Genomic DNA, 72,089 nt, shown 5'->3' with positions numbered 1-72,089 from the left:
AAATCAATCAAGTGATGATTTTTATTCCTTGGAAGAGCTGGAGCAATTGGAAGATGAATCAATGGCCCAAATTGTCAAGAGATTCTCCCATGTCAGATTCAGGAGGAATCCCAAGCTTAAGTACAAGTCCAACTACAACAAATTCCAGAAAGGTGGATCTTCATCCTCTAACACCAGCAGTGGTGGGTACAAAACAGGGATGGTTGATCGAAGCACCATTAGATGCTATAACTGCAATGAGTTGGGACACTTTGCCACAGAATGTAGAAAGCCAAAGCAAGTAAGAAAGAACTCTGAAAGGGCTTATCTGGCAAAGGGAAGAAGCTGGGATGATACTGACAGTGAAGATGAAGATGAAGGAAATCTTGCTCTTATGGCTATTGATGGAAAAGCTTCATCGTCAAGAATAGAGGTAAAACTTTCTGATGCTGAAATGGTTTATCATCTAAGAGGTAACTTAGATTGTGCACGTCGTGATAATGAACTGTTAAGTTTAAAGATCACAGACCTTGAGAAAGAGGTCAATGAATTAAGACTTGTGCATATTAATCAAGACAAATTAAAAGAACAGGTATCTTTTCTAGAGAATAGAGTTGACTGTTATAGAAAACTCGAAACTATTCTCAAAGACAAGATCACCGGTCTTGAGACTAAGGTTAGAGCCTACTTCAATTCTTGTTCGAAGGCTAAAGAGTTCTACAGTAAGCAAGCTGTTAATCAAACATCTGGAATAGGATATGATTACAATGCTGCTATTGGAGAATTAGGCATAAACTCCCCTCCTCATGTCTGTGCTAAAGGGAGGGAAGTACCACATGTGCTTAAGGGTGTTGATGAACCCCTCTATAAAGCATCAATTGCTGAACCATTTGATGCGACCTCTTCTGTTATTCAAGAAGAAATACGTGCTGAAGATCATGCTTATGAGAAGATTGTTTCCAAGTCAAGTGAGTCGAAAGTTCCAGTCAAAGTTGTGAAAGCAACTGAGACTAACTCAGACACACATGAGTTGGATAACAATAATGCCATGTCTACCATGCATAAATTGCCTGCTGTTAATCACTCTCATAAAGCATGTGGTGTTGCTAATTGTATGTCTTGTGCTTTTAATATGATGTATGCTTATTTTAATGGTAAGCATGTGTCTAATGATAAGACTACTCCTCGTCAGCATGTGAATAACAAGAAGCATGATAGGTCTAAGACTGCTAGTCCTTCTAAGGCTAGAAAGGAGACATTTGTGCCTAAGCTTAAACAGAAATTTGTTAAGGCTGTTTACAAGGTCAAATGTTCAGTCATTGAGAATGTTGAGACCATTAAAATTAAAAATGTTGTTTTGTCTGACAAAGGACAGTTCTACAAGTATGCCGGGCCCAACCAAGTTTGGGTTCCGAAGAAGGTCTAATCCATTTGAAGTGCAGGGCAGTATACAGGTGTAACCGGTAGTGTGGATTCTTGACAAGTGGATCATCAAGACATATGACCGGAGATAGAGCCCTGCTATCAAATGTGGTTGAGAAAGCTGGCCCCATGGTTACCTTTGGAGATAACAGCAAAGGTTTATCCGAGGGATATGGCTGTTTGCAAGCTGGGAATGTTATCATTATAATTTTGTATATTGTGCTAGGTTATTATCAGGAAGCATCATCTAACATATAGCACCAGTGACGAGACTTGAGAATATTATGACATATCAGACACCTGCTGCACATTACACTTGGAATTGTACTTTAGTAAGATGTGTACAAGTGTACTCCTGATTGGTAAGTCAAAAGAGGAAGTCAATGCACCACAGTTCATGGACTTTGCAGCTGCAGATCTATTGGACTATGCAATTTCTTCTTCACAATCTCACTTCAGGTTGGTATGAACTAGTATACTGCTCAAGCAATCGTCAAGGACATGGTATGGCACTCTAACAGAAATTGTAATTTTATATGAACTAGTAGAGTCGTCATACTTATGCAACATAACAATTAGTATCTAAAGTACTTGACAAGTATCGGTCAATGATATGTTGTTAACATTATGTTGCAGATATTTGTAAGCTTTTGACATGAATGAGAATTACTTAGACTTTACCCTAAGTGATCAATGTTTTATCAAAAACTCATTCATATTGAAAAACAAAATCAAACTTCTTTCTACATTAGTGATTTCTTATGTCATGTAAAATCTTTTGAAATCACTATTGTAAATCATTTTCTCTCTATTACCATATGTTCTATGATACAGGTTCAGTCTCCAATGACTTTCTTTCATTGACAGTCATGAGGTTGAAAACCCACAACGTCTATCCCAGATTGTAAAGACAAACACAAAAACAGAACCAACCAACACTCTCTTACCACTAAATGTAGTATGAATGAGCGTGAGGGAGATAGTGCCTTAGTGCACCACATAAGGAAGGTTCTGTAGTCAACCCAGTAGCTCTGTCTCATACATAGATGAGTAGTATTTAAACCGAGACAACTGCTAGCCCCCATACATCTTCTCAAAAAGATGTAATGGCTGAAAAGGCACAAAAACAGTTACTAGATTCATTCTCTCAACAGGGTGAGTCTATTGAATTTTGCCTGTCGGCCAAGGTATCCGATGTAGTGTCACCACTTCAAACATAATCAATTCTTGATGCACAAGGAGAAGTTACACACACAAAGGATGAGTTGACGGAAACAAGAGTTTCGACCATTTTAAGGTCAGATTCGATTGTTCAAGGTTCGTTAGTGGACCAATTGCCTTTACAGGTGTTAGGAGAGGATACTGATCCAAAAGCCATATGTCAGTGGTCAGTGTCTACCTCCCCAGGCTTAAATCCCCTGGATGCATCTGCGGATAGTGGATCTGACATAGGTGCAGATCGGCAACTTGTTGACAATGATTCAGATATTACCTGATGAGTCACAAGGAAATGTCTTCACAGACATTAGAAGGGAACCTTGATCTTTATGCTAAATTCTTTGGATCATTGTTTACCTTCCCAGAATTCAAATCTGGAACCCTAAAAGGGAAACTAGCAACTTGTAGATTATGACTCAGATTCATCTGACGAGTTTAACAAGGATGGGGATTTGTGAACTCCCATTGCACCACCTGTGACCTCCTTTAAGGATGGCTAAGGTGATTTTCCTTGCAGGTACAGCTGATTTTTGGAGCTATGAGAGGAGTGATACACTTGTGAGAATGAGTGTAAACACGAGTGGAGAGAAGAGTGAAACACATGTGAGGTACACTAAAACACAATCACACACTCACAGTGAGGAAGAAAGAGAAACTACTTGTTATTTCTTTTCCATCCAAGTGAAATATGAGAACTCCTTCAGACGACGGCATACATTCCTTCTTTAAGGGGGAGATAAAAGCTTAAGAAATAGTTTGGAGGATTCCTCAACTAAGGGGGAGAAATAGCAGGGAGGAAGAAAAAGATCCTATATGTACACTACACCACACCATTGTTGTTTGTAACTACGGATCCTATTGTACGGGAGAGGTGGTAAACACAAGGTGATTTTCTGATAAGGGAAGAAGCTGTTAGGGGAGTACCATTGATTTTTATCTGCGGATCCTATTGTACGGGAGAGGTGGTAAAACGAAGGTGATCTTCTTTAATCAGTTGATTCTCATAGGGGGAGAAGCAAGAGATATGGGCTTCTCAACAGGAAATGTGGTTGTACAAATGAAGATGGAATCCTATATGTACACTACACCACACCATTGTTGTTTGTAACTACGGATCCTATTGTACGGGAGAGGTGGTAAACACAAGGTGATTTTCTGATAAGGGAAGAAGCTGTTAGGGGAGTACCATTGATTTTTATCTGCGGATCCTATTGTACGGGAGAGGTGGTAAAACGAAGGTGATCTTCTTTAATCAGTTGATTCTCATAGGGGGAGAAGCAAGAGATATGGGCTTCTCAACAGGAAATGTGGTTGTACAAATGAAGATGGAACTACTTGAAGATATGTTCAGTCTAGAGGAACATCTACTAGGAATCTGGAAAATGTTAAATCTCATCCAGAACTTTTCTGCTATTTACTTTGCATGTATGTTTATATCTTTTTCTTATTTGTTAGTTGAGTTATCCTCTAGGTATTTGTGTGTTATTGTCTAACAAACAAATAGGGGGAGATTGTAAGTCATATGTCATAGACCTATTTGTATATTCGAGGATTCAACTCAACTCAAATAAGAATGTAATAAGTAAATAGTGGATCGACCGTCAGAGAGATCTCGCAAAGTAATATCTGTCAAAGGATTCAGAGACAAGGTTCATCTACAGACTTGAGGAATTAATTCACTGGAAGAAGTTCAAGAAATTGATCATGCCTCAGTGATATAAGTCAAGATCGTGGATTTAATCAAGTGACAGAGATCTCGTCAGGGTATCAATAAATTACAAGGATTTAATCTGAAGAAAATCAAAGTGTCAGAGTCAAGACATGAAGAAACGTCACGGAAGTTAGTCACTCATGAACCAGACAGTACATCGAGTGTCAACGTTGAAGTGGTGGAATTGATTCATAATTTTCAGTGATTTTCAGAAGATTTGCAGAAGAATGGTTGCTGATCAAGACTAGAATTAATTCTCTATTAATTAATTAAGTCATCTAATTTAATTAAGAAAATAAATTATATCTGCGAAGAATAATTTATTTATTAATTGAATTAATTGATTAATTAATTCTGAATTAATTCTAGGAATTTTAGGAATTTTCAGAAGCTTAATTGGATTAAATTCAAACATTAAATCAGCAAGACAATTGAAAATGAACTAGCATGACAATCAGGATTGTCATACCGATTGTCATGCTAGGCCATTTTCAATTGTCATACCGAAAGTTACTCTAGGAGGGTAATTGTCTTGCTAGTTCATTCTGATTGTCTTGCTAGTTCATTCAGATTGTCTTGCTAGTTCATTCAATTGTCCTACCGAAAGTCATACAAGCTATAGGATTGTCATACCAATTCAATTCTATTGTTGTGCTGATTTAAAAAGAAGCAGAAGACTTTTCTTTCAATAATCTCAATCATTATACAAGAACAAGAGACAGCAGCTGCAGCAAAACATTTTATCTTCATCTGCTTTATTCAAGATCATAATTTCTAGATTGTAATGTTAAATCTAATCCACTAGAAATCTTTATCTTGTTCTTGTATATCAATCTAGCGGATTAAAATCCCTAGAACTTAATCTCAAATCGCGTTTAGCATTTGATTCTAATTATTGCAAAAATAGAAAAAGTTCATGTCGAATTTATTCTAGATTTGTGATAATTGATTTGAGATTAATACCTTGTAATCGATACAGTTGTTGTAACACCTTTCAAGTTTAATAATATTTTTATTTAACTTGAATTTTGTTTCACATTTTTTTTATTCCGCATTTAATTCGATTATTCGGTACTGTTTGTATTCAACCCCCCCTTCTACAAACACATTGGGACCCAACAGATATCGACATCTATTTTTCGTATGCTCGTGTGGTAAGTATATATATACGAATTTTCTGTCAATGATAGGCGATTCTCCTAACCGTCCCAAATAAAAGGCAAGCCGATAGACGTATCTGTAATGGTCTGGATAGTCCTCTCATTCTACTCGTCGATTTCAGAACTCTAAGTCGTGCCTCTGTTCGTACTTTCTCGCGAAATATCTTGGAAAATAATCCAGTTATGAAATTAATTCTTGGGTCCTTGTGTGGCGCTATATCACGGGGTCTCTCTATCACCAATTATCTTTTTCGCGTTTATAAAAATTTTATAGAGCGGAGATCTATCATTTGCATAATAAAATAAGCGGTCTTATTTAACCTATTACTCAAAATCCTCAAATAGCATAACGGCTAACTTGGTTCTTGATAATCCTCTTTCAAATTTTTTTTATAATAAACTCTCACTCTCATTTGGGTCATTTACAAGCCGCAATCGCCAAGATTTTAATCTTCGCCTTTCCTTTTCACTTTCAACCATGTCGAGTACTGACTTGCCTAATTAATGACATCCTTATCATATTCGGTCATGACTAATATCCTTATAAGTTTTTAGGTATCTTTAAGTCTTCATGTTAAGTACTAAAGGGTTCTCTTCATGCGATCCTTCTTATCAGTTGTCCTGAAATTTATTAATCTCAATCTATCTTTTACTACTTAAAGTGTCGGCCACTATATTGGCCTTTCCTTGATGATAATAGATTTCTCAATTACGGTCCTTTATCAAGTTGACCAAAACTTCTACGCCGTGTCCAGCGTAAGTAAAAAAAAATCCAAATTTTCCTCATATGTTAAACTCTTTGTCCCTTTCAGTGCGAACCTTATCGCGATTATTCTAGATTATTATTATGATGCCTTATGTCACGGTCCTTAAGATGCGTAGACATATCATTACACTTTACATAAAATCCTATTTTTATCGTCGAGTATTTCTAACACGGGGTTTCTACTAACTTTACCTTAACTTTTTGAAAATCTTATTCCTCGAATTCATACATGCTTGGTCTTTCCCGAATTTATTAGTACCTATCCCGATAATGTTTCATAGAAGCGTACCTCACTAATCAAGTTGGTATCTCTATCATCGTTCTTCTATAACCATGTTAAAGATTCTTATGATAATAACTAAACATGGTATTCCCTTTTTTTTAAAAAAAAACTTACTCATCCTGATGCTCCTATTACACTATCATAGCACTGAGGTTTCAGTCTCATATTACAATAATCGGTTCTCAATTATATCTCTCTTTGTTCAGAAGGCAATTAGCCTTGGAAGAATGATTTTCACAATATCGATGTTATTTAGACAATCTTAACAAGATTTTAAAATCTAACATCTGAACAAATAATGAGCTCTGAATAAAAGAGTCGCAACACTCAAAAGATTTATAAATTGGAACGAAGAATACAACAATGATTATCCATCCATATCCTTAGAATTCTATATTATGGTTTTATAGAGAATACCCTTGAAAGCAAAGATTGCTGAATAATAACATCTTACGAACAATACTTGTAAGATTTCTCTAATGATTGAATACTTTTCTATTCGAATAATAAAAGAAATTTTGAATAACATCCTCAATCAAAGGTTAGCCATTGAGGTTTTAAAGAGATGCTATTTTGAAAGAAGGAATTTTATTCAATGATTAATAAATAAGGAAGTATATTTTTATTCAATCACTTTATGATTTTAATTAGATATTTGTTATATAAACGAAAGAATTGAACATTTCATGAACAAAATATTTTATAAAACTGAGTATGTATTCTCGTTTAAGTGGGCGACCTAGTTAGGTCTCAATTAAATCAATGTTTGAAAATTTCATCAATAATTAAATTTTGCATGTATAATGCACTATGGAAAAATAAAAATTTGATTGGAAGTGGAACTAGAAAAATAATAACTAGTCCATATCAAACAATATTATCAACCGGCTAAGAAAATGGCCAGCTCAATTGGTTTCGCCCATAGCAACTAGCTAGGACGATTAACTAGGCTTTCGTCGTATTAATTAAACTTTCGACTAGTTAGGACAATTAACTAGTCATTCATGAGAACATATGCAACTAGGCATATTTCAGTTTGTTTAAAAAAAATCTCAACGTCGTAACCACTGAAGAAATTTGTGGCTACCCGGATGACGATTTTGAAATAAATATTTTTCAAATTCGGGCCGAGAAAGACGATTATAACTCTGAATCGAGTGGTCTTGGCACTGGAACGATCAATAGCCTCTTATCAAATATTTCTTGCCAATAAAAGGGTACACTCAGAGGTGTCCTCGTTCACATATTTTATCAGATTCTCAAATAGAATTGAATTCGGAATACCAATATCAAATTGATACCCTTACTATGATTTCAAAGTTCAATATACAATTTCATCCCGATTAGAAGAAAAGGATTCCCGAGGAATATATGGATATTAGATCATCCATGCTTTTAACAATTTGTTAGATATTTACAATTTCGACTGAGAAGAGTAAGTAAGAAAGAAGAATCAATTGAAGATACTCATTATGAATATTCCTCAATGAATTGAGGGAAAATTTATATATATAAAAAAAGAATCTCTTGGATAATTGAAATGAAGTATAAATAGCTCTGAGTTGAACAAGAAGATCATAATCTATGAATGAAAGTTCATGGACTAACTAAAAGAATCGAACAAATCCTGATGCGGAGAAAGACTATTCAAGATGGTCACATCAGAACAGTGAGTAGGTGCCAAAATATTTTCCTGATTATCCTACCCTCATCATTATCCATCCGAGGATGATCCCATCTCGTTATTTCCGTAATTTCATGTTTCAACTAGTGTCTCCCTCAATCATCATTTTAAAATCGCTTACTATCTTGACTTTCACACGTATATCTGTCATTCCGGTGTTTCACCTCGAAGACCTTAATCATAAATATTCCAAAAGCATCTGTAGGGGCCGATAGGGGCCTGCTACATGCATCTGTTACCAATTATAAGTGGCCATTTTCCATTGGGAACAGATAAAAAAGATCTCTTAGGGATCTCAATGCAGTCCATAAGTTCAGTGGCATGTGTGTAAGTGAACATAACTTACCGTATATATTAGAGGTCTACAAGTATATATACATAGTATCTGACATCATTTCTACCAAAGAATTCTGCTCTAGACTCATTGGTCTATCCTTTTAGAGGGTTCTAAGATCGAACTATCGCTCGTTGTAATCTTATGCCATTCAATTGTAGACAGACCATCAATTCTCGACGTTCTTGATCTCTGAGCTAAACCATCATAACCTTACATGTTAAGCACACTAATAATATCATGTAGTTTAGTCTTCTTACGATAACATTCTTATATTACATTCAAATCTTCCTTAATAGAAAAATATCCATAAGGGTATATTGGACACTATCTGTGGTGAATTCGTGATTAATACGATATTCACATCCTCATTGGTAAAATGACACCTTCAACTAGTTTGGGTCAATAACCTCAACTGTATATTAATAATTAGACTTCATGGTTCTCACATGTGATGCCCCCTCATGGCCAACCTATACAGAACTACGAGTAACAAGGCTCGTGTTGTCCAAATGAATATTTGGTGTTTATAATACCGTCTTTACACCAAATGCCCTGGAGACTCAGCTCCAAGTTCTACATCCACATCATTACCAAATCATATATTATTTTAATTTTTCTTCTCATAATTCTGATAATCTCCAATGGTCCTAGTAGTCATGCTTTAATACCTCAAATATACACTTATCCTATCCCACACATTGGGGCTACCTCCGGTAGTCCGATGATGAACTCTATATGACCTCTTACGCAATCTCACATTTACACAGATTCATAACACTCTCGTCTCTAAGTACTATAACTTATTGCTCTGATACCATTTTTGTAACGCCCCCAAATCCGGGGTCAGGAATCTGGGTCGTCACGCCATCCTTCACTCATGTGTAACCTCTATTGATTCAATAATCTAAAAGACCCCAATTTCATGAACACACACACAAGTTATAGGCTTAGAAACTATGTGCAAAATGTAATCTTCTTTTATTACGCTCAAATGTACTTTACAGGATCTCAAATAATTTTTCGTAACCTCTATATGAAGTTACAATAATTACGACTAATATCTTATACCTATCTGATACTCTGGCCCACCTAAGACAAAGCTGCCAGGGATTCTCCCCATGGCTGCAAGCGACTAAGTCCCACACCGGCATACTGGTTATCTGTTGTGTTGTGACATTTAGAAGAAAGCAAGAGTGAGCTATAATGCCCAACATAATAATGTACAGTATGAAATGACTATATGATAAACTCAAGTATAATACCATATATGCTAAATGCGTTTTATTCAAAATTAGTTTTCCTTGGTGATACACACCTCTTTTGAAAACAATTCTTTAGTGGATTTATTATCTTGCGAATACCTTAATGGTAAACCCAGCACCCAGGCTTGGGTTACGGTATTGCATCACAATTCCAATTGGAAGAATAGGACATTCACTGGAGCCCCCGAGATACGATGATCAATCGTATAATGGTAATAGTAATCTTTTCTACATGTAGAGGGACGACTTCCTAACATCCTGGTTGTCACCCAAGCCACATTCGGGCTTTATATGCTTCCCCATTCTACCCGAGTATATTTTGCATACTTCGTTTGTCCTTCAGTACACATGGTACCTTCTTATACGAAAAGTAAATATGGCAGTCTCCCCAGTCTACGAAGTACTGGATCTCTACCTCTCCTTGTCCTTTTAAGAATCCTATCATATACTTGGAATCATCGAATTATATCGAAGTTCCCTAAGCGTTTTTCCTGTTGATAGACACATCTTTACCTCATATATATATATATATATATATATATATATATATACTTCCGAAAGTTTTCGGAGGAAGTACTAGGGATGTGAGTTGACCGTTGTCAACAGATAAGTAAATAAGGGGGAGTTTCTTTTGAAACTATATTCAAAATATTTAAAATAAGTCGAGATAATATTCTCCGACGATCTGAAATTATTCGAATGATTTTCCGAAAATCAGAAAGTATTTTAAATTAGGTTTTATGATTTTTTAAATCATAAATAAATCATTAAATAAATAATTAATAATTAAATATTAATCGTTAAATAATTAAACCTCGAATAGTTTTACTATAAAAGAATATTGAAATATTATTCCTCAACTTATTTATGTTTAAATAATTTAATAATCTTTAATATTTAATCGGGTTTGAAATAAATAATCTCTGGAGAATACTTCTCCCATAATAAATGAATAGTTAATAATACTCATTATTCAAACAATAAAATATAGTTGAGGGAATACGATCTTTGAAAATCGTTTTAATAAAAGTTTGAGGTATCTAATGTTTCACAATTGGACGTCGAGTCACTTAGAATAAAATAATTACGGACTTTTAATCATCCAAAACATCTCCGGGATGATTCCCGGGTTTATATTTTATAAAAATAAAACTGACCGACTCTCGTTCTTAGTACTTATACATCACGCTCTACTATAGGGTTAATATTCTTAAATAAAGTACCTCCGGAATACTTCCGGGTTTTCATCAATTTTTACTGACCGATCCTCGGTCTAAAATATATATACGCCAAGCTACTCGCTAGTGTTAACGTTCTCAAATATAAACTCCTCCGGGATACTTCCAGGTTTTTATAAGCTTACACCGACCGATGCTCGGTCTAAATATAACATTTCCAACTCGGTATGAATATATACTAGAAATTATCAATAATTGAGTAATGTAATACATCTCAAACTTCGTAAAACAGTTTAAAGCAATCTCACGCATATATCACAGTTTCGTAATAATATTCACAACACAACATTTCTTAAAAGGTAGGGTTTGAAAACTTTCCTGGGTATTTCAATTTCCAAAGTTCGTAATTCGTAGCAGATTTTGTCGCGTAAATCACTTTTAGTAAAATGGCCATAACTTTTGATCCGTAAATCGGAATCAAGCTATTCAAGTGCCCAAAAGATCCTTATAACATTTCCTATCATAATAAAGTGTTATTTTTTTTAAGAAACTACAGTTTATATCTTTGGTACTTTCTGTAGAAACTTAATGTTATGTTTTGTTCGTTTTAGCGGGATTACGATTACGATCCGAGTTTCGTTTACACCTTAAATCTTTATACTACCACCAACAATCATCATATTATCATCACCACACTAAATCCTCTCAAGAACATCATGTTCTCTAGGCAACAACCGTCAACCTTAAATCTACTTAACTAAATATCAAGATCACACCAATACATTCACCAAAATTAGATGTACAACTATGTTCCAAAAGAGTCTTGAACTTAAACCTCAAATAAAGATGGGTCAAAGATTTATACCTTTCTTGAAATATTGAGATGTTTTCTTGATGATGGTTAAGTCTTGGGAGTGCTTGTTAGGGTTTTTATAACCTAAAACAACCATTAAAATCAAGAAACTAAAAACAAGTTACTATTCATTCTCATATTTCTTGAATTTATTTCACCCATCAAATCTCAATGAAATGAGCTCAAAAATTTATCTTACCTTAGTTTAGGATGTATGAAGCTTAGGAATTAATTAGGGATTTTTTCCATGACTAGAAGAGAGGTTTTTGAAATTGATTTCCTTCCTTTTTGGAGCTTGGCCGAATGGAAGAAGAAAATGAGGAGTGAGAGAGTTTTGTGTTGTGTTTCTTGGATGCTTCTTGCATAAGATTGTATTTGATTTGTATATCTTCTAGAATATGTCCTAGAACTAGAGTATGTTGACATATCTTTGAACAAATCATGCTAGCTTCCTAGACTACAAGCTAATCTACTTGGTTTTAGGCTTTAGCTCACTATTTCTTAGCTTTAGGTTATCATTCCTATATAGCTAGATTACTATTTGATGATTTAACCATTGTTAGTTTCTTACCATAGTTAATTAGTTTAGTTAGTTTGGTTCGATACGTTTATTTATTCGTTTACGCGTTTGCTCGGTCGCTTAATCGTTTTCGTAATAATTTCTCGTAAACGGTTCGCGGTGTAAATCCTTTCACGTACATTCTTTATGTTTTGAAGTATCGTTCTTGGATATAAATCCGTAGGATTTTAAATTCATAATTATATTGTGATTCCCATAATCCTCGTTGATTCATAAATACGGTCATTTTTCAAGGTTCGTTTTCTTCGAAAACTAATAGCGTTTACATACACTCATTTGGTACGTATAATTATGTTATCAACTCCGAAACTCAATTTCTCATGCACAACATGGTGTGGGCTAAACGTTTTTTCCCATTTGTCAGGGTTACTATTCATTATGGGTTTTACAAGGTCTCAAAGATCCGAGTTATTATATTACTATTCATAAAGGTCTTTTACCGATGTCAAAAATTTGGATTCTTACATTGCACCTCTTGCTACGCATTCAATCCAAGGATGGCATGATGCAGCTACAGCTAAAATTACTGATGAGGAATCCAAGGTCAAAGCTTTCTGCACGACTATTGAGTCCCATTCCTCTAAGAAGACAACTGGATCGAAGCTTGAAGCTGCACATGAGTCAGATATTGCATCTGAGGAGAGGGGTACAGAAGAACCTGGGTTTCAAAGTAAACCGTCAACTCCTAAATCTCCAGAGCCACAAGAACCACTACCTCAAAGTGATAGTGAAGGGTTGTCTCTTGTTCCAGTCAGTTTAGTAGTTGATCATGAAGGAAAGATACATCCAACTCTAACATCCAATGATATTTTATCAGTACCTCCTTTGGATGCTATCTTAGAAGCTGATCCTTCAGAAGCACAAGGTACAAATACTGATCTTTCTTTATCAGCATTTAATTTAAATCCTAATATTGTTATGACACTTTCTACTAGTGTTATAAATCCTGATGGTATGATCATGTCTAGTCCTTTACAAAAGGGTACCCCTAGTCATGTGACCACATAGAACTCTTCTGAGCCAACTATTATTTCTGCAGGACAAAATTTTATGAGCCTTTCATGTGAGAATGTGAGAAAAGATTTAGAGAAAAACAGAATTAAAGAGAGGCAGAATCCTTACCTGGAAAAAGGAGAGGTAGATGAGTGTCAGGATTTAGATAATCCTTGTGAGGAAACTCTGTCTCTTAAAAGTCATGAGATGAGTAGAGTGAGAAGTAGGGAGAATACTATAAAAGAATATGGAGATTTAAGTGGTTCTTTCATTGATTTTGCATGTTCTCAGAGTATTAAAGAAGCAGTTGCTGATATCCAGTATGTAGTCCCTACAGTAAACTCCAATGCATTAAATGATGAAAATTTCCATGCAGGTCTAAGTACTGATACTTTCTTACAATTCATTCATATTTCTATTCCATCCACTGGTATTCTACCTATTCTTGCTGATATTCAAGAAAAAGAATAGTCCACTCAAATAAACTCCACAATTCCTGAATCACCACAACACTCTACATGCACTGAAGTTTTGGAGATAAATGCTGAAGCTCCACTTCACATGGCTACAATTCTTGAAGATATTGAGTCAAATATTGATCGTATGGAAGTTTCTGAAGCAGTTGGATCACATACTGCTCCAATTCCTGATTCTCTTTTAAATGCTGATGTTGAGGATAAGGTAGCACAATTAGTTCAGGAACCAGTTGCTTAGTGATGGAGAAGATATTGTTGAATCAAACATCAATGTATAATTAGATCCTGATGAAAATCTTGATGAGATTATCTTTCCTGAAGGCATGATAGATAGAGAAAAATAGTTGAGATTAGCCGAGTTGGATGCTAAAACAGTAAAGAGTTTTTTGATGCAGAATGAAATTCTAAATGGAAGGATGATTCATGTAACGACAGGAAAATTACGCTTGTATTATACCGTAATAAAGATAAATTATGTGTTGTATTAGGTCATTTATGTGTAATTAGTTATAAAACCCTAACTGTTATGTGTTATGTGTGTTCCGTATCATCAGGGTATTTTCTGGGTATTTATCGGATATTTTATTTCGTGTCAAAAGCTTTTGTATCAAAAGTTATACGACCTGAAATATATTTTAATAGTTGATATTTTAAATAAAATAATTGGCCTTATTTTTCTTAGAACGGCTTGTACCATTGCGTTATTCTAAACATCTAGATATTTTATAAATTTTCTGGTTTCACAAAAAATGATTTTTTCAGGCCCCTTCAGGTGTTAAAAACCCAACAAAAATCATATTTTTATTTTTATAAAATTATAGGACTTTCAAATATACCATTTCTTTGTATTTTGAATTATTCACAATTTTTTGGAATTTTTGGCATATATATTGTATATATTAAATATTTAAAAATTAGAAATTAATACTCAAAAATTATAAAATTCGGGGCCAATTAATTTTATTAGATGTATAATTAGGGCCTTAATTTTAATTAGGAGTATTATTTTACTTACTATAAATAGTCTAATTTTTATTTAATTATATATAATTAATTATTAAAAATTTCATAAAATCAGAAAATTCTCTGCAGCCGGGTCGGGTTTTGAATTCGGGTTGAATAATCCAGACGTGATTTTGATCTGATTTCTACACCAAATCAAGTCGTTCGAGTACTCAAATCAAAGGTTTTGATCTGTTCTTTCTGTTTCTGATATCAATTGCATGTTTTAATTCGTTATTTTTTCAATTTTGATTTATAGGGTTTATGTTCGATTTGGGTCTTTTTGATTCTAGGGTTATTAGGATAATTTGATGATTGATATAGCTTTGTATGATGACTTACAGTCGATTCATAGTATTTAATTGAACGAACGATTCCTGGATATGTGAATTCGATTATTAGGGTTTATAATAATTTTTGATTTGAACATTTTTGACTTTGAATGATTTTTGGTTCATGAGATGTTAGGTCTTAGATTATAGTGGTTTCAAGCTTTGATTTGAGCTATTAAAATCGAAGTTTCATGTACAGACGACTGATTTTGCTAGTTGGTCGGAGTTCGATCGGGTTTGATCGGAGGTTGGTTTTACTGGATGATTCTGTTGAATAATTGATTGATATGGAATGCAGGAGTTGATTAGAATTAAAATCCAATCAAAAACACACCAAACGGTGTTGTTTTTGGCCTGAATTAGGCTGGCCAGAAAGTTTTCCGGTGGTCATTTTCTGGGCAAAGTCCGGCGTGTTCTTCACGACCCGGATTTTGACCCGTTTGACCCATTTGTTTGACCCGTGTTTAATTCGTTTTGTCAGTAGTTTCATCTCTGACAAATATTTCTGAATTTTTATTTTTACTTTTTATTTTTATTAATGATACAATCAATTTTATTTATTTTATAAATTGATTAATTAATTATTTAATTAATTAATTTATATTATAAATAATTCTAAAATATTTTCTAAAATCTGAAATTATTTATTTATTTGTTATTTATTTGTTATTTATTTATTACTTATTATTATTTAAAAATGATTAATTATTTTGATAATTAATCAAATTATTTTCAATAATTTATAATAAATTCGTTTTAATTTCAAAAATTATGGAAAAATCATTTTTTTAATTCATTATTTTCCTAAATAATTATTTAAATATATTTTTGAGGTTCAATTATTTTAATAATTAATAATATTGAATAATAAATTGATTTATTCTTATTTATCGAACAATAATTGAACCATTTATCCGATTTATGCAAAACGAAAGCCCTTCGACTAAGAAAAATGATCTGTTTTTATTAAAAATAGTTTAAATCCTAATTTATTTTAGAAGTGATTCGATTTTTGATATTTATTTACTTATATTCCTTATTACTTATAGAGACGAGTCCAATAAATTCTGAAAATAGGAAACGAGCCAGATATTGTTTAGTAAATCGAATAGCGAGTCGATTTCGATTTTAAAAATTATTTTAAACCTAAAATGACTATGTGACTTATGTGCTATGTGAATTACGTGGTTAATCGAGTCTTAATTGTTACTACTTATTATACGCGTCAATTATACGCGTACGGGTAGACGATATGGGCTACGTGAAGTTAGTTTGAGACGCAATTGAGATACAAGTTAACTAAATAAGCCTATTTCTTTGACAGAGATGAAGCCAACAAGGCTGACCGAGCCAGTGTTAGAGAACGGTGATATACTTGTGGTAAATCACGTGAAAGGCAAGCTTTTCCCCTATTCTAAATTCAGAATAGTGAATTACTTTCAAATTTTTATCGCAGTTACACACTGATAATTCCTGTTCACAAATACTGATACACATATGTTATTCCTTTTTTCATATTTCATTTCGATTCCTGATTTCTCCCAATTTGTTGAATCCTCTATTCATATTCCACAACTTTATATATATATATACATTTATCCTGATATATTCCGATGTTGGGATACATCAAAGCATACCGATTGTTCCGATTGCTCTTCTATGGACTGGATGGTGACGATTAGGATCAGGTATACATGTTGAGTGGAATTTATGACACTTTATAACGCTCCATTAAACTTTGAATTGGTGTATTTGTACTCAAGTTCTTGGTGTTTTAATGTGTTTTCTAGTATTTTTGCATTTCAGGCATTAATCCGGGATTCAGGTGAATTAGCATTGTTTGGTGCTAATATGGTGATAGGATGGTGTCCAAGGAATAAAGCTCGGGAAACCAGCTCATTGCATCAAGAAAAGAAAGAAAGCAGAATTTTATCCAGGAGGCCAGCGCGCCCGCGCTGTCAGCGCGCGCCTGCGCCCAAACTTCAGAGACACAGCGCACCCGCGCTGATCAAGCGTGCGCCCGCGCCGGGTCGGGATGTTAAAATACTGATTCTACTTGGCTTCTGTTTGGAGGACTTCTACTTTGCATGGGATGCTATATATACTTAAATAAAGACATTTTTTATAAGGAGAGACGTAACGGAACTTAAGGAGAAGACAACAAGAAGACCTATATCACAATTCAATGAAGACGAAGAAGATCTAGTTTATTCTTGTGAATCTTTGTTCTAAGTTGTAATCTTGGATGCTCGTTTCTTATTTTGTTGAACCTAATATTATGGATTTCGTACTTGGTTTATTATTTGTTTATAAAGACTATGTTTATTATACCATGCTTTCATCGGAACCCACGTTAATGATGAGTCTGATTATGGGCTAATCGTTATCGTGGGGTTCTAGCGGATTTATCCATGGATTTCTTTAGTTGATTTGTTTCGATGCATTAATGTGTGGTGATTATATGATAACCTAGTATTGGTTGTGCTTATGATAACATCTTAATTCTTAATGAAGCGACAGTGAATTTAAGGATTTAGAACTTTCCATGATAGCATAGGTTCATGTGTTATTGTTATGCATGATTCGTAGGTAATTTTAACCATCTTACTTGCCCTATGTAATCATGATAGATAACTTGTGCATTAAACCGTTATGTTGTCAAATTCAATAGACATATAGGATCTCAATATAATTGGTGTCTATTCAGCTTCTATCTCTTTTGTGGATGTCTGGTAGTATGATATTCGTGCAACGAAAGTTGGCATTCATCAGTTTCATATTATTTGATTAGTTTCATCACCATTACATGCTAAGGTTAAGAACAAAAAGGCTATTTGTTGAGTGGCATTTATGACACTTTATTATGCTCTAATAAGCTTTGAATTGGTGTATTTGTACTCAAGTTGTTAAGTGTTTTAATGTGTTTTCTAGTGTTTTTGCATTTCAGGCACTATTCAGGTAATCAGGTGAATTAGCATTATTTTGGTGCTAATTTGGTGTCCAGGTGGTGTTGGAATAAAAGCTCGTGGAAAGCCAGCTCGAAGCAGCAAGATTTAAGAAGAAATTTGAGTTTTTCCTAGAAAGACGGCGCGCCCACGCCGTGATAGCGCGCGGCCGCCCCGGGGTTCCATAAATGCAGCGCGCCCGCACCAGGCCGAATTTCAGAATCTTGTTTCTACTACAATTCTAAAAGGGAAATCTCCCAGATTGTTGAGGGCTGATATATATTCATATTAGTCATTTTTAATACATATCAAGTCAGAGACGAACCAGAGCGCAAGGAGAAGACGACAAGAGACCTTTAGCACAATTCAACAAAGGCGAATATGATCTAGTTTATTTTTGTGAATCTTTGTTTTGAGTTGTAACTTGGATGCTTGTTTCTTGTTTTGCTGAACCTATACTCTTGTTTGTACTTGGTTTTATTTATTCGTATAAAGACTATATTTGTTATATCTTGTTTTCATCGGAACCCACGTTGATGATGAGTCCGTTTATGGGCTAATCGCGGATTTATTTATGGATTTCTTTAGTTAAATTTATTGGATGCCTTGGTATGTGATGATTGTATGATATCCTAGTATTGGTTGTGCATATTCGTCTTATGAGCGTCGCGAACTTATAAGATAGTGTATGAATTCTTAATGATGCGAAAGTGAATTTAGGGATTTAGAACTTGCCATGCTAGCATAGGTTCATGTATGTGTCATGCATGATTCGTAGATAATTTTAACCATCTTACTTGCCCTATGTAATCAAGATAGATAGCTTGTGCTTAAACCGTTATGTTGTCAAATTCTATAGACATATAGGGTCTCAATATAATTGGTGCCTATTCAGCTTCTATCTCTTTTATGGATGCCTAGTAGAATGGTACTCGTGCAACGAAAGTTGGCGTTTGTCAGTTTCGTGTTATCTGATTAGTGTCATCACCATTGAATGCTAAGGTTAAGAATAATAAGGCTATTGAATGAAGTATTTAATGAATTTAGAATCCCATGTTTGTCATATATATTAATTGAGTCAATCTTATTCTCGTAGTTATAATTGTTAGCTTAATTCTTAGTTATAAATAATCTCAATTTGTTATCGTCTTAGCATTGGATAATAACCATACATTGTTGCTTAGGTGCATAAATTAAATAGTTAACCAATACAGTCTCTGTGGGAACGAACTAGAAAAGATTTTATACTACTTGCGAACTCGTATACTTGCGTGTATTATTAGCGCGTTTTTAGCGACTAACAAGTTTTTGGCGCCGCTGCCGGGGACTGCAGTGTTAATTTATAGTTTATGTTCTTTCCATCAGTGGTCGTTAAAGTTCATTGACTCGGACATTGTTACTTATTTGTTCTTTTTCTGGTTTCAGGTACTCTAGCGAGGGTGTATGCATACCTGTTCGCGTACTCATAAGAGAACACTGGATAAAGCCGAGGAAGAACTTGTGGTAGTTCGTAGGGAAGTTTTTGAGGGAGAAAAGAAGGTAGAAGAAGAAGAGAAAGTTGAAGAGCCAATTTTAGTAGCTATGGGTGATCAAGCAGAAAATCTGAAGGCTTTGATGGACTATTCTAAGCCTAAGATTAATGACATTCAGTCTAACATCATCAGACCAGCCATCAATGCTAACACTTTTGAGATCAAGTCAAGAACGATCCAGATGATACAAAACTCAGTTCAGTTGGGGGGTTCTCCTACTGAAGACCCCAACATGCACATCAGGGATTTCATCGAGATCTGCGACACTTTTAAGTTCAATGATGTGACTGAAGATGCTTTCAAGCTACGTCTCTTCCCATTCTCTCTGAGGGACAAAGTTAAGTGCTGGTTACACTCTCTACCAGCAAGGTCTATCACAACTTGGGAAGATCTTGCTCGAAAGTTTCTCACTAAATTCTTCCCCATGGCGAAGACTGCAGCAATCAGGAATGCTCTTACACAGTTTGCTCAACAAACTGGAGAATCTCTATGTGTGGCTTGGGATCGATATAAGGAGATGCTAAGGAAGTGCCCACACCATGGCATGCCTGATTGGATGATTGGAGATGCTAAGGATATTCCATTAATCAAGGTGAAACAATTTTAATTCAAAATTGAAACCGTTCCCACTGAGTTAATTATTTTTGACTGCATCATTAATATTCTGAAAGTAAATCACGTAAAAATGACCAAGATAAATTAGATGAGTAAGTGCTGATAAAAAAAATCAGAACTTAAATTAAAACAGAATTTATATGGTCATCAGAATATCAATCAGGATTTATCAATGCATTACCAAATATCTTAGAGACAAAATCTTGAAGCAAAAACAAATTTCATTAATATATCAAGAGAATACATTTATGAAATGGAAATTACATCAGTACTTATACAAGATTTCCCTAAGCTACTAAACCTAACATCAACAGCTTTAGTCCTAGCTAAGAAGCCTGACAAAGCTGATGATGAAGAAAAACAGGAAGAAGACAAGATTAAATCATTTCTTCTTCTTCCTACTCTCGACAAACAGAATGGCGAGTCTGATGATTCGCTCTTGCTGGCGGAGAGCTGCCAGTCTTTCCTCCTCCAATCGCTCCAGATGGCGATGGTAATCCATATAGAAGAACAAGAGGTGGGTCAGTACCTCCTGTGGGACAGAGTCCCATATCTCCTCAGGAATGGCTGTGACATGCCATTCCTGCTGCCAGTCGGCACAGCTTAGCTCCATATTGAAGTTTTGGTAGTTCAAAAACATGTTGAATCTGACCATTGTGTTTTTGAAAGAAAAAGTATGATGGTAAGTGTGTGAGAAAGAATTTGATGGGAAGGCTGATGTGAAGTGGCTGCTTATATAGGCAAGAGAATGCCAGGAGACGTAAAAGTATTTAATACTGACAGGTAGAATTAATTCTACCTCGTCTCCCTAGACTTTGAAAAAGAATAACATTCATTGGAAAGAGGAAACATAGTTTAAAGCGCACAAGAAACAAGTAACAGTGGACTGTTCAAGTACGAATACCATTAACCCTAATCATAGTGACTATTAATCTTCCACTTCAACATATTCAAGTAATAACTGAGACTGTTATCAAATTTTATTCACAGGTAAGTCAAGTAAAACATTAGACTGTAATATCAGAACTTAGACTTATATCAGAACTTAACAGTCATCAGTACATAATTTCTTAACTCGAAAAAGGAATGCCTATCTTAGTAAGTCCTCATACAAGTTCTGAGTTATACTCTTCAGAACTTAATCATCAGAATATGCAACCAGAGCTTGTCCTCAGAGTTTGTGCAAAATGACACAATGACTGTTTATCTAAAATAACATAGACCTCCACAGAAATTTTCATCATTCAGATGGAGTGATTAGTGTGTGCATTAAGCTAAATAACAGACAAAGAGTAAAGTCTGATTCACTTCAGTACATCTTAGAAATAAGGCATAACTAAAATTTTGCTAAAGAGTTGTCATTGTCCTAAAACCTACTGATGAATGAGTTCATGCTTGAGTCCACCTCAACTGTTTTGTGCTAATTTTATGCATCTTTTGAAATTCTATTTTACAGTGACTTCTCAGTGTAAGTGAGTCACGACTGCTTATCAGAATTTATGCTATTATCAGAGTATTTCTCCAGTAATCATAGAGTGTGAAAAGTCACCAAGAAAATATTTTGCTTTTCTAATGCATATTTCCTTAATACCAGCAATGCACTTGGGTCATCCCTTCCACATTTTTACTCTAGATCTCAAAGGAGTACCTGATTTTATTCTTTGATCTTTTTGCTTTTTCTTTTGATAAGTGAGGTTTATCAGCACTTAGTACATTCAGCAGTTTTACTAGTATCAGAACTTAACAGATGAGTAGCATTATTCTAATTTGTGACTTAGTAATAAGATAAACAAAGTAAACTTAACTAAGCTCAATTATCAGAATTTGCTAGTGTCATAAGATTTCCACTGAAATAATTACTTCTTACATGGAATTATTTGTTTATTGAAGACTACTAGGTCAGTATCTAGCACAGTTATCCTCATAGGATTGAATAGTTACTTGAACAGACATATCACTTATCAGAGTTTAGAAACATACATCAGACAACAATCAGTACTTAAACGTGTATTTCAATTAATCACAAAATAAACAAAGAGATTACATTCTATAAATACTGATCATAAAGTCTGATGCATCAGAACAAAACTAGACAGATTTAGAAAAAGAACCTGAAACCATTCCAAGTTCATTTACCAATCTTGTAAAAGTGGCTTCACATAGTGGTTTTGTGAAGATATCTAGTAGTTGTTGATCTGTTGGAACAAAGTGCAATTCCACTGTACCTTCATCCACATGTTCCCTTATGAAGTGGTACCTGATGCTGATGTGCTTTGTCATAGAGTGTTGAACTGGATTACCTGTCATAGCAATAGCACTTTGATTATCACAGTAAATAGGGATTTTAAAATATGTTAACCCATAATCTAGTAACTGATTCTTCATCCAAAGAAACTGTGCACAACAGCTTCCTGCAGCAATATACTCTGCTTCTGCAGTTGATGTGGAAATTGACTTTTGTTTCTTGCTGAACCAGGAAACCAATCTGCCTCCAAGAAATTGGCAGCTTCCACTTGTGCTTTTCCTGTCAATTTTGCAACCTGCAAAATCTGCATCTGAGTAACCTATTAGTTTAAAATCTGATTATCTAGGATACCATAATCCCAGAGCAGTTGTTCCTTTAAGATACTTAAAGATTCTTTTCACAGCTGTTAAGTGAGGTTCTCTTGGATCTGCTTGAAATCTTGCACAAAGACAGGTAGCATACATGATATCAGGTCTACTAGCAGTTAGATAGAGTAGAGAGCCAATCATACCTCTGTAGTCAGTAATATCTACTGATTTACCGGTATCCTTATCCAGTTTTGTTGCAGTGGCCATGGGAGTGGATGCACTTGAACAATCTTGCATTCCAAATTTCTTCAGCAAGTTTATGGTGTACTTGGTTTGACAAATAAAAGTGCCTTCTTCATTCTGCTTGACTTGAAGGCCCAGAAAATAGCTAAGTTCCCCCATCATACTCATCTGATATCTTGACTGCATTAGTTTGGCAAACTTCTTGCAAAGTTTGTCATTTGTAGACCCAAAAATGATATCATCAACATAAATCTGGACCAGAAGTAAGTCATTTCCATGGTTGAGGTAGAACAGTGTTTTGTCTATTATTCCTCTGTTGAATCCACTTTCTAGAAGAAACTGAGCTAAAGTCTCATACCATGCTCTAGGAGCTTGCTTAAGTCCATAAAGTGCTTTATCAAGCCTGTAGACATAATCTGGATGTTTGGTATCTACAAAGCCTGGAGGTTGTTCAACATATACCTCCTCCTCCAATTCTCCATTGAGAAAAGCACTTTTCACATCCATTTGAAAGACCGTAAACTTTTTGTGAGCAGCATAAGCCAAAAATATCCTTATGGCTTCTAACCTAGCAACTGGTGCAAATGTTTCATCATAATCAATTCCCTCCTGTTGAGAATATCCTTTTGCAACCAGCCTTGCCTTATTCCTTGTAATTATGCCATCACTGTCAGTTTTGTTTCTGAATACCCACTTTGTACCAACAACAGATCTATTCTTTGGTCTTGGCACTAGGGTCCAGACTTTGTTTCTTTCAAATTCATTTAACTCTTCCTGCATTGCTTGCACCCAATCAGCATCTTGAAGAGCTTCTTCAACTTTCTTTGGCTCAGTCTGAGAGAGAAAGGAATTGTAAAGACATTCATTTGAAGTACCTGTTCTAGTTCTGACACCTGCATCAGGATTTCCAATTATCAAATCAGGTGTATGTGATTTTGTCCACTTCCTTGCAGATGGAAGGTTTTCTCTAGAACTGGATGCTCCCCCATGATCCATGCTATCTTCATTTTCATTTTCTGATGCTCCCCCTGAAACTATGCTCTCTGAGTTGGAGTCTTCAGTATTTAGATTTTCAGCACTATCAGAACTTGGCTTATCAGAACTTGACGAATCAGAACTTGAAGAGCCAGATGTATGTTCTGATGTTTCTTGAGATGTGGTAGGATCTTGAGTATGCTCCCCCTACATAGGTGCATCTTCCTTTGACGTAGTCACCACAGTTTCAATAACATCAGAGTTTAATCCATCAGAGTTTACAGTATCAGGACTTAGACTGTCAGGATTTTCAGTATCAGAATTTGAGTCTTCATTTTCAAATCTCAGCTGATCATGGTCAATGAAATCTTCAAGACAGTAATCTTCTTGTCATCAAAAGAGACATTGATAGATTCCATGACCACTTTTGTTCTCAAATTATAGACTCTGAAGGCTTTTGTGGAAAGTGGATATCCAACAAAGATTCCTTCATCAGCTTTTAGATCAAACTTTGATAGCTGTTCAGGATGAGTCTTAAGAACAAAACACTTGCATCCAAATACATGAAAGTATTTCAGATTTGGCTTCTTTTTCTTCACCATATTATATGGTGTTTTTCCATGCTTGTTAATGAGTGTTGCATTTTGAGTAAAACAAGCAGTCTGCACAGCTTCAGATCAGAAATAGGTTGGAAGCTTTGCTTCTTCAAGCATTGTACGTGCAGCTTCAATGAGAGTTCTATTCTTCCTTTCAACAACTCCATTTTGCTGTGGAGTTCCAAGAGCAGAAAATTCCTGCTTTATTCCATGGTTTTTGCAGAACTCTTCCATTATCAAATTCTTGAATTCAGTGCCATTATCACTCCTTAAAATTTTCACAGAATCTTTGACCAATTTATCCAGATGTTTGACATGATCAATCAAGATAGATGCAGTTTCACTTTTTGTGTGCAAGAAATACACCCATGTGTATCTGGTGAACTCATCCACTATGACCAACGCATACTTCTTCTTTGCAATAGACATGACATTTACTGGACCAAATAGATCAACATGTAGTAGATGATAAGGCTCAAGAATTGATGATTCAGTCTTGCTCTTGAATGAAGATTTTCTTTGTTTGGCCTTCTGACAGGAATCACAAAGACCATCAGGAGAAAATACTGATTTTGGCAGTCCTCTCACAAGATTTTTCTTGACCAGTTCATTTATATTGTTGAAATTTAAATGAGAGAGTTTCTTATGCCAATTCCAGCTTTCTTCAATTGATGCTCTACTCATCAGACAGATTGCAGAACCATCAGTACTTGTTGAAAGCTTAGCTTCATAAATGTTACCACGCCTGTATCCTTTCAGAACAACTTTGCCTTTAGTTTTACTCACAATTTCACAGTGTTCTTCATAGAAATCAACATGATAACCTCTGTCACAGATTTGACTTATACTCAGTAGGTTGTGTTTAAGTCCTGAGACCAGAGCTACTTCTTTAATTATGACATTTCCAAGATTGATATTGCCATATCCCAATGTTTTTCCAATGTTGCCATCTCCATAAGAAACACTTGGGCCAGCTTTCTCCACAAAGTCTGATAGCAGGGCCTTATTTCCAATCATATGTCCTGAACATCCACTGTCTAGAACTAGAATATTTTTCCTGTTGCCCTGCAATCACAAAGACCACTAATTATTAGTTTTAAGGACCCAGACTTGCTTGGATCCTTTGGCCTTATTAAGTTTGTTAACATTTGCAGCGGATTTAGCATCAGAGTTTATGTTAACATTTTTCTTATCAGAACTTACACTATCAGACTTTGAATCAGAATTTACACTAGAAGGAACAATGGAAACTTTCTTCAAAGAAGGTTTTATTTGATAATAATCATAGTACAAACTATGATATTCCTTACAAGTATAAATGGAATGCCATAAACTACCACAATGAAAACAAGGATTTTGTGGTTTGTATCTAACAGACTGACTCTTAACTCCTGATTTTGAAGGTAAGGAGTTAATATTCTTATTCTTCCTGCAAAAAGAAGCCAGATGGTTAGAACTTCCACAGTTATGAAATATTTTCCTAGGAGCATCAGGAATAGGTTTATAATTATTGCTTTTATTCACACCTTCCTTTCCATTCCTATTTTTCCTAGGTGATTTTACCTTGTTTGCATTCTTAACATCTTTCAGCTTATGCTTAAGCTGCTTCTTTGACATTAAGCCTATGTTTATTTCAGCTGTCTTTTCCTGTTTTAGTTTGTCAGAAGTTAATTCCTTTGTAACTTCTGATTTCTCATTTTCAGACTTTACAGTTACAAACTTAACAGGTTTTAACTTTGGCTTTTGCTTATCAACAGGCTTAATTTCTTCAGTTCCTTTATCATTCTTATCTTCTCCATAACCTAAGCCCTCTTTCCAGTTTCCACTACTTAGCAAATTTTGAGTTGTTTTGCCAGAGTTAGTCCAAGTCCTGATAATCTCTCTTTCCTTTTCTAACTCAGTTTTTAGAGATTCATTCATTTTTAGCACTTCATCCGTAACATAAAAAGCATCATCTCTATCCTTCTGAGTTTGATGGAACATGACTAACTCTTTTTCTAAGAAATCATTTCTTTTCTTAAATGCAAGATTTTCAGAAGTTAATCTTTCACATGTTAAAGTTTGATCTCTATAACTAACAAACATGGTTTTAAGATATCTTCTCAACTTATTAATATCATCAGTATAAAAAGTATAAGTAGTCCGAGGTACCTTTGTTTCAGCAGCTTCAGAACTGCTCTCATCACTTTCTTTATCAGCATTTGCCATCAATGCATAGTTTTCCTCACTTTCAGAGTCTGAGGTGTCTGTCCAGCTTTTTTGCTTTGTGACAAGAGCCTTGCCTTTGTCACCCTTTACCTTCTTGCAATCAGGAGATATGTGGCCTTTCTCACCACAGTTATAGTATTTAACATTGGTGTAATCTCCTCTGTCAGACTTTCCTCCTCTACCTTCAGATCTTCTGAAATTCTTCTTATCAGAACTTATGCCTTTCCTGGAAAACTTCTTTCCCTTCCTGAACTTCCTGTATGCAATCTTTGTGATTCCTTTCACCATAAGAGCACACAGCTTCATCATCTCCTCATCAGCATCAGTCTCAGGCAAGCTTTCAGAATCTGAGTCATCATCACTTTCAGAACTTTATGACTCAGTTTCAGACTTTATGACAAGAGCTTTACCGTTGTCTTTCCTTGAGGAAGCTGCTTTGGGGAATTCTTCTTCAGCCTTAAGAGCAATTGTCCTTGACTTTCCTCCTTTCCTCTTGCTTCTTTGTTCCATCTCAAGCTCATGAGTCTTGAGCATTCCATAGATTTCGTTAAGAGTTGTTTCATCAAGATTGTAGTTGTCTCTTATTGTCGTTGCCTTCAAATCCCAGCATTCAGGAAGAGCTAACAGGAACTTAAGGTTTGAATCTTCAAGATCATACTCTTTATCAACCAATGACAAATCATTCAAAAGTTTGACAAATCTATCATATAAATCATTCAATGACTCATTAGTCTTTGAGTCAAAGTGTTCATACTCTTGAGTGAGTATTGTCTTCCTGTTCTTTTTAATTGTGTCAGTTCCCTGACACCTTGTTTCCAAAGCATCCCATATCTCCTTAGCAGTCTTGCAGTTGATTACCCTGTTTGACATTACATTATCAATGGCACTATGCAGTAAGTGTCGTACCTTGGCATCCTTAGCAATTGATGCTATATCTTCAGCAGTATAATCACTCTTCTCCTTTGGTACGGTCTTTGCTGCTTCACCTGCAACTGTAACAGCGAGCTTGGTTGGTTTGTGAGGCCCTTCCTTGATTCTATCAAGGTATTCTGGATCTGTTGCTTCCAGGAACATGGTCATCCTTACCTTCCATATGGGATATTCAGATGGTCTCAGTATGGGAACCCTGATAGTCTCATACCGACTTTGAATTTGTGGCTTTGGAGGTTCTTCAGTTTTGGTAGGCTTAGTTGGAGTTTTTGTGTCAAACATGATTGTGTTTGGATCTTTAGCTGTATGTGTGTTAACAGATTGGCTCTGATACCACTTGTTAGGTCACACACACACTGTAGAGGGGGTGAATACAGTGTATAATACAATCAAATCGAACTTTAATATATTAAGTAACAGAAAAACAAACTTTATTGAAACAATAAACTCTGTTACAGTATGGAACTGTTACCTCTCAGTGATGAACAAATATCACGAGAGCTGCTAGGGTTACAATGAATAAACTCCTTGAATATATGATAACACTTATAGTGTAAACCCTATGTCTGTGTTTATATACTACACAGTTACAAGATAATCGCTAATTGATATGGAATATAATTCTGCTTCCTAAAATATATCAATCAGATATCTTTTCTTCCAAGTATTCCATTCTTCACGGAATTCCTTCTTGATGCATATCTCTTCTTATGTTTATCTCGATCTTCTTTCCTTTAATCAGCTACTGTCCTTCTCTGATCATCCTTTAGCACTTAAGTTCTGATATCTAACTTCTGATGATTATCTCCTGATAATATAAGTACTGATATCCTTAAGTCCTGACTTTCAGTATAAGTACTGATCAACAGTTAAGTACTGATTTGTCCTGTTAAGTAAGATCTGAAATCTAAACATAAATTATATTAGCCATGACATTATCAAATATATCTAATAGTTACTGAGTTGGAAAAGGAGAAGGAAGTGAAGATGGGAGCTGTTGAATCAACTTCAAAGGTCTGTGAGAACAAGGGCAAGGGGCTTGTAGTAGAAAGTGAAGATTCATTGAGCCAAGATGACATGGAGGACATTGATGAGCACCTAGCATTTCTATCCAGGAGATTTGCCAAGCTCAAGTTCAAGAATAACTTTGGAGCAGCCAAGCCAAATAGAAACATGGTGGATAAGTCAAAATTCAAGTGTTTCAAATGTGGCTTAGCAGGGCATTTTGCAAATGAGTGTAGAAAGTCAGATTCCAGTAAGAAAAAGTTTGAGTCTGTGGATTATAAGAAAAAATACTTTGATCTACTCCAACAAAAGGAAAGGGCTTTCATTACACAAGAAAATGACTGGGCAGCAGATGGTTTGGATGAAGATGAAGATGTCAGCTATGTCAATCTAGCCCTAATGGCCAAGTCTGATGAGACATAGACAAGTTTCTTAAGCAATCAGGTAATTACCACAAACCTTGCACATTTATCTAAAGCTGAGTGTAATGATGCCATAAATGACATGTCTACAAAGTTATATCACTTGCGTGTTACACTTAAGTCTCTTACTAAAGAAAATGCTAAAATCAAAGAAATCAATCTGTTTTTGAGTGAGAGGAATAACGTGCTTGAGTCTCAGTTTATTGATTTTGAGAAATTAAGAATTGAGTGTAAGATTGCTAAGGAGGAATTAACTTAGTCCTTGAAAAAGAAAGAAATTTTAAAGAAGCAGCTCGAGCGTGAACAAGAGGTGATTAAAGCTTGGAAAACATCCAGGGATGTCCATGCTCAAATCACCAAAGTTCAAGGAATCGAGTCCTTTTGTGATGAAGCCTGGAAAAAGAACAAAGAGAAACTAGAACCTAATTTGGTAGATGGTCTGCTAACAGATGTAGACTCGACGGATGATAAGGACTATCCGTCGGATAACAAAAAGTGTTATCCGTCGAATGATGAAAATCCTTATCCGTCGGCTGTGAGCAAGCCCATTAGCAAAGCCAAACTAAGTAAGCTGAATGAGAAGTATGGGTCTGTTTCCAAGAACTTTATTTCAAGAGAGTCAAGTTAAGTTAAGAAAGGGAAAAAGGCTAATGTTGGTCACATGACTGTCAAACAGTTAAGTGACAGACTTGAGAAAATTGAGTTAAAAACAGAGACTAAAAGGAAAAACAATAGGAATGGTAAAGTGGGGATTAACAAACACAATAACTACACACCTGATAAATATGCTCCTAGAAAAATCTGTGTCAAGTGTGGTAGTGTAAATCATTTATCTGTTAATTGCAAATCTTCCATGCCTACTCCTATGTCTGTTCAGTCTCAATTTCCTAACATGAATGCCATGCCTCCCATGTCTGTTAATGCTATGCCTACACAGAACATGAATGCACAGTTTGCTAATATGCCATTTGCACCTAATCCTTATTATGCTGCATATAGTATGCCACAAATGCCATTTAGAATGCCTTACTGGAATAACATGTTTACACCAAGCATGCCATTTCCTGTTAGTCATAATATGCATGATAATTCTGTTGCAATGAATGGTTTCAAAGGTCCAACCCAAATAACTAAGGATGAATATGAAATTCCTAAGTCAAATGAGACAAGACCTAAGAAACAGAAAAAGAAAGCTAACAAGGCAGGATCCAAGGAAACTTGGGTACCAAAATCAACTTAATTTGATTTTGATGTGTGCAGGGAAACAGAAGGAATCTTTGGTACTTGGATAGTGGTTGTTCAAGACACATGACTGGTGATTCTACCCTGCTCACAGAGTATAAGGAGAGAGCTGGCCCAAGTATTACTTTTGGAGATGACAACAAGGGTTATACTGTGGGATTTGGCTTGATTTCAAAGGATAATGTCATTATTGAGGAGGTTGTTTTAGTGGATGGTCTCAAATACAATCTGTTGAGCATCAGCCAGCTTTGTGACAAAGGCAATTCAGTAACTTTCAACTCAGAAGCCTGTGTTGGGACTAATAAAAGAAGCAACAAAGTGGTTCTCACTGCTGTGAGAAGATGAAATGTGTACCTAGCTGATTTCAACTCAACTTAAGCAGAATCTGTAACTTGTCTTCTCAGTAAAGCAAGTCAGGATGAAAGTTGGCTATGACACAAGAAGATATCCCATTTAAACTTCAAGACCATGAATGAGCTGGTAAAGAAAGAACTGGTAAGAGGCATTCCTCTAGTGGAGTTTTCAAAGGATGGACTGTGTGATGCCTACCAAAAAGGGAAGCAGATTAAAACATCATTCAGGAAGAAACTTGATTCAACAATTGAAGAGCCTTTGCAACTGCTTCACATGGACTTGTTTGGACCAATCAATGTATTGTCCATCTCAAGGAAAAGATTTTGCCTAGTAATTGTAGATGATTTCTCAAAGTTCTCTTGGACATATTTCCTAAAATCTAAAGATGAGGCTAGTGAAATCATCATCAATCACATAAGGCAAGTCAACAATCATCCTGATTTCAAAGTTAGAAGAATCAGGAGTGACAATGGAACTGAGTTCAAAAATTCTGTCATGAGAGCATTTTGTGAAGAAAATGGGATTCTGCATGAGTTTTCAGCAGCAAGGACTCCTAAACAGAATGGAGTACTGGAAAGAAAGAACAGATCACTTATTGAAGCTGCAAGGATAATGCTTGAAGAATCTAAACTACCAACATATTTCTGGGCTGAAGCTGTAGATAATGCATGCTACACTCAGAACATCTCTCTGGTTAATCAAGCAAGATGCATGACCCCCTATCAATTGTTCAAGAACAAGAAGCCAACTCTAAACTTTCTTCATGTCTTTGGCTGCAAATGCTATATCCTGAGAAATCAAACTGATCAAAATGGGAAGTTTGATGTTAAAGCAGATAAAGGAATTTTTGTTGGATATGCTATTGGTAAAGCATATAGAGTCTATAATCTAAGAACCAACATTGTTGTGGAATCTATACATGTTGTGTTTGATGATAAAAAGATTGAAGGACTGAAAGATGGAGATTACCATGAGAGCCTCAAATTCGACAAAGTGGAGATGGTTAGTGATGACAGTGATGATGAAAGTGATCAAGAAACAGTGTCTAAGGATAATGCAGACAAATCTACTACCAATGAAGCACAAAACTCAACATCCGTCGAGTTGCATAATGTTTCATCCGTCGGAAGGCAATCTGCGTTATCCGTCGAAAGATAACCTGCCTCATCCATCGGTACTCAAAATTCACCATCCGTCGGGTCATCAAAAGAAGCAGGAGGTCAAGACAGATCACCTATAGAAAATTCCCCTTTCTCAAATCAAAGATCCACAAACTCAGGGGGAGTTTCTAGTAATCAAAACTCAATCACACATCAAGACAACCATGAGGTCTCTTCATCTAGAGCTAATCTACCTCAACAAAGGAAATGGACAAAAGATCACCCCTTTGAGCTTATCATTGGTGATGTTTCTTCTAGAGTTCAAACAAGAAGAGCAACTCAGGAAGAATGTCTATACAGCAGCTTTCTGTCAAAGGAAGAACCAAAGAAGGTAGAAGAAGCTTTGTTGGATCCTGATTGGATTTTAGCTATACAGGAGGAGCTAAACCAATTTGAAAGGAATAATGTTTGGAAGCTAGTACCCAAGCCTAAAGGAAAGAATCCAATAGACACCAAGTGGGTATTCAGAAACAAGATGGATGAAAATGGCATAGTAGTTAGGAATAAAGCTAGATTGGTTGCTAAGGGCTATTGTCAGCAAGAAGGAATAGATTTTGATTAAACATTTGCTCCTGTTGCAAGACTTGAAGCCATCAGAATCTTCTTAGCCTATGCAGCCCATGCCAATTTCAAGGTCTATCAAATGGATGTCAAAAGTGCCTTTCTGAATGGAGATTTGGAGGAAGAAGTATATGTCAATCAACCTCCTGGTTTTGAAGATCCAAATTTTCCAGAATATGTCTATTATCTTCTGAAAGCACTTTATGGACTAAAGCAAGCACCTAGAGCTTGGTATGACATTCTATCAAAGTTCCTTTTGGAAAATCACTTCACAAGAGGTACTGTAGATAAAACTTTATTTTTCAGAAATGTTAATGGCTCTAGTATACTTGTTCAAATTTATGTAGATGATTTTATTTTTGGCTCTACAGATGAGAAACTTTGCAAAATGTTTGCCAAATTAATGCAAAGTAAGTTTGAAATGAGTATGATGGGAAAACTAACTTACTTTCTTGGTTTACAAGTTAAGCAAGTTAGTGATGGAATATTCATTAGTCAAACTAAATATATTTTTGATCTTTTAAAGAAGTTTGATCTAATGGATTGCACATCTGCAAAAACTCCCATGGCTACTGCAACTAAGCTTGAATTAAACACTACTGAAAAGTCTGTGGATATTTCAAGTTATAGAGGCATGGTTGGCTCACTTCTGTACTTAACATCTAGTAGGCCAGATCTAATGTTTTCTACATGTTTATGTGCTAGATTTCAGGCTGATCCTAGAGAATCTCACTTGATAGCTATTAAGAGAATTTTTAGATATCTCAAGGGAACACCAAACCTTGGCATTTGGTACCCTAGAGATTCTGGTTTTGATCTAACTGGTTATTCAGATGCAGATTATGCAGGCTGTAGAATTAATAGAAAGAGCACAACAGGAATCTGTCAATTTCTAGGAGACAAGCTTGTGTCCTGGTTCGGTAAAAAGCAAAATTTAGTTTCTACTTCTACAGCTGAAGCTGAATATATTGCTGCTGGCAGTTGCTGTGCACATATTTTATGGATGAAAAATCAATTGCTAGACTATGGTCTGCAAGTTGAGAGAATTCCTATTTTCTGTGATAACACAAGTGCAATTGCCATCACTGAAAATCCAGTGCAGCATTCAAGGACAAAGCACATAGATATCAAGTACCATTTCATAAGGGAACATGTGATGAATGGTACTGTGGAATTACATTTTGTTCCAAGTGAGAAGCAACTTGCAGATATCTTTACCAAGCCACTGGATGAATCCACCTTTTCAAGGTTGGTAAGTGAGTTAGGTATGCTTAATTACTCTTAAAACTATCTGAGTTATTCTGCAAGTTGAAATGCATCCAGAAATTTAATTGATCTTTCAGTCTTGAATGAAATTTTGGCTAAGTCAAAATTTACATCTCGACGGATGACTCTTATCCATCGAGTTTGGTCATCCGTCGACACACTATATGCTAATAAAAATCAATTACTTTTCTGGAATATCTTATGTCTCAACGGATAACAGTTTATCCTCATCCGTCGAATAGTCTTAATCTCAGCCGTTAATTCCCTGTACATTATCCATCGAGTATACTTACAGTTTGTAAGCACTACACGACGGATAATGGGTGGAATTTTTTACAGTTTATTTTTAAACGGCTAATTTAGGTAATTTTCTATTGGTTAATTTACTTTAATTTAATATTTTTATCAATTATTTTTTAGATAGTATAAAAGCTTATTTCATTGTAATTGTTTTCTTTTATCATTCTCAAATTCAACTGCTCTTATTTCATTCTCTCTCAAGCAATTGTTCTCCTTCTCTTCAAGCTTTCATTCTCTAACAATGGCACCTGTAGTAAAGATTATGTCTCAAACTGGGTTCATTTATGAGAAGAACAATTTCACTGCATTGGTCAATAAGGGTATTCCGCAATCAGAGGACTATCACAAGAAGATGGACTTTGTGAAGAACTGCAAGGTAAATTACGCCATGCTGGAATCACCCACAATCTTCTGTGAAGTTGTTGAAGAGATGTGGACCACTGCAATCTACAACTGTACTGACAAGACCATCACTCTAACCATCAAAGGTAATGAATTCTGTATCAATAGTGATGTGATAAAAGCGTGTTTCAAAATTCCTGATAATAATGTGACTTCACCACACAATGACACTGATATTATCAATATGCTTAATTCCATGCATTATGCACTTCCTACTTCTAAACTGAGTGATATTAGGAGAATGGATCTTAGGAAGGAGTGGAGTTTCATGTGTGATATAGTTACAAAAGATTTCTCTGGAAAAATCAGTAATTTTGATTCAGTGAACATTTCCATGCTTAACATGCTATACATGCTAGTCACAGATAAATTTTATAATTTCAGTGATCTTGTCTTATTTGAGTTAGGTTTTAAATTGGGTGAGTTAGCTAAAAGAGGTAAACATGTGTATTATGCTAGATTCCTTATGTTATTAGCTAACCATCTTTATGAGGAGATTGTGCTTGAGAACCTAAACAACAAACTGGTTTGTTGGGTTCAAGAGAGAAGACTCATTGCAGATTTGAACAGGGCCAATCATCACAAGGATGTGCCAATGTTCTACTTTCCTGTAATGCAGGCACCTCAGGTAAGTGAGGTAAGTTCATCCATCCCTACAACTATTCTAACCTCCACTATTTCTTTGAATTCAGGAGTAGCTATGGCAACTGTGCCAATGACTAAACAGTTGCCTACCAAAGCCTCCAAACCCTCTACTGTTTCCAAATCTAAATCAAAGAAATCCCCCTCTGGTATCTCTCAAAAGATGCCAGTTGAAAAATCCACAAAAGTAAAAGAGGGGAGTGTGAAGGAGGGAAAGTCAGGTGAGGGAAGGGGTGAACATCAAAGAAACCCCAAAAATAAGGTTGGAGAGTTGAGTGAATCCCAGCCTAGTCACACTACAGTTTCCCAACAAACTGCAGTGCTTAAAAAGGATAAAAGCTCACTTCTAGCTGCATCCTCCCAAAAGGATACAGTTATTGAACAAAGCTCTCAGCCAAGAGCACAGGCCAAAAGGGTTAGGGACACAAGCTCACCCCAAACTTATACAAGAAAGAAGAAATCTAAAACCTCTGGGGATGCACAGGGCACACACATAGTGCAAACTGGTGCTAAAGACACAGTCCCTGCACTCTCTCAAATTCAGTTTGATGTGGCTCCAATAAATGTGGAGTCACAGCCAAAATCTCTAGTTATAGAAGCATCTCATACACCATACTCACCAACAAACTCTCTGGAAGTGGATATGATAAACACTTCAATTCCTGATTCCCCTTCTTTAACTCTATTGGGGAAGACAAAACTCAGTGCAAGTGAGCATCATCTTTTAGATGATTTGTTGGTTCACTTGCCAATTCTTTTAGATACTATTGTGACATCTGTGCCACAAATATCTTCAATTAGCACAGAGTCAACAATAGTTTCTCTTCCCAACTCATTCATTTCTACTCTCTCGACAGATATTGCTCATCCGTCGAGCAGTGATTGTATCCCGACGGATAAGCCTAACAGCAGTTATCCGTCGAATAACATTACCACTCACTCGATGGATATCATTCATCCATCGAGTATCTCTGCACAACTTCAATCCTCAATTATTTCAAGTGCAGAAGATTTGGCGGTTGTACAATCACTCTTAGGAATGAGAGAGGAGAGTGTCTTGAGTGAGAGGCTGGGTTGCTCCCAGGCAAAAGGAGAGGAAATGAGTGAAAATCAGCAATCAATTTATTCAGGATTGGCAAAAGTAAGTGAGAGGAGTCCCACCTTAGTAGGTGAAGGTGAGGGTTTGAGGGTGGGGAGCCAGGGTGATACCCTGATGCAACAAAAGAGAGAACATGAGAGAAAAGCAGGTACAGATGGTATAAGGGTGGAGCCAGCCATTGCTCATGAGTCAATCATTGTGGATGATGCTGAAAAGGGAAGACAATTTCAGCAACATTACAAAGCTGTAATTGATAACATTTCCTTGGATGCTTACACTTTTACTCATCCTGTGTCAGCCTATCAACTGTTGGCTGCTCAGGGCAATGAGGAGGCAGAACAGACTTTGAATCTGGTGCATACTTCAGAATCTCTACAAAGAGATAAAGCTGCTGTCAACTTAATGCCTCCTACTGCTGGTGAGCCATCTGAAGAGTTTGGAGTATATTCTAATGATGATGACTCGATTTCTTTTGATGGAAGCATGAACTTAGGGGGAGATGAAGGCCCAAGTTCTATTCCAGATTTACCTGAATGGGCATTAACAAAGGAGTCCACACCAGGACAATTTAATGTATCCTTGGTCAAATAAATTATGTCTATCCAACAGGCCATTCAGAAGTGCTCAAATGCTGGTACCAAGGCTATTCTTCAAGCTCATCTAGACTCTCTACATCTAATGAAGCTATAGCAATTAAGACAGAATCTGAGTGTAGATGAACTCAAAAAGGATATAGCTGACTTGAAGACCTACAATTCTGAGAAGCTGGATTCAGTCATGCCATATGGTACCATGCAGGATCTATTACTAAGACTGAGAAGAGAATCAGATTTTGAAAAGAAGCTGGCCAAGTTGGAAGATAGAGTTCAAGTTATTGAAAATTTTGTGGCCATCATTCTTCAAAATCAACAGTCTCAGACAAATCTTCTAATGCAACTGGCTAAAGCACAAGGCCTGAATCCTCAACTTGATGATAACAAAAAGGGGGAGAAAGAACCAAGTAAGGGGGAGAAAAGACCAAGTGAGGGGGAGAAATTTCAAATACAATTCAGCAAAGTAATTGTACCTTCAATTACTGTCTCAAAGCCACCAGTTGCAGATGGTATAGATCTAATTCAAGCAGCAGCAGCAAACTTGAAAGTTGCTGAGAAAGGAAAGTTGAGTTTGATCAACTGGGAGAAGATTGATGAGGAGATACAGAAGAAGTTCCAACTCTTCAAGGAACCAGTTAAGTCAGCCATCCATCACTCTCAAGTCAAGCAAATAAGTGTGAATGAGATGAGCACGAACTATCTTGAAAGAGGACAATCTTCCTGCATCAAGTCTCCAAAGGCTGAAATGATTCTTAAACCAAGGGAAAACTATTCAAAATCATCCTTGAAGAACCCCTTGGATACTGTGTATGAGACACCTAAGCCTGATGAGAAGAAGCTTCTGTCAAGATCAATTATTTCTATAAAGATCCAACTGATTCAACTTCTAAAAAGAGGATTGCTAAGTATTCAGAAATGGGAAGGAGATTTGTGTGGTAGCTGGACATCCTCAATTTGCTCAAGCAAAGAGAGAAGAAAGAGCCAGATTGAAGCAGGAAAAAAGGCAAGCTGCTCTAGATGCAAAGAAGGCTAAACAAAAGAAAGAGCAGATTGCTATCTTAGCCAAGCTACAGGCTGTGAGTTCATCCCAACAAATTCCCTCTCAACCATCTAAAGCTACTGAATCAAGGGAGCAAGTTGAAGAACAGAAGAAATCTCCAAGGAAGAAAGAATTGGCTAAAAGAACAAAAAGGAAACTGGATATTGTTGACAAGGAATCGGGAGATCAATTTCCTAATGAAACCACACCAGCTACAACTCAAGCATCAAAGCCCTCTGTGGTATTTGAAGATATAAGGGTGGTGGATCCCTACAGGAATATTCATGGTGAACCTATTGTGCCCAAAGATGAGCCAATAGAATGGGATAACATACCAATTCCTAACTTCAGTCTACCAATCCTTAGCAAGCCAAAAAGGATAAAGTCAAGGGCAGTCAAGAAAGTGAAGCTGTCTCCTCTCAAATCCAAATCTGTAGTCAAAGCTCAGCCCAAAGTCAACAAGGGAGACTACTTGTACTTGTGTGACATCAAAGAATTTTCTGATCTAAACCTCTATCTGGATGAACTAGATGAAGTAAGGGGAATTGATGCATACAGAAACCTACCTGAAAGGTTAGTGTTCAAGTACAAAGGAGGAAAGGATACTCAGTGGCCACTTTACAGGATTCTTCAAGAGAGCCAAGCTGTGTTGATTAAAGTTTATTCATCCTTCAAGAAGAACTTTGGGTTCAATGTCACTGCAAGAAGACTAGTATTGAAGAAGATTGAAGAACTAAGGAGTGTTAGAGATAAAGATACACTCCCAAAGACTCTTATCATCCCATATACAGGGAGAAGAGTGCATCTAAGGCCCTATTAGCTGATGGAGTTCACAGATGACAAAGGAGTGAGAAGATTCTTCAGATTAGAAGACCAACTGAGCATCTCCAGCAATGAGACTCTCTTGGAAATGCAAGAAAAGCTAGATCTCTCAGAATCTGATGAACTTGAATTCCACAGGCAGCTCCAGAATCAGATTGATGAAAATAACAAGAAGCTTGGAAGAAGATCCAGACCTTCAAGGAACTAGAGAAATCTGCTTAGGCTAGAGGAGCATCTTGAAATGACTGTGAGCCAAACTTTGTACATTTTGACTTATTGAAGCACTTTCAGTATTATCTACTTCTCTTTAAAGCTGTATATTTAGGGTGTTTTGTTATCATCAAGTATCTCTTAATTTATGGCTACAATTCCAGTAGACATAAATTGGGGGAGATTGTTGTGCATATGTTGTGTACTTGATGATGACATAAACAAAACATCTAATTAGATTTTACTTAGTGAAATAATGTAGCACTCGACGGATAAGAATTATAGACCCGACGGATAACTCAGTATAGTCCCGATGGATGATGACTTATTATCCATCGAGTGAGTAGCTTATGTAATAGTAAGTCTGTAGCTCATTTCTGCATACACCTTTGTATAGATTCCGTAGTAGCATATAAGTCATGTTAACTTTAACTAGATATGCAGAATAGGTTGATTAATTGTACATAAATGATGTCATGTGATTCTACATAAGTAAAATGAAGTCAAGTGCCAAAATAGCTATCGACGGATGATTAACAAAGCCATCGACGGATGATCAAATGGCTATCAACAAATGTTTAATTTAGCAATTGACGGATGATCAATGAAGCCATCAACGGATGATCATAAAGTCAACGGATAATCATGTATTCAACGGATAAAGAATTCAAACATCAGTTGACAGTGACAACTAGTCACATGTGTCGGGATGTATGCAAATGGAATGAGGAAGCCTATTAACCGGGTAATAGAGAACAAAGTAATAAAGCATTAGACCCGATAGTTTTTATAATGATTCTATATTTTGACTTTGTAATCTTGGTAATATATAAACCAAGAAGTAGAAATTAGAAACTAAGATCTAAGATACAAAAAGTGAGAAACATTTGTAAGCAGAATCATCAGCATTTCTCTATATTATTAGTAGTTCAAATTTGTAAGCAGCTGTGAGCATTCTTGTACACAGAGTTCTCTCGATATAATATATATCTCTGGTGGAATTGTTTAAATCCACCGGAAAGTTTTTAAAGACTCTTGTTTCTTTAATTACTTATGTTTTGATTCACTTAAATTTCTATTCCGCATTGTGCTAATCAAAACACTCATATTTATATTCGAGTTTGAACATTTTTATTTTAAGAAAAAGGTTCAAGAATTCCATTCAACCCCCCTTTTGTAATTCTTGCTATATTGTTAAGGGACTAACAAGAGTTCAAGTCAACAATTGGATGGACTATAACAAATATCAAGGGGATCAGCCCTTCTTACTGTATGCATAAAATTCTGCTAGAGGAAGGTAGCAAGCCTACAGTCGAGCAACAAAGAAGACTTAATCCTATCATGAAGGAAGTAGTGAAGAAGGAAATTCTGAAGTGGCTAGATGCAGGGATCATATATCCTATCACTGACAGTTCATGGGTAAGCCCGGTTCAATGTGTACCAAAGAAAGGTGGAATTAATGTGGTAGCAAATGAGAAGAATGAGCTTATTCCTACACGGACAGTCACGGGGTGGAGAGTCTGCATGGACTATTGGAAGCTGAACAAAGCCACTAGGAAGGACCATTTTCCATTGCCCTTCATTGATCAGATGCTGATAGGTTGGCCGGTCATGAGTATTACTATCTTCTGGAAGGCTATTCAGGTTACAATCAGATTTGTATGGCTTCAGAAGATCAGGAGAAGACTACCTTCACTTGTCCATTTGGTACTCTCGCCTTCAAATGAGTTTCTTTTGGTCTGTGTGGTGCACCAACCATATTTCAGAGATGTATGATGTAATATCCGAAATATCGCGTGTTATTATTATATCGATAAATGATTTTTATGTAATTATTATGTAAATTTTGTTGAATTATCTGTTGATTGATTATAAAATTTAGATGTATATATGTGGTAAAATATGAGTGTGTTAATTCTATTATGCCCAGAATAAAATATAGATAATTAAGGAATTTTTCTGGTAATTTTTGGAGTATTATATAATTTTATATTGATTTATGAATTTATTAATTATTTTCTGAATAATTACAAAATTATTTTATAAAGCCGGAAATCGCCCAACCTCAACCGTTTTTACATTTTTGTAACCCGAAACTCTGCCGAAAACTCCCTCCCAACCTAATCTGGTAATTCCGGACATTTTCCGTGTTTTGACTTTTTCAATCCGGATTACGGTTTGACCCGTACGCGTCCCGACGTACAATTTTCGATACGATAATTATTTCGATATATCAACAAAACCCGTATTCTCGGAAGACGGGATAATATTATATTATTTTTGTATAAAGTGTTTTATAAAAAGCCCGGTTAGGATAATTATCCAATACGGGTATTAAATCAGATCATTTTTGCAGTTACTTAGCGGCTAAGTAACTAATTTAACAATCCAAAATGATCCAACACGAACGAATATTTCATAAATATATATAGCCCTTTTATTATTTCATTTTATTCATAATAATCATAATTAATCAGTAAACAATAAGAAATACAAAGAAAAACCCTAAAAACGATACGTTCTTGAGAATCAAACGTACGAATGAAGGCGTTATCAAACTCCGATTCGGGTGTGCAGCATATGAAAATGAAGCTCTCGAAAAACTCCATCTTAATCCACCCTCTATTTTTACCCAGAAATCAAGGTATTATTCTAATTTAAATATTTTAATTCGAATTAATTATGGATTAAAGTATGAATTTTTGTTCGTGATGTTGTTGATATGATTTGATGGCATAATCGTGTAGATAATCTCTTTCTGATCATTTTGGTATATTATACTTCAAATTTGGAGTTCAATAACATATAGAAATTGATGTTTAATTCTGGGAAATCAAAATTAGGTTTTTTATAGTTTGAATGTTCTAAATCGAATTTTGGGGATTCCATTTTTAATGATTCTGGGTAAACTCGAAGGGTATAAAGCTGTAGATCGTTCAAAATCCATTAGATTTATGTATATAGAAGTAACGCTTGATTAACGGTTCGATGGAGCCATGTTTGCCGGAAAACTGAAGCTATTCGCCGGCAACAATGGCCTTTTTGCTGGAACCTATAACACACGAAGGGTTGAGGCACGATTTTGGTACCACTGTGTTGCTGGGTCGACTGGGATCGAAAAGGAAGTAAAACCGTACCAAAGAGACTGGATTCGGCTGAGTATAGGCGTGGCCGGAAGTCAGGGTTCGCCGGAAAAGTCACCGGTTTCTGGGCAGCCCAGATTCCGGCGACTTGTTCTTGGCTAACCATACCCGGTTCTTTTGGGACCCGTTTTTCTTAAAATCCAACCCGGTTTTGATCCTTTGCAATCGTAATTCCAAATATAGTTACTATTTCTGAATTCTTTTAATTCAAAATTTGTTTTAAAACTTTATTCTAATTCTAAAAATTCATTTTTAATTATAAAAATCTATATTTAATTCTGAAAAATTAGTTTTAATTCTAAAATAAATCTTAATTAATTATTTAATTAATTTCAGTTAATAATTAATTATTTAATTAGTCAATTAGTTTAATATTAAATGATTAATTAATTTAATTACTTATTAATTATTTTTAATTGATTATTTAATTGGATTTAATTATTTAAAAATGATTTAAAAATCCCGAAAAATAATTTTGAGCTTTAAAATATTATTTTAAATTATTTTCAAGGCTTGATAATTATTATAAAATTATTTTAATGTCAAATGCAGGTGTTCGAACCCTATTATTTAATTATAAAATGATTCGGAGTCTAATTTTTATTCCGAAAAATGTTCAAAAATTCGTATTAAATACCTGGAAAATTATTTTGACCCCGAATCTTCTTTGAAAAATTATTTGGATTGAATATCTTACGTGTTATGTGTTATATGTGACCTAATTGATGTGTAGAATGATTGTTTGTGCATTGTTTAATTGTTTCTGCTGTAACTTTCAATCCGTACGTCGGATTTGGGTGAAACGAAGGGAGGGTAGAAGTTTGTAACGAATAGAACGAAATGAGAATGAGTATTGATAAGTACATGTGATGTTTAACAGAGGAAGCGAGACGTAGAAAGGGAAAGCAGGTAGTCAGTGAGTGGGAATCAATTGATAAGTGCTAGTAAAGTGAAAGCGAATCGATAAGGCAAGTGTTTCTTTCCTTGTTGAATATATTGTAAGTATTTTGGAACGCTCTTCATTATGTTGCAATTACTCTAAACGGTTATTATTTTATATTGCAAGTACTTTGAAGTACATAACCCAAACCTTGATTCTAATTGATCTCGAGCCATAAGCCTGTTTCTTGATAAACCGTTGATTGTTGAATTCACATATACAAACCACACCTATACGATACCACTCCACAAATACATACCTACCATATACTGATTCCTGATACGAAATTTCCTATTATACCAACCCTTATATCTTGTGTAATAGAAGACCAATTCTTGTAACTCTTGAACCCTTGGGTCTTCTACTTTCTATTTCTTTCCTTGATTGAAACCCAACCTTTTTGATTTCCTAGTTATTTCATGGAACTATAGATCATCCTATGTTTTAAAGTAAATATTATTTATGATTCAACTATTGAGTTACATTGTTTATCACATTGTGATGATAGAATTGGACTATTTTTAACTATGGACTAGATTCGTGGTCGGACCAGATTCATGGTCATAATAGGCCAACGCGTGCCTTGGATCCAGTGTATAGAGCAAAGCTGGGAGCCTTGTTCAGGGTTAGTGTGTGACTGATCAGCAGCCTAACCTTGGTTTTTAAAATAAAATTGAATATTCAATTCTAATTATTGCTCATCAGTAAACTTGATTCTCATATCATTTTAATTGATCATTGTTAATCTCAGTTACTGTCATTGTGACTTGCTGAGCTTGTTAGCTCAATCTTACAAATCTGTTTTATATTTTTTTCCAGTGAAAAAGGAAACTGGTGGTAGCGAGGATCCCCAGACAAGTGTGCGAGCTAGGTATCCAGGTTGAATGGAATAGACTAGCAGATAATGTTTGTCTTGGTTGTGTTAATAGTTTGTAGTAGAGTTTGAACTTTAGTTCTAAGATAAAATAAATTGGGATTTGGAACGTTTGTAATATAAATAAGGTTGTGGCTTGTGGACATACTTTAGACTGCGTTGATCCGTGGAATATGGTAACTAGGGTCATTGCATATATATATTCTTATATTCATAAACAGGTTTAAATAGGGTGTGTGTGTGTATGTGTGTGTGTTATGGACCCCCAAACTTTTGACCCAGGTTTAGAGGGCGTTACATATGATGACCATCTTTTCTGACATGATTGGACAGAATGTGGAGGTGTTCATGGACGACTTCTCAGTCTTTGGTGATTCTTTTGATGAATGCTTGCAGAATCTGGGACACGTTCTGAAGAGGTGTGTTGAGACTAATCTGGTTCTCAATTGGGAGAAATGTCATTTTATGGTACGTCAAGGAATTATTCTCGGGCACAAGGTTTCTAATAAAGGTCTAGAGGTGAACAAGGCCAAAGTGGGGGTCATTGAGAATCTTCCTCCAACAATTTCTGTTAAGGGAATTTGCAGTTTTCTTGGTCATGCGGGTTTCTACAGGTGTTTCATTAAGGACTTCTCGAAAATTTCAAAGCCTTTGTGCAGTCTGTTAGAGAAAGATGTTCCTTTTAAATTCGATGACGAGTACCTTGCAGCTTTTGAGACATTGAAGAAGAGTTTAATCTCGGCACCTGTCATAACTGCACCTGATTGGAATGAGCCTTTTGAGATGATGTGCGATGAAAGTGACGCAGTTGGAGCAGTTCTTGGGCAGAGAAAGAACAACATATTCCATGTAGTCCACTACGCTAGTAAAACTCTAAATGGTGCTCAACTGAATTACACTACTACGGAGAAAGAACTTTTGGCTATTGTCTACAGTTTTGAGAAATTTCGATCTTATCTACTTGGGACTAAGGTGATAGTTTTCACTGATCACGAGCCGCCATTCGATATCTCATCTCAAAGAAGGACTCGAAGCCTAGATTGATTCGATGGGTTCTTTTGCTCCAAGAATTTGAACTAGAGATCAAGGATAAAAAAGGAACTGAAAATCAAGTTGTTGATCATCTCTCGCGTTTAGAGAATCCTAATGCTACTTTATTGGACAAAACATTGATAAATGAGTCTTTTCCCGACGAGCAGTTGTTTGGAGTGCAAGAAGAAGAACCGTGGTTTGCAGACATTGTGAACTACCTTGTGAGTAATATCATGCCTCTCGACTTATCTTATGCTCAAAGAAAGAAGTTTCTTCATGAAGTGAAGTGGTATATGTGGGATGAGCCGTTTCTTTTTCGCCAAGGAGTTAACCAAATCATCAGGAGATGTATTCCTTACAGCGAAATGGGGGGGGGGGGACTTGCGAGATTACCACTCAACGGCTTATGGAGGACATTATGGTGGAGAAAAGATAGCAGCTCGTGTTCTTCAAGCAGGTTTCTTTTGGCCAACATTGTTTAAAGATGCTCATCAGTTCGTTTTGAAATGTGATCGATATCAACGTATGGGTAATATGTCTGAAAGGGATGAGATGCCTCTTAATGTGCTTCTCGAGGTTGAGGTCTTCGATGTTTGGGGAATTGACTTCATGGGGCCATTTGTCTCGTCTTGTAACAATCAGTATATCTTGTTGGCAGTTGATTATATGTCAAAATGGGTTGAAGTTAAGGCGTTGCCAACAAACGATGCGAAAGTGGTGCTTAATTTTCTTCATAAATAAATATTCACAAGGTTTGGAACTCCAAGAATCATAATCAGTGATGAGGGGTCGCATTTTTACAATCGCACGTTCACTGCAATGATAAAAAGGTATAATGTGAATCATCGCATTGCTACAACTTATCATCCTCAGACAAATGGTCAAGCTGAGGTATCTAACAGAGAGATCAAGCGCATTTTGGAGAAAGTGGTATGTCCATCAAGGAAGGATTGGTCTTTGAAGCTAGATGAAGCTGTTTGGGCATATAGAACAGCATATAAGACTCCATTGGGAATGTCGCCGTTTCAGTTAGTTTATGGTAAGGGGTGTCATTTGCCTTTGGAGCTCGAGCATAAAGCATATTGGGCTTTGAAGAAATGGAATCTGGACTTGGATGCAGCTGGAAAGAAGAGGATGCTTCAGTTAAATGAACTTGACAAGTTTTGACTTCAAGCTTATGAGAACAACAAGATATATAAGGAGAAAGTCAAGAGGTGGCACGATAGGGGTCTAGTGCTCAAGAAATTTGTGCCAGGGCAACAAGTTCTTTTATTTAACTCTCGTCTCTGTCTTTTCCCTGAAGAGTTGAAGTCAAGATGGTCAGGGCCCTTCATAATCAAAACTGTGTTTCCACCTGGAGCGGTGGAAATTTTTTAGAATGATCCGGGACAAACATTCAAGGTAAATGGTCAATGGTTAAAGCATTATTATGGTGACACAGCAACCCGCGAGGTGGTTAGTGCCATTTTATTGTCCATTTGATCTCAAGATTCTACGTCGAGCTAGCGATATAAAAGAAGTGCTTCTTTGGAGGTAACCCAAGTTTGTTGTACATTAGTAAGTAGAGAAAGCAAGAAAAAAAGAGATAGCAGCGCCACCGATTCTTCAACTTCGAGTGGTGTAAGGCCCAGGTTTTCTACTCCCGAGGCTGAGGAGGAGTACACGAGGCTTCTCGCGAAGCTTATTGCTAAGAAGAGAGGTTTCCTTCCATCAGGGAAGGATGGTCAGCTGTTGGAGATGATTCATGAGATGGGTCGGGTTTCTTTTTGTGAGAAACCCGCTGATGTGCCTGTGAGTGTTGTGCGAGAGTTTTATGCTAATGCAATGGCGGAGAAGAATAGTTTTACGGTGGTTAGGGGTATGAAGGTGGAGTATAGTGTTGGAGCGATAAGGAGGGTAATTAATCAGCCTGCGAAAAAAACCGGTCAAGCTATTTGGAATGATAAGACTCTGGAGGACTTTGACTTGGATTTGATTGTTGCTACTCTATGTGTGCCTAAGACTCAGTGGAAATTTAAGAGGGGCACAACTGATTATGCCACATTCCCTGCTTCTTGTATGAACATATTTTCCTGAGCTTGGAATGCCTTTATTTGTGCTAATATTCTGCCATCGTCTCATATGCATGAGGTGACGGTAAAGCGAGCACGTTTATTATGGGGTATTCTGAAGGGTGATTATGTAGACATTAATGGGATTATTCACCATGGTATTCTGTGTTTTTTGAGAGGGAGCACTATAGTTTTTATACCCTACGCGTCCATAATGACGAGGTTATGTGTGGAAGCTCGTGTTAGTTGGGCCACACATGAACAACTTCAGCTTCCTAGTGCTGCCATTGATAGTTCGATTATATTGCACATGGTGGAGTGGCATGGGGGTAAGCCTGATCCTAAGGGGTTGGGTTATTCATTTGATATGCTTCCAGGCAAGAGGCCCTATTATCAGTACTATGTTGGTGCTTCCAAATTTACCCGTGAAGCAGGTTGGAGAGCTCAATTGGGTGAGGAGATAGAGACGTCACAGTTGAAGGAATCATCGAAGAAGAGTTCGACACAGTATAGGTGTCTTGCAAGGAGGATGGATGCGATGCACGACACCCATAGTCATTTTGCAAAGGATCTCACTCAGGTACTTGGGACTGCATTTAGAGCCACCGGAGTTGACATTCAGTGGCCAGTTTTTGGTGAGGATTCTGTGTATCCGTCTCCTGATACACCTGACACTCCACCCCTTGAGGGTGAGGATTCTGATTCAGAGTAGGTATGCCTGATTCCTTACTTTTACCTTCACTGAGGATAGTGAATATTTTAAGTTTGGGGGTAGTAGTTGAAGGAATATGTTTGTGTGAGTCTCATATAGTGTGCATGTTCATGATAGTTTAGTTCATATAGTTTGCATATTTTTCCATGTATTTTTTTTTATTTTGGTAGTTTTATGATAATTTATTTATGTAGTTTCATACATTTGCATTATGACATGATCCCTTAGATAATTTTTCCGATTGACTTGTGATATTGATGCTTGTGTAGTGATGTCGTGTTTAGTGATGTTGAGTCTTATTGGATTAATTTGTATGCTAGAGACACTTGTATTTCACTAAGTTTTATATGTTGCTAGAGTGCTCGATCATGATCATGGTTTATTTTATTTGTCAAGGTTTAATCGCAAGTTTATATTTAGAATTTAGGGTATTCTCTTAATAATAAAAAACATGGATATTTAAAAATTGGAGAAATTGGATTTCATTGCTAGTTGTGTGGCTAGGTGTCAAATGGCTAGTAGTCGGCTCATATTTTTATGAGTAGTCTAGGGTTGAATGAGATGGAGCGAAATGCACTCATTCCGAAATTGTGAAAAAAAAGAAAATAAGAAAAAAAAAATAAAAGAGAAAAGAAAAGAAAAAAAAATAAGTGTTATGTATAATTGATCACGAGTAGGCTCTTTAGTACTCGAGTTATAAAGTTCTTAGGGGAGTTTGTGCCTAGTGACCTAAGGCTTTTATAGTCTGGGATCCGCTCACCTAACGCTCGCTACATGGGTGCTATTGTATAAGTCTTTTGTGGACCTCACTCATTGCACGATCAAATAAGCATACTTGTGTTGTTTTGTTGTGAATAAAAGCGTGAATCCGTATAAAACTTCAATATAAGAATTGAATTGTTATAAGTTATTTTGAGCCAAGATTTTTATTTTATTTATAGCCTTGTGATTGCCTTGATGAGTAGTGAGTCATGATTATTGATCTATTTACAATAGTATATTTGTAAGTATCTTCACACACACACGTCTCTAGTTTGTAAGTTGATTTGGTTGATCTTCATGTGAATAACTGAATTTGTTGATATATTGCTTGTTGGTTGGTTGAGTTATTCTATTGGGGATCGTTGCATTCATATAGTTGCATTCATGCATTTTTGTTTCTCGTTCTTTGAGTCTGTTTATCCTTGAGGACAAGCATCGATTTAAGTTTGGGGGTATGTTGGGTGGCATTTATGACACTTTATTATGCTCTAATAAGCTTTGAATTGGTGTATTTTTACTCAAGTTGTTAAGTATTTTAATGTGTTATCTAGTGTTTTTACATTTCAGGCACTATTCAGGTAATCAGGTGAATTAGCATTATTTTGGTGCTAATTTGGTGTCCGGGTGGTGTTGGAATAAAAGCTCGTAGAAAGCCGGCTCGAAGCAGCAATATTTAAAAAGAAATCTGAGTTTTTCGCAGAAGAACGGCGCGCCCACGCTGTGATAGCGCACGTCCGCACCGGGGTTCCAGAAATGCACCGCGCCCGCGCTGTGATAGCGCGCAGCCATACCGAGGCCGAATTTCAGAATCTTGTTTCTACTACAATTCTAAAGGGAAGGCTTCCAGATTGTTTAGGGCTGCTATATATATTCATATTAGGTCGTTTTTAATAGATATCATGTCGGAGACTGACCAGAGCGCAAGGAGAAGACAACAAGAGACCTTTAGCATAATTCAACAAAGGCGAAGACGATCTAGTTTATTCTTGTGAATCTTTGTTTTGAGTTGTAACTTGGATGCTTATTTCTGGTTTTGCTGAACCTATGCTCTTGTTTGTACTTGGTTTTATTTATTCATATAAAGACTACGTTTGTTATATCATGTTTTCATCGAAACCCACGTTGATGATGAGTTCGGTTATGGGCTAATCGTTATCATGGGGTTCTAGCGGATTTATTTATGGATTTCTTTAATTAAATTGTTTGATTCCTTAGTATGTGGTGATTGTATGATATCCTAGTATTGGTTGTGTGTATTCATCTTATGAGTGTCGCGAACTTATAAGATAGTGTGTTAATTCTTAATGATACGAAAGTGAATTTAGGGATTTAGAACTTGCCATGCTAGCATAGGTTCATGTATGTGTCATGCATGATTCGTAGGTAATTTTAACCATCTTACTTGCCCTATGTAATCAAGATAGATAACTTGTGCTTAAACCGTTATGTTGTCAAATTCTATAGACATATTGGGTCTCAATATAATTGGTGCCTATTCAGCTTTTATCTCTTTTGTGGATGTCTGGTAGAATGGTACTCGTGCAACGAAAGTTGGCGTTTATCAGTTTCGTGTTATCTGATTAGTGTCATCACCATTGCATGCTAAGGTTAAGAATAATAAGGCTATTGAATGAAGTATTTAATGAAGCTAGAATCCAATGTTTTTCATATATATTAATTCAGTCAATCTTATTCTCGTAGTTATAATTCTTAGCGTAATTCTTACTTATAAACAATCTCAATTTGTTATCGTCTTAGCATTGGATAATAACCATACATTGTTATTTAGGTGCATAAATTAAATAGTTAACGAATACAGTCTCTATGGGAACGAACTAGAAAAGATTCTATACTACTTGCGAACTTGTATACTTGCGTGTATTATTAGCACGTGTTTAGCGACTAACACTATTGAATGAAGTACTTAATGAAGTTAGTATCCCATGTTTGTGTCATAAATTATTCAACTCTTTTTACTCTCTTTAGTTAATGTTCTCTAGTATAATTCTCAATATTTAATCTTAGTATAATCAAAACCCAAATTGTTACTCATCTTAACATTGAATAATAACCATATCATTGTTGCATAAGTGCATAAATTCCAAAGTTACCCTAAACCAGTCTCTGTGGGAACGAATCTGATTTACATCTTATACTACTTGCGAACGCATATACTTTCGTGAATTTTAGCGCATGTTTAGCGACTAACAAGTTTTTGGTGCCGCTGCCAGGGACACGGTTTTAACTTTTAGTTTATGTGTTTGTCATCAGTGATCGTTAAAATTCATTGACTCGGACATTGTTACTTACTGACTCTTTTCCTTGTCGTGTTTTAGGTACTCTAGCGAGCGTGTATGCATACGCGTTCGCGGGCTCGTAAGAGAACTCTGGATCAAGCCGAGGAAGAAGCTGTAGTGATTCGAAGGGAAGTTTTTAGGAAGAAGAGAAAGTAGAAGAAGAAGAGAAAGTCGAGGAACCAACTTTAGTAGTGATGGGAGATCAAGCAGAAAATCCTAAGGCTCTGATGGACTATTCCTAGCCTAATATCAATGATATTCAGTCAAGTATCATCAGACCAGCCATTTCGGCTAACACTTTTGAGATCAAATCGAGCACAATTCAGATGATACAGAACTCAGTTCAGTTTGGGGGGTTCTCCTACAGAAGACCCCAACACGCACATCAGGGATTTCATCGAGATATTCGACACTTTCAAGTTCAATGGGGTGACTAAAGATGCTATCAAGCTGCGACTCTTCCCATTCTCACTGAGGGATAAAGCAAAGTGTTGGCTACATTCTCTACCACCAGGGTATATCACCAAATGGGAGGATCTCTCTCAAAAGTTTCTCACTAAATTCTTTCATATGGGGAAGACTGCTACAATCAGGAATACTCTTACTCAGTTTTCTCAGTAAACCGGAGAATCTCTGTGTGAGGCTTGTGATCGATATAAGGAGATGCTAAGGAAGTGCCCACACCATGGCATGCCTGATTGGATGATTATAAACTGTTTCTACAATGGTTTGGGCGCTCAGTCTAGACCTATGCTTGATGTAGCGTCTGGTGGAGCCTTATGGGCCAAAAGCTATAATGAAGCATATGAGTTGATTGAGCTCATGGCAGCTAATGAATACCAGAATCCTACGGAAAGAATGTTGCAAGGAAATGTAGCATGAATTCTGGAAGTGGATACAGCTACTGCTATAGCTGCTCAACTTCAAGCTTTGACGATGAAAGTGGACTCTTTGGTGAATTATGGAGTTAATCAAATCACTAGTGTTTGTGAGCTTTGTGTGGGGGCACATGAAACTGAGCGGTGTGCTATTTCTAGCGAATTAGCTCAATTTGTGAGCAACTTTTAGAGATCACAACAACAAGCTCCAGCCACTTATCATCCCAATAACCGCAATCATCCTAACTTTAGCTGGAGTAACAATCAGAATGTGGTGTAACAATCTTATCATCCATACACTGCAAAGCTGTATAACCCTCCTAGTTTCCAGCAACCGCAATATGCCCCTAGGCAACAACTTCAACTTCAGCAGTTACCGCAAGCTAATGAAAAATCTGAATTGAAGGAGCTGAGGCTCATGTGCAAAAGCCAAGCTGTGTTTATCAAGACCTTGGAGAATCAAATTTGGCAAATTGCTAATGCATATTTGATCGTTAACCTGACACGCTCCCGAGCGATACTAAAGTGCCAGGCAAGAAGGAAGCTAAGGAACATGTTAAGGCAATTACATTGAGGTCTGGTAAGGTTGCAAATCCTGAAAAAGCTAAGACTCCAGAATCTGAAATTGAGGCTGAAGAAGAAGAAGTGTAGAAGGAAGCAGAAGTGGAATCAAGGAAGATAACTGTTGAGCACACTCCTCCTAAGGGTAATACAGGGGAGAAACAGATCTATCCTCCACCTCCTCACTACTAGAAAAATGTAAATAGACATCAGCTAAAAATCGATGTCTATGAATAAAAAAATTCGATGTCTTCGTGGGTGATGTTAAAGACCCCCCATTTAACATCGGTTTTAAACTGATGTTAAATACAACATATAACATCAGTTCTTTGTTTAAAATCGATTTCTGTATCTTGATATTAAAATTCTCATGCATATCTAATCTTCATATATCATCATAATATGATATTTTTATCAATTTAAATATATGTGAGCTAAGGAAAATCTTTCAATTTAACCAATAAACTGATGTTAGTAATACCAGTAACAACAGTTTTCATCAAACAACCGATGTTAATAGTACCTTTGACATTGGTTCTTCATTGGTAACTGATGTCTATTTGTGACAAACTGATGTCTGTAATGCTTAATAACATCAATTTTTTGTTTCAAGATTTTTTTTACTGTAGTCTTTAACATCGGTTTTTACTGATGTCAATGGTGAACTAGAACTGATGTATCAAGCTTTGATAGACATCATTTTTTTATTTTGTAGCAGATGTTTATAGTATTACATTAACATCAGTTTTATGTCAAAAAACGATGATAAATGGATTTGTTTTAAAATCAGTTGCTTTGTATAAAATGATGTCTGATCACTTGTTTTATCCATGCAAAAATCAGAAACACAGATGCCAAAAAATTTCCAGAAAACCAAGTAATTGCCATTTAACAACCAAATTCTGCTCCAATATTTACCAAACTATCATTCCAATCTCCAACCATCCAAATTAACATCCCAATCTCCAAACATCCAAATTATCATCCCAACATACTAGCTACATAGTTTCAAATCTAAACCACCAAACATGAACTACTAGACATTCATCCATAATCTTTACTAATTACTAGTTGCAATCTGAATATATGCAACCAAAATAAAGGTTTTTTTTCAGATTGTAGTATAGGTACTAGTCGCCAAGCTAGAGTCGCCAACAGCTACATGATGGATTGGATATGATCAAGCGTCTCATAACGAACAACGTCAAGGTCCTCCTCTGTATAAGACTTGTGACTCTTGGAGGCCCACTGGAATACAAATAAACCTATGTCATTCCTCAACCAACTGAAAAGTAATATTCATAGAATTAAGAAAAGAAATTTAGCAAAAACAAAATGTAACTTGTCTAGCAGCTTCATCTCCTGGTCCTCAATTAAATCTTTCATATATCGCATGACCACATATCCACATTTTGTGCCACCTGGTTGTTTAGGGCATCCCTATACATTCCAATAAATTGTTGACAATTAGTGACATCGAAGATTAATCATAATTCCATATTTTTATAAAAATATAAAATTAAAAAATCGACTAAATACTCACAACAAGGTTTTTAACTTTGGGATTCTTATTTACCCATCCTTCCTGAGCATTATAAGATCTCACTGCCCTGTAAATGTTATAATTAGAAAATACAGTGTCAAATTCGTCAATTACCGATTACATTCAATATATAATTGTAAATTGAAGTAAAAAATTACCGCATTAAAGCCTTTTCAAGGTCCTGGGGATGAGGATGATGAGGTAATGGATTAAGGATGAAAATTTCCGATTCCCAAAATACGATCAAAATCCAATGTAAACTGTTTTCATTATAAACAAATTAAAGTGAGCAAAATGCAATTTAAAAAAACACATATCCGACAATTTAAAAAATTACATATCCGACAATTTTACATACATTATAATTAATTTGCCAACAACTATATGACTAATCAAGGACATACAATATTTTAAAATAGGACGCACAAAATGAGACATACTTGTAGTTATAAGGCATAAAGTTCATCTGAAAAACTCCATCTTTCAGCCTTTGCACAACATATTCATTAAATTCATCATTCAGCTTGTATGTGGACGGATGAAGAAAAGCAAACATCGCTGACAAATCTCTACTCGGTGTATCCCGAAATACTGAATACAAATACCTAAAAAAAAAAATTACATTTTCTGTAAATAGATCATTACTATATAAAATGAGACCAGATTCTAAAAAAGTATAAAAAGAAGCTTACGCCATGTATGTTGATATAGCAGACTGTCCAATCATTTTAAACTCTAGCAAATCAAGTATGTTCTCATGAAGTAAATATATAGTTCTTTCAATTCCAAAGATTTGAAAATCACATGGAACCGATATCGAGTTTCTACTTTCCTTCATCACTATCGATGCAAATTTGTACAACAGCCTAAAGTGAAGAGGCACATTGTCCTTTGGCTTCACAGAATTAAATGCATTATGCATTCTTTGCACCTCACTCACATTCTGTGCATTTTTCTTTTTCTGTAAATAAATATTTAAGCATATAACTGGTATTATTCACTTTAGTGCAAATTTGTACAACCTCCTAAAAATAATGACACTTGGTTTGTAATTAAATTATATACCTCGGAACCAGTACTTGAGGTGTATATGATCATGTCGTTGGACCATGCCAAATGAGAACCGATGGCTTGCTGGACGGTTTCTATCTCACCAACCACAGGAACAGGCACCAAAGCATCGTCCTGAATGCTTCCGTCCACCCCAACACGAACAAATCCTGGTTCTAGAGGCACTCCATGAACCGATCTACTCATTTCATCTCTGTCATAAAAAATAACACCAAAAGCTACCTTGTTATCAATGCTCTCCACTGCCATTTCATATTTACAAGGACCCTATAGTTTATAATTATAAATCAAAATAGACACTATCGGCTCAAACATTTTAATAACATGCAACATTATCATAGAAATCAATCAAGTATACACTGTAATTGTATACCTTTTGTCCCGGTGGACCAGGAGGAGGAATAATAACAAAAAAATCTGCACCATCTTTATCCTCATCAGTCATCAATTCATCTTCCATCAATTTTTTGCAACTTTCCTTCTGTTCTTTTGTTCTTTTTCTTGTTCTTTTACCCAAGGACAACTTGCTTTTTTAGACATTGGTGAATGTAGATTGCCCCCAGCAACCAAAGCTTTCAACTCAGCAATTTGCAACTCAAGATTATGAAACTGCTCTTTGGTAATGTGATTTCTTGTCTGTTTTGGTAAATCGAAGTACAATGTTGGAGGTATGAAGTTTCCAATCCGACGAACCCTTCCCGCATGCTCGGGAGTTTCCAATACAGTGGTGAGTACATCATTAGTTCCATCCGTCTTGAATTCACCATTTTTTTGCTTTTCGAGTAAGGAATCCTGTTAAAACCATGAGAGTAATTAGGTATGATTGGAAAATTAAAGAAGCAAAAAATTATAATAAGTCTTACAATTTGTTGAATTTTTTCTGCCAGTTCTGGGTCAAGAGTCCCATCTTCTGTCATACGGGCTTTTTTCCACATAATTGCCCTATCTGGCCTTTCTTTAGGCTCCAATCTCCCCGAGCGTTTCTACACAAATATTAAGACACATTCATAGAATTGAAAATGTGAATACTACAAGAAAAATGATAAGACTCTTACTTCTTCTTCTTCCAATCCGATGTATCCTTTTCTTGACGCTCGGTGTGGATATTTCCGTTGTCCCACTCTTTCATTCTGTTTTTTATTCTCTTCCTGTATACAAAATAAATCTTGTTAATTACTGTATTCTTACAATTACATCTACTCCCAAAAACCAAAACAAAATATGGTCCTAAATTTAAAATATATATTTATATAAAAGTAATGCATACCTCCCACTCTTTTGTGACTCTAGTTGCAACAAATCGTCTCCATGCTTTCTTCCCGACAAAAGCATATTGCTTTGGTGGCTTCTGTAGCTTCTTCTTCTTCCCGACAAAAGGCATGACATGTTCCGCTGTTAATTTAGCCTTAAAATTTCTCCATTTTGCGCCTCCCGACTGTAGAATCCTCTTTTGACTTTCAGGAATCAGTTCGAACGTATCCTGAAGCACAAATTTAACAAGTTCAGACAGTGCAAATTTTTTTAAATAAAAACCATGAGATTAATGTCAATTGCGATTGTAAATGACATACCTCAAGATCATTCCATATTTTTTGCTTCAGTTCAGGGTCAACCTTTGGCCAAGTCGGAATGTCAATTAGCACCATAGTCCTTGCCAGCATACCTATGTATGACTGCGGTTTGTGCCGTTTGTGTAATAACCCCAATTTTTTTGAAATTTTGAAACTCTTATGAATAGTGTTTTTGCTGAATGAGAAAACTTTTCATGCCACACTATGTAGGGGTTCTAATATGGATATTCTGAGATTTTATTAGTACTTTATATGGGATATAAGTGTATGTAAAGATCGTCAGAATCCAAATTCAAACACTTTGATTTTTCTCGGAAATCCACTAGATACGGAAAGAATTGAATATAAGGTAACAGGATACGAAGGATTTAAATTAAAGGATTATAAGAGAGGATCATAAAAAGGAATATAATGTATTGAGAAAGGTTAAGGGAACCTAAGTAATAAGATCCCGGGTATGATCCTTCAAACGATAAACGAAAACGAAAGTTAAGCGAACCGTATAACAAATCAGCGGTCATTAGGCAAACAATTAGGAAGTTAATCAAAGGGATTAGAGAGGATGATGTCACCCAACCAATGAGAAGAGGACAAGGAGGGGAGGATGACATCATGAGGATGACACAAGCATGACATGGGAAGGAAGGAGATGTGGTGGCTTTTTAACCACACAAAATCAAGGGCAACTAGGTAATTTAGTAAAACAAACACAAAAATCAAATCAACCAAGCCAAGCAAATCATTTTTCATCAAAATCAAAAAGAAACCAAGGCATTGTTCTTCATGCTCTCGGCTTTTACTATTGCAAAAGAGCAAGAAATTCAAAACTCAAGATCCAAGCCTCCTAAATTAGTGAGTTAATTCCCTAATCATCTTTATGCTTAGTTAGGGCTATATCATGAGTTTAAGCCATCAATTCCTTCTCAATCTTCTTCATTTAATCAAAGAAAAAGACAATGAATAGTGTTTTCAAGTTTTTAACTTGAAATTTTTCTTGTTTTCCTTGAAGATCCAAGCATTCCTAAGACTTCTCAAAGCTTCTTAAGGCTTCCTAGCTCCTCCCACCACTTCAAGGAAGGTATATCATCTCCAAACCCTAGATTCCTATGTATTATAAGATGATTTTGATTAGTAGGGTGATATTGTAGCTTAATGTTTGTGATTTAGAGTTTGGGATTGAAATGGTATTGAAATGGAATGGTAAATGTTGTTGTTTTGGTTAAAAGATTGTAGTATAGTTAAATTCAAGCTTAGGCATAAGTATGAAGGTTAAAATTGAATTGGTTGGGGCTGATATGATGTGATAAGGATGGATGTTGGTTGTATGTTTGATCTGAGGTTGAATTGGGTTGGTTTTGAATGGTTTTAAATTGGGAAATCGCGTAAACATAGCCGTCGTAACGTCCGATTTTCTTTAGACTGTTTTTGTGCATAACATTAGGACCCGAGAACCCCCTGCTAGATTATTACCATTGCCATGTCTAGATAGCGCGTGTTACGAGCTTCGTTTTGATATGTAGTTCGTTCGATTCCGATGCACGGTTTAGGAGAAACGACCGTTTTAAGTAACGGCGTTTCGCGAACGAAACTTTTTTCCTCGCCTTACTTTGAAACATAGGTTAAAGACCAAAAAGGGTTAATTAATGTATGAAACATTTATGGTAAGTGTGTTAGGCAGTTGGTAAGACATTCGCAAAGGAATCGCCTTAAAACTCGTAAAGGTTAAATTATTAAAAATGGTGGAGCCGAGGGTACTCAAGTGACTTAAGAGAATCAGTAAGCGCAAAACGAGCGTTAGAGTCTGAGTGGTTAGAGTATAGATTTACAAGTGACTTTGGTTTAATTCCAACTTACTTGTTGTTTATAGGTTACCAGACTCGTCCCGAGCCATTCGTAACCCCCAGTCGCTCAGGCAAGTTTTCTACCCGTTATAACTGTTGTTGTGATGTATATATGTATATGCATTATTGGTTAATTAGCAAATGTTGCAATATATTGAAGCATGCTGCTATGGTATATATTTATGCATGCCTGTTTTGTATTCTTTCCATATATATCTGTTGATTCAGTTGATAATACCTCTGCTAGAGGATAGCGGTAATTTGCATATACCCTTAGTATAGGGACCCAAAGGTGAAAACATATTTCTAAACCGGGAGTCGATGTTCCCGAGGATAATATATATATTCTTATATATATATATGGTTATATATTAATCGAATAAGGTTTATTCGATAACTTTAACTTTATTTTATTATTGAATATTATTTGAATATTCATTCGAGGGCTTATGACTCAGTTTATATTATTAATGATTATTAATTGGATATTCATTTGAGGATGTATGACTCCTTTATTTCATTAATATTAATTATAGTATTCATTCGAGGACTTATAACTCTGTTAATTCTATTTAATGAATATTACTTTGAATATTCATTCGAGGACTTATGACTCTGTTTATTCTATTTAATGAATATTATTTTGAATATTCATTCGAGGACTTATGACTCCGATTATTAACTAAATAATATTCTTTATTTTATTAAAGAATAATTTTTCGATAATCAAACTTATTTTCGATTATTCAAATAAAGATAGTACTTTCGTATAAGTATATCTTTGGTTATTTGCTATTCATTCAAGTATAAGTTTTCCAACTTCTACCTCAATTATTCTTATGGGAATATTATTTAAATAATAATATTCAGATATTCCTTTCATATCGGGACTGATTTATTTTAATAAATCAGTATTACTCCAAACACTCTTTAAAGTGTTTTCGAGTCTTCAAAATGATTTCTAAAAGTTAGAGCGGATCCCAAAACTCATTTTTATATTTAAGATCTTCCTTTTTAAGGGGATTTAAATACTCGCTCAAAACCTGAGGGATCCGGCTCTGTGGTGTATTTTATATTCGCAACAAGGTTGCAGTTTTGGTAAATGAATTGATTACTTACCCAACGTTCGGGAAGTAAGTCCATCTATTGAGTCGGCATAAGCAACATGGGCTCAGTGGGCGTCCATGATAGTGTAAGTGGCTCAGTGGGAGTCCATCAAATGCATAAGTGGCTGAGTGGCAGTCCAGCATAAGGTCCTATTACGACCAGAGTGATGACCAGTGGGGAATTCGTCCATCTACTAGTAGAAAAGGTTACTTATGGGTATCTTTGCCTGATCAGCAAGATATCTGGTTTATGCCAAAATTCTTTTCCTTTCCAAATTTATTGGATATTGCAATTCTGTTCATACTTTACATGGCAGAGGTTTTCAGGAAATGTATAAAGGAAGATGTATATGTGGATATATATATATATATATCAGAACTTAATGAAGTATGTCATAACTTCATTTCCATTAATAATATTTTAAAGATTTAATCTATTCAAATCTTGTCTTGTAGTCTCATCTATGTGATGAACTGTTGAAAGCTCATTATACTTTGAACAATGGTAGTTCAAGTAGCTTTATAAATGATATAAGTGTAGTGAAGTATTTGGTAACTTCATCTTTTAAACTTATATCTAGTTAATAATTGTCTTATGAATGACAAAAATTTTCAGAAAAACGTTGAGACAAGGTTAGATATATGAGATCACCTTGCAACGATATTTTTTTATACAGTTATACACTGAAACTCTGTGTGTATTATGCATGGAAGAGGACTTCCAATATTTTGAAAAGTATATATGTATATATACTGAATATTTTGCGACTTCATCGCATTAAGATATCAAACTTGGTTCATTTCTTTTGACCAAGACTTTCATGAGTACTATGAGAAGGCTCATATTGTTAATCATTATACATATTATTTTGGTGGGCTTGCTGCTCACCCTTGCTTTCTTCTTTCATCACACAACAACAGATAGAAAAGATGAACATGACCAAGCTCCCGATTCGCAAGCAATTAGGAGACGTTCCGCAGTTTTCTAGAAGCATTGATGCCGCCGTAGCTGAGGTAGGAACTACCAATAGGCTAGGCTTTCAACTTTTGATGTACCAGACTTATGTATCTTTATCAATTGTAATAATGGCAAAGAAATGTAAATCTATTCAGAAACCTTTTTAAGGTGTATTGACATATAATTGTGGAATAAAACGACTTGTGATTATTTTGGATATTCATCTCTGAGACTATAACTTGTGGTGTGTGTGTTTATTGTGGGGTCACAGTACAGAGTAGTTGATTGTATATTAAGATTGGGTGTTATTAAGGGAAATGGAACTCGTGACAACCCGGATCCCCGACCCCGAATTTGGGGGTGTTACAGAAGTGGTATCAGAGCTAAGCGTTATAAACCTCAGAGATGATGTGGCGTTAAGATAATAAGTTCACTAAGATAAATAAGAACTCTTGCCAAGTTCATATTCGGGCTACCTAACGTAGTACTGACAGTTAAAACCCTTATGGGAACCCTTATAAATACCGTGATAGAAGCGTAGTTCGTTATCGTAGATGGTAGCGGGACTCCAAACCCTAAGGTTGAGGAGCAACAATGCGATGATGTTTTATTAATTATTGGAGATCAAATTGTGGATTCGATAGAGCGTCCTAACACGAGACCGGATGATGTTCATATTAAGGATGTAGCGGTTAAGGATGTTGTCCTAGAAGGGATTATTGCTGAGAAGGATCCCATGGAGGATCCTGACAAGAATGAATAAAGGACCACTGATGAATTGATGACCATGGTTAGGTCGACTACCAGAGGTAGGATTGGCCGGTCACTATCGGAGGTTCGTTCAAATTTGTAAAGATAGTAGCCCCTTTGAAGCGGCTTACTCGTAAGACTAAGAAGTTTGAATGGACAGAGAAATACGAGAAAAGATTTTAACAACTAAAGCAAAGGTTGGTGGCAACCCATATGTTGGCGTTGCCGGATGAAAAAGGAGATTTTGTGAATTGTAGTGACGCTTCGCATAAGGAATTAGGGTGCTTCTTATACAGCACAGCAAGGTAATCGCGTACGCGTCAAGATAATTAAGGGAATATAAAATTCGATATCCCCACCCATGAGCTTGGGCTCGTGGTAATAGTTTTGCCCTAAATATAGGAGGCACTACTTGTATGGAGAGAAGTGCGAGATTTACACAAGCCATAAGTGCTCTAGTGCATTTTCACGCCGAAAGAGCTCAACATACGCCAGAAAAGGAGGTTAGAGCTAATCAAGAATTATGATTGGGAGATTCTTTATCATTCGGGGAAAGCCAATGTGGCGGCTGATGCCCTTAGTAAAACGGAGAGACTCAAGATAATAATGTCTTTGGGAGAGTTTATAAGAGATTTTGAGAAAATGGAAATAGAAGTGAAGGTAACCGGAGTCGGTACCGAAAAGCTGTTTGAGATTGCAATACAGACCGAATTATTTGAAAAGAACATATTGTGCCAGAAAAAGTGATGAATGAAGGCAGAGAGCCAACAAATAGATAAAAGATTAATACCGAGAAAAATGATAAGGGAATAATGAGGTATTCCTACAGAATTTGAGTTCCAAATGTTCAAGAGCTTAAAGATGAGATCTTAGATGAAAGCTAGTTTGAGGAATAAGATTTAGAGCAAACCCTGAACCTGATAGTCAGGGAGGTCGCCATCAAGATAGAAGGAACCCATAACATAATGAAGTGGAAAATGAGGATTTAAAATATGGATGACCCCGATTATGGGGAGGAGGAGGGAATGTTCAGACTTAAGAAACAGAAGTCGAGTAAGGAAAGGAGACCCGAGACGGTACTCCTATATGATAATTTATGGACCTTTCTAGACATAACTTAGACTATTATTCCCAACCACCACACTGAGGAAACAATGTGGTGAGAAATTCTTTCAGGACCTTTAAGTCGCTAAGCTCTCAGAGTTCCAAGGAACAGGTTGACCCAGTCGAGGCAAGAGCCTGGCTAAAGGAAATATAGGAATTATTTGAGATTCTAAATGATTGACGAATCACAAAAGACTGTTTTTGTCACTTACCCTCCTAAGAGAGAGGCCACCCGCTGGTGAAAGACCAAGAAAGGCACGGAGCCAGAGGTTAGAATAAACTGATTTAAGTTCAGTCAATTGTTTTCGGGAAAGTAATTCCCAAAGATAAGGAAATAGTGTAAAAGCTTTAGAGCCAGAACAAAGGCAGACGAGTATGATGAATTATGAATCTAAGATGTAAAAGTTGTCAAGATTCGTTCTGAGGACACGAATCCAGAATGACGGGATGTTTGAAATCAATGCTTATGTTATGTTGGTTCATGAAATAATGATAAGAGAAAGGAAAATAAAAAGAAATTGAAGTGGAAAGGAATATAACGGCAATAGAGTTTGAGGAATGATAAGGGAGTTGGGTGAGGAAACCCTAAAGACTCGTAGAAATAGAAATAGAAGAGTATGTAATCGTCAGGATGAGGGTGATTCACCATGAGTTAAAATTGATGGTTGAGGGCATAAGAGATACATATATTTTATCCCCTGTAAGTTGGGAGAATTTGAGGAAACCTTGAGATAATTCGAAGGACAAATAATGAGACGCAGGTAGACTGAGGAGACAAGGAAGTAAGAAATTAGGAAAATTGGATGAAGGAAGTGACCTTCAAGAATGTGAAGTGTAAGACCGGTGGCATGATACCCAGAAAGGGAGACGCCAGGTATGAGAGATATCCCAACATTGAGATGACTGTTGAGATAAACAACAAAAGTAAATAAGGAATTATTAAGAAGAAGTTCACGTTGAACACGACCAATATCTTCCAGAACATCCTTGTTATCGTTACCAAATTAGGCAAGACAAGCGGATAACCGTTGTTATCTTTTGGAGGCCATATTGATTGACCCCATTTTGAATACAGATGTTATTGTGAAATTAGACATGTACTATCGAGGTGGGAATGATTGAATAAGACACCCTTATCAGGGATATATGACTTGATTTATCCATGGAAGGATGCAGGTACCTTTTAAAGATGGAATTAAGGATAGAACATCGGTAACTTAAAATGAATCCTAGGGGAATCCATAAAGGTTGGCATTTCACCCTTAATAGGGACAGTATGAGTTTTGACAGTAGGATTTGGAAAGGGTTAAGGTAACAACAACCTTTAAGTATCAGTGGAGAAATTTTTCAGAAGTATATAGATAATGATTCTGGTATTAGTAAACGGTATTTTGATATGCCCTGTATCTAAGGAATACAGGAGGAACGATTCAAGGATAACCCTAGAGGTTTTACAAGGAGAAAGGTAATATTCAAAATTTTCAAGAATAGAAATGTTGATAAAGAAAATATGACGTAATTATATTGATGCCAAGTGAGGCACATGTTAAACCACGAGAAGGTATGGATCGAACCAGTAATGGTCGAAATTGTTCAGGGCAATTAGGACTTAAGATAAAAGATGTTCTAATTATGATTGAGAGTCAGTCATGACAGTGATTAACCTCTAAAGACTGAGGCAATAACTTATGGAAAAATGGTGATATTTTTTTACTTATCAGATTTTAAGGAAAACATCTTCACATAAGCTGTGATTGAAATGAGGTAGAAAATTATTTGGAGGTGGTTAAAATGACATTGACTGTAAGGAAATTTTACTATCAGGAAAGGCCAAAGAGGTGGCCGACACTTTAAAGGTAAGAGGATAATTATAGGCGCTTGTGCCAAAGGAATACAGTGATGATGGTTAAAGCTATGAAGGTTGTATTATGGTTTGGAAGATTGACATTCCTTCTGATGTCTGTGCAGTACCCAACCATAATAGTAGTTGGTAAAGGTTTAATTCGTGTAATCGCCATGAGCGGGCTATCTATCTCAGGAGATACTATCTTGAGATAAGCCAAGACCATGTTTCAAAAAGGACTAAACGAACCTTCGAGTTAAGTCTTCTATTGAAGGTATATGATTGAGAATGGTATTAACCTGCTATCATTGCTTTGATTAAAACTCTTCTGCAATTTTATCTGCTTCATGTCATGTATGTACGTCAGGATCAGGAGTGTTCTTCATGAATCATGAATGGTGATTAGGTTACCTCCTTAGAAGAATTTTATACGACATATATGGACTCCGTATGGTTAGATATTAAGATTTCACGGAAAGTGAATGACGACAGTAGGTCAGTGGTGGACCATAGTAATGCAGCAATGATTCTGCGAGTAATGAGCTGATTACAACCGTGAGAGTTGTATTTGAATGGTTGTTGAGATTGAGTACCACTAATCGGGTCGTGGTAGTGTATAAGTTATCATTGATAGACTAATTAAGTAGAGTATCTACCTATTGAATATTTATTCCCTCTTATGAAAAGAGAGTCGTATTACTATATGAGGAAGGTTGCGGTGCAAGCATAAGATTCTAGTAACGATGATGTCTAGAATGAGATCCCAGATTCGATTTTCGATATCGAGGGAGTTTCGAAGGTGATTGTGTATAAGCTCGAGGAGGAGCATGGGTTCATAGAATGATGGACGGAATAGCAAAAATAGTTAGGCATGTGAAATACGATGCTATAATACTTGATATTGATATAAATACATATATGTTTTGTTCTCCTATGACAAACCTCTATAGTTCAGAGGTAGATTCCAAGCCAGATATTTTATGGCAATAATTTTTTTTTTTACGTATATACAAATCTCTTCAGTTCGTTCTTTTCTATTCTTTTCATTTCATGTAAGCTGAGAAGAACAACCCTTCCAGAAAGGGGAGGTATTGCCGAATGACTATCTATCTGTGTGATAGAAGCCTAGTAGGATACCATCTATTGTTTAATTGCTTGTCAAGTACTAAAGGCTGGCCACCTTCTGTACTAACTATGCGATATAACAAGTGTTCATGATCATAGTGATCTCTCAACAAATTCATTTACTTCTATATGATTGATCAAACTTTGGGTAATGGAAACAGCTGAAAAAGGAGTAATAAAGTTGTGGTAGTATTCGGAATGGAAACACATTCGTGATACTAAGGTTGACGCGTGTATTAAAAGGTTATAGAATGCTAACGAGCAAAGGTGTAACCAGTATAATATTAGGAACGGAAGGTAGTAGCGATTACGAACTAGAAAAGAATGGGTATTGAGACGCCAAAGCTATAGTGCTAGAAGCTGTGATAAAATTCCATGCAATAAACTTGAAAGAATTTGGAATGATCACTTAATCCGGATTGAGTTATCTTACGACAATAGATCATATGTCATTATCGAGATATCGCCTTATGAGATCCTTGAGGGAAGACAATGTCGATCTCCCTTAGGTTAGGATGAAGTTGTAGAGCGCAAGATGCTCGGACCAGCAGTGGTCCAAAGGACCCAGGATATGATAGATCTAATCAGAGGACGGCTGGTAGTAACCCAAGATGGACATAAGAGGTATGCTGATTTGACACGAAAGGACAAGGAATGGGAAGTAGGGGACCTAGTGTTGTTATAGGCATTCCCTTGGAAAGGGTTAATGAGATTCGGAAAGAAAGGAAAACTAAGCCCAAGATACATTGGACCTTTGAGATATTAAGACGGATTGGAAAGTTAGCTTACGAGCTAGCCCTACCTCCGAACCTGTAGCAAGTCATAACGTGTTTCGCGTATCAATCTTAAGGAAGTGTAATTCGGATGCTAGACAAATAGGGGCATATGAGCACATAAACATGCAACCCGACGTAACCTATATGGAGTAACCAGGAAAGGTTATAGATTGAAAAAGGAACAAGTGCTTAGGAGAAGGATTATCAAACTATTCAGAGTTTGATGGAAGAACCACAATGTGAGAGAATTTCCTTGAGAATTAGAAAGTGTAATGCTAAGAGAGTATCCCTATTCATTTTCTATCTGATTCCGGGACGGAATCCTTTTAAGGAGGGGAGACTGTAATAACCCCAATTTTTTTGAAATTTTGAAACCCTTATGAATAGTGTTTTTGCTGAATGAGAAAACTTTTCATGCCACACTATGTAGGGGTTCTGATATGGATATTCTGAGATTTTATTAGTACTTTATATGGGATATAAGTGTATGTAAAGATCGTCAGAATCCAAATTCAAACACTTTGATTTTTCTCGGAAATCCACTAGATACGGAAAGAATTGAATATAAGGTAACAGGATACGAAGGATTTAAATTAAAGGATTATAAGAGAGGATCATAAAAAGGAATATAATATATTGAGAAAGGTTAAGGGAACCTAAGTAATAAGATCCCGGGTATGATCCTTCAAACGATAAACGAAAACGAAAGTTAAGCGAACCGTATAACAGATCAGCGGTCATTAGGCAAACAATTAGGAAGTTAATCAAAGGGATTAGAGAGGATGATGTCACCCAACCAATGAAAAGAGGACAAGGAGGGGAGGATGACATCATGAGGATGACACAAGCATGACATGGGAAGGAAGGAGATGTGGTGGCTTTTTAACCACACAAAATCAAGGGCAACTAGGTAATTTACTAAAAAAAACACAAAAATCAAACCAACCAAGCCAAGCAAATCATTTTTCATCAAAATCAAAAAGAAACCAAGGCATTGTTCTTCATGCTCTCGGCTTTTACTATTGCAAAAGGGCAAGAAATTCAAAACTCAAGATCCAAGCCTCCTAAATTGGTGAGTTAATTCCCTAATCATCTTTATGCTTAGTTAGGGCTATATCATGAGTTTAAGCCATCAATTCCTTCTCAATCTTCTTCATTTAATCAAAGAAGAAGACAATGAATAGTGTTTTCAAGTTTTTAACTTGAAATTTTTCTTATTTTCCTTGAAGATCCAAGCATTCCTAAGACTTCTCAAAGCTTCTTAAGGCTTCCTAGCTCCTCCCACCACTTCAAGGAAGGTATATCATCTCCAAACCCTAGATTCCTATGTATTATAAGATGATTTTGATTAGTAGGGTGATATTGTAGCTTAATGTTTGTGATTTAGAGTTTGGGATTGAAATGGTATTGAAATGGAATGGTAAATGTTGTTGTTTTGGTTAAAAGATTATAGTATAGTTAAATTCAAGCTTAGGCATAAGTATGAAGGTTAAAATTGAATTGGTTGGGGCTGATATGATGTGATAAAGATGGATGTTGGTTGTATGTTTGATTTGAGGTTGAATTGGGTTGGTTTTGATTGGTTTTAAATTGGGATATCGCGTAAACATAGCCGTCGTAACGTCCGATTTTCTTTAGACTGTTTTTGTGCATAACATTAGGACCCGAGAACCCCCTGCTAGATTATGACCATTTCCATGTCTAGATAGCTCGTGTTACGAGCTTCGTTTTGATATGTAGTTCGTTCGATTCCAATGCACGATTTAGGAGAAACGACCGTTTCAAATAACGGCATTTCGCGAACAAAAATTTTCCCCTCGCCTTACTTTGAAACATAGGTTAAAGACCAAAAAGGGTTAATTAATGTATGAAATATTTATGGTAAGTGTGTTAGGCAGTTGGTAAGACACTTGTGAAGGAATCGCCTTAAAACTCGTAAAGGTTAAATTATTAAAAATGGTGGAGCCGAGGGTACTCGAGTGACTTAAGAGAATCAGTAAGCGCAAAACGAGCGTTAGAGTCTGAGTGGTTAGAGTATAGATTTACAAGTGACTTCGGTTTAATTCCAACTTACTTGTTGTTTATAGGTTACCAGACTCGTCCCGAGCCATTCGTAACCCCCAGTCGCTCAGGCAAGTTTTCTACCCGTTATAACTGTTGTTGTGATGTATATATGTATATGCATTATCTTGCGATAGATGCATGTTGGTTAATTAGCAAATGTTACAATATATTGAAGCATGCTGCTATGGTATATATTTATGCATGCCTGTTTCGTATTCTTTCCATATATATCTGTTGATTCAGTTGATAATACCTGTGCTAGAGGATAGCGGTAATTTGCATATACCCTTAGTATAGGGACCCAAAGGTGAAAACATATTTCTAAACCGGGAGTCGATGTTCCCGAGGATAATATATATATATTCTTATATATATATGGTTATATATTAATCGAATAAGGTTTATTCGATAACTTTAACTTTATTTTATTATTGAATATTATTTGAATATTCATTCGAGGGCTTATGACTCAGTTTATATTATTAATGATTATTAATTGGATATTCATTTGAGGATGTATGACTCCTTTATTTCATGAATATTAATTATAGTATTCATTCGAGGACTTATGACTCTGTTAATTCTATTTAATGAATATTACTTTGAATATTCATTCGAGGACTTATGACTCTGTTTATTCTATTTAATGAATATTATTTTGAATATTCATTCGAGGACTTATGACTCCGATTATTTACTAAATAATATTCTTTATTTTATTAAAGAATAATTTTTCGATAATCAAACTTATTTTCGATTATTCAAATAAAGATAGTACTTTCGTATAAGTATATCTTTGGTTATTTGCGATTCATTCAAGTATAAGTTTTTCAACTTCTACCTCAATTATTTTTATGGGAATATTATTTAAATAATAATATTCAGATATTCCTTTCATATCGGGACTGATTTATTTTAATAAATCAGTATTACTCCAAACACTCTTTAAAGTGTTTTCGAGTCTTCAAAATGATTTCTAAAATTTAGAGCGGATCCCAAAACTCATTTTTATATTTAAGATCTTCCTTTTTAAGGGGATTTAAATACTCGCTCAAAACCTGAGGGATCCGGCTCTGTGGTGTATTTTATATTCGCAACAAGGTTGCAGTTTTGGTAAATGAATTGATTACTTACCCAACGTTCGGGAAGTAAGTCCATCTATTGAGTCGGCATAAGCAACATGGGCTCAGTGGGCGTCCATGATAGTGTAAGTGGCTTAGTGGGAGTCCATCAAATGCATAAGTGGCTGAGTGGCAGTCCAGCATAAGGTCCTATTACGACCAGGGTGATGACCAGTGGGGAATTCGTTCATCTACTAGTAGAAAAGGTTACTTATGGGTATCTTTGCCTGATCAGCAAGATATCTGGTTTATGCCAAAATTCTTTTCCTTTCCAAATTTATTGGATATTGCAATTCTGTTCATACTTTACATGGCAGAGGTTTTCAGGAAATGTATAAAGGAAGATGTATATGTGGATATATATATATATCAGAACTTAATGAAGTATGTCATAACTTCATTTCCTTTAATAATATTTTAAAGATTTAATCTATTCAAATCTTGTCTTGTAGTCTCATCTATGTGATGAACTGTTGAAAGCTCATTATACTTTGAACAATGTTAGTTCAAGTAGCTTTATAAATGATATAAGTGTAGTGAAGTATTTGGTAACTTCATCTTTTAAACTTATATCTAGCTAATAATTGTCTTATGAATGACAAAGATTTTCAGAAAAACGTTGAGACAAGGTTAGATATATGAGATCACCTTGCAACGATATTTTTTTATATAGTTATACACTGGAACTCTGTGTGTATTATGCATGGAAGAGGACTTCCAATATTTTGAAAAGTATATATGTATATATACTGAATATTTTGCGACTTCATCGCATTAAGATATCAAACTTGGTTCATTTCTTTTGACCAAGATTTTCATGAGTACTATGAGAAGGCTCATATTGTTAATCATTATACATATTATTTTGGTGGGCTTGCTGCTCACCCTTGCTTTCTTCTTTCATCACACAACAACAGATAGAAAAGATGAACAGGACCAAGCTCCCGATTCGCAAGCGATTAGGAGACGTTCCGCAGTTTTCTAGAAGCATTGATGCCGCCGTAGCTGAGGTTGGAACTACCAATAGGCGAGTCTTTCAACTTTTGATGTACCAGACTTATGTATCTTTATCAATTGTAATAATGGCAAAGAAATGTAAATCTATTCAGAAACCTTTTTAAGGTGTATTGACATATAATTATGGAATAAAACGACTTGTGATTATTTTGGATATTCATCTCTGAGACTATAACTTGTGGTGTGTGTGTTTATTGTGGGGTCACAGTACAGAGTAGTTGATTGTGTATTAAGATTGGGTGTTATTAAGGGAAATGGAACTCGTGACAACCCGGATCCCCGACCCCGGATTTGGGGGTGTTACAGTTTGTGACGCCCTCAATCTCGGGGTTAGGAAATGAGGACCCACACACCTTTAATCTAATAATTATATAAACATAAACCCCGATTAACTACCAACAGGATCAAACAGGATAAAGTATGAGACAAGATTATAACTACAAACCATAAAATATAACTTACAACCCTAAAATAATATAAAATATACATGGTCGATCCCGACTTGGAACCGACAGATAACCCATTTTATCTTTACAACCTTCTGGCTAAGCGCTTTCTTACTCAAAAACATCTCTACCTGCCTGGAAGCCCTCAACACGATAGGGACCACCAGGTACGCTCTTACGAGCAGTGCGCCTAAGCCTGGCCATCTTCTTGCTTAACTGTCAAGGTTAGATTAAAACAAAACATATGAAAACTCAGCAAGTAACTATAAAGCAGTTCTATGATATGAAATCCACAATTGACTTTACCAAACTCAGGGCATTCTACTTTATGAGTTCTAGGTGGCAGATTTCCATCTTTCGGGTTAAGGAAGGTTATGAAGGAAAAGTGTGGGGCTTTCATGGAACAAGGCTCAAAGCAGGGTGAAAGCCAACATTCACCACAAATCATTAAAGGATCAAAATAGATCTTTCAGAAAGGAAAGCGACAATATTTTCATTATATGGATTCAATTATATGATCAACAGATAAAAATCCGGGTTCACGGGCTTTAAGCTTTACAATATCACAATCAACTCTTTTTAACGCAATATAAACCATTTTCTTTTTCAAAGAATTCATTACTGAGTAGGAAGTTTCCATTCCTTTTTAAAATCAATATAGAACCCTTGATTGGACCACTTTATCTTTCATTTCATTATAATACGGGTGATCAGCCCGTACCGAACTCCATCCGATCATTAAGGTACCATACGGCATAATTTCAGCCTTAAACTGGACTAGCCCCACTAGCCTCCTACAATGACTGGACTAGTCCCACTAGCGTCTTACGTCCAATCCAATCCATCAGGAATTCGTTTGGAAAACCTTGAGTTGGAAAAAGTAGGTTTTCTAAATTCATTTTATCATTACCAAGAATATGAAATCATTCGGACTCTTTCAAGTCAAAACTCATTCTTAGATTCAATTTCAAGAAATCAAAGTTAAGGAAATGAATCAAGGATAGGAAAGAGCAATTCTAGGGATCTTGAATCAATGATATCAAGGTACTTAAGTTAGAAGAATCAATATCTGTTTCAAGGATCAATAGGAAATATGGTGATCAAGGAATATGGTATCATTACAAGGGGTTCGTAAAGGTAATTATAGGGTTTATAACAGTTCATAGTATGATAATTAATTTGAACATGAAAGACAGGTTACCAAAGGGTTGAATCAATAAGCTTGTCAATAACAGTTTAACAAGATCAAGACAGGGTATCTCGAATCATTAATAGGGGTTCATTATTTTAACAGTTCAATACTCTATATGGTATGAACAATAACCTCTCTATAACCATTTACACAAGTAATGAGAGTTACTTGCCTGAATTCGCTTTCCTGAAGGTTGAACTACTGCAACCTAGTATACCCTTCCCTTTCCCAGCCTGAATGCCCTCACGCTCCGAATCTACAATAAAAACCAAAACCTTAATCAGTTTCTCAACTCTCGTTCCCGGAATGATCACTCAATACGATAGCTCGATTATACTCTTGACTCAAATATACGAGTATA

General features: G+C 35.9%; 1 protein-coding gene and 2 non-coding genes across 3 annotated transcripts; all 3 read right to left on the bottom strand.

Annotated features, from left to right (window-relative positions):
* Positions 1-20,152: 20,152 nt before the first annotated feature.
* Positions 20,153-20,259, bottom strand: LOC141682898 (small nucleolar RNA R71). The gene has a single exon (XR_012559994.1). It is a non-coding gene; the product is annotated as a small nucleolar RNA R71 (small nucleolar RNA).
* A 31,087-nt stretch (positions 20,260-51,346) lies between these two features.
* On the bottom strand, positions 51,347-51,453 carry LOC141682551 (small nucleolar RNA R71). Its single transcript, XR_012559824.1, has one exon. It is a non-coding gene; the product is annotated as a small nucleolar RNA R71 (small nucleolar RNA).
* Positions 51,454-53,358: 1,905 nt separating this feature from the next.
* Positions 53,359-55,274, bottom strand: LOC141706096 (uncharacterized). The gene is made up of 8 exons (XM_074508933.1): positions 55,188-55,274; positions 54,809-55,081; positions 54,436-54,704; positions 54,184-54,348; positions 53,902-54,003; positions 53,744-53,810; positions 53,543-53,640; positions 53,359-53,485 (listed from the first exon to the last, which is right to left on the bottom strand). Exons 1-8 carry the CDS (start codon positions 55,272-55,274, stop codon positions 53,359-53,361), a joined length of 1,188 nt encoding a protein of 395 aa, XP_074365034.1.
* Positions 55,275-72,089: the final 16,815 nt, after the last annotated feature.

The sequence above is a fragment of the Apium graveolens genome, chromosome 1 (assembly GCF_009905375.1).
Source record: "Apium graveolens cultivar Ventura chromosome 1, ASM990537v1, whole genome shotgun sequence".
Taxonomy (NCBI): Eukaryota; Viridiplantae; Streptophyta; class Magnoliopsida; order Apiales; family Apiaceae; genus Apium; species Apium graveolens.
The sequence above is the reverse complement of the archived record's forward strand: the minus strand, read 5'-3'. Positions and strand labels throughout refer to the sequence as shown.

What these genes read in the sequence shown, in the direction of transcription:
- LOC141706096 (XM_074508933.1), bottom strand. Translation starts at nt 55,274, where the DNA reads ATGGAAGATGAATTGATGACTGATGAGGATAAAGATGGTGCAGATTTT. An exon ending in TTTATGCCTTATAACTACAA is followed by an intron (nt 54,004 to 54,183) that starts GTATGTCTCATT and finishes TAATGAAAACAG; the next exon opens with TTTACATTGGATTTTGATCG. An exon ending in CCAAAGTTAAAAACCTTGTT is followed by an intron (nt 53,641 to 53,743) that starts GTGAGTATTTAG and finishes TGGAATGTATAG; the next exon opens with GGATGCCCTAAACAACCAGG.